General features: G+C 43.9%; 1 protein-coding gene across 1 annotated transcript; it reads right to left on the reverse strand.

Annotated features, from left to right (window-relative positions):
• Positions 1-817: 817 nt before the first annotated feature.
• On the reverse strand, positions 818-57,708 carry efnb1 (ephrin-B1). The gene is made up of 5 exons (XM_044363470.1): positions 56,675-57,708; positions 32,820-33,097; positions 10,935-11,027; positions 4,565-4,672; positions 818-2,829 (listed from the first exon to the last, which is right to left on the reverse strand). The coding sequence occupies exons 1-5, from the start codon at positions 56,788-56,790 to the stop codon at positions 2,435-2,437; spliced, it is 990 nt and encodes a 329-aa protein (XP_044219405.1). The 5' UTR covers positions 56,791-57,708; the 3' UTR covers positions 818-2,434.
• Between the last annotated feature and the right edge of the window lie 10,221 nt (positions 57,709-67,929).

Genomic DNA, 67,929 nt, shown 5'->3' on the forward strand with positions numbered 1-67,929 from the left:
TGAGGTTAACGACACGCAAAAGCCACTGGAGTCTTCCCCAAGTCTTCAAGCAGGGCTGCCTTTTAACTCAGCAGTGTATGTCCGTGGATGGCAATAGTATGTGGCTGCGGATGATAGGTGCCTCTGTCGGTGAATGTTTATTCACCGGCAAGTCTGACCGTTTGACTGGAGATAAACCTGGACCCGTCAGTCTCGGTGTGTCTGTGCGTGTGTGTGTGTGTGTGTGTGTGTGTGTGTGTGTGTGTGTGCACATGTGCGTCAAACATCAGCTCGTGTCTGCATGCTGAGGAATAGCTGTCCTTATCTGCTCCCCTCTCCTCTCACACATCATTAACTGGGACTGCGGCGCTCCGTACTTTGGCAGCCACACTCTTTGGAGCACCTAGTTCCACTCCCAAAACAAGTCTGCTCAGCTGCTAGACCACAGAACCATTCACACACACACACATACACACACAGAGAAAAACTGTAAATATAATCACACATAAGCACTCAGACATAGAAGCACCTACATGTGCACACAGACAGATTGGAACAACCCTCCAGCCCCCCCTCCCCACCCACACACACACCTAAAAGTGAGCTTCGGTGTGCACACACCCAGCTGCAGTAAATCCTGTCTCGGTGCTGCTGCCCTGGGCTGTGTGATAGCTGAGCTGCAGTGTCCTCGCTGGCTGAACACCTTGACTGTGGAATATTCTGCACAGCATTTTTATTCACAGCACAACTGGCGAGGGGATGGAAAAATGAATGCTAAACTACCTCCGCCCCCCCCACCTCACCCCTTATCACCCCCCCCCACCCCCCACCCCCCCCCTCTGCCGCCATCTTCCTCTCAGGTTAAAGCCAAGTCACAGGAACATTTTCTCCTTTATCCGCCACTCTCGCTCTCTCTCCTCCCCGGCTGGTGAGTGTGGGCATGGAGATGGCACATAGATTAGTCACACGCTGGCGACACCACTGACTGAGCACTCCACTGACTCATCTACAGATGGCAGCCAATTGGCATGTGACAATACTGTATCCCAATGTTCAGCCGTGGTTCGCCATCCAACTTATATATAGGGCATCCTACCTATGTAGGCCAGCCAATAAATGCTGCCAATCCAACCTACACCCACCTAGCCCAGACAGCGGGAACCAAACTAACTGTTTGATGCTTACACTGTAGCAGCAGAAGCTAGAACAAACAGATTTTAATGTGCCTGCTGTCTTAAAAACCATCTCTCCGTAAGCTCATCAGCACTGGAAGAGTTTTCGTTAAGATCTTGGGCATGTCTGTCTGTCGGCGCCTCAGTCTGTCTTGTTTTTGAAGCTTGTGATACAGTAACTCAATGTTCTGCCCCTAAGCCAAGAAGTCTGCCCAGATACAAGACTGGTCTGGACATGCCCACACACGCATACACACACATACACACACACATACGCACACACACAAGTAGGTCATAAATACCAGAGTAATGGTAAAGCTCCTATCAGACCAGTGGAGAAGGGAGTAATCCCGGAAACAGACATACACATACACACCTTGACATCCAAAGTCCAGGGCAAGGTACTTTCTCGGGAAAGGGGAGAGGGGGGGATGAACGCAATGGATGACGTGGGTGGTGAGATAATGGAGTGATAATGATGATCTATTCAACTCTATACATTGTGCACTTGTAGGAAAAGTCTAACAAAATACAACTGCTTTGTGAACTGAATCAGGGTCGAGAAAATCCTCCATCAAAAATAGTAAGTAAGGCAAACATCAGAGGTGCGAAGGGAGAGGAACACATTATTTCACACACTGTGTCTGAAACCTGAGCTATCTGGAGAGTTTCCTGGCCCAGCACGGAGCCCTGACTAACACACACACACACACATGCACACAGAGATACACACATACACACACACACACACACACACATTTTATGCTTGCACACAAACTGCAGGCTGAGTGGCGTTCGGAGGCCTGTGTCTGCCTGTTCCTGGCTAGTGTGCTAGGATGGTGTGTTTAATTGGGTGTAGCACAGACTGTACTTCAGGGATCTGAGATAAGTTATATCCTGCCCGTTAAAGGGGACAGCCAACAAGGAAGCTAGAGTTCCATCTGTTGGTTCGCTCCAGCCACGCCCCCATGGCGGAGCACAGCAGGGAGACGTAAAAAGGTTGGAGGTGAAGAGGTGAGGGGAGGAGGGGTGGGGGGTGGGGGGGATTGTCAGACAACCCAAACAAACAGAATAAACTTTTCTCGTCAGTCAGCTCACAAGCCCGCTGGTTACTGGTCAGTGCGTGTCTCTCCAGATTTGTGCAGCAGGTGGTAGAAATAACAGGGCTTGAAGAAACCATCAAGTCCCCAAAACGCAAAGGAAAGTGTTCTTCCCAAGAACATAAATCAAGCGCTCCTCTCTCTTTCTCTCTCCTGGCTCTATCGCTGGCTGTGCGGAGCGTGTCAGACTTTGTAGTAGATGTTGGCAGGGCTCTGCGGGGGCATCTCCTGGACAATGTAGACGGGGTGGCCATAGTCGCCGCTCACCTTCTCATAGTGAGGGCAGTAGTTGTTCTCTGTCCGCAGCGGAATGATGATGTCACTGGGCTCCGTGCCAGCCGTGCCCGCCGGCAGCTTGGGATTGGACAGCGTGCTGAGAGACAGCGCGGAGGGGCGTGGCTGCGAGTGGGCATTTTTCCTGGCGCGCTTGCGCATCTTGATGAGCAGAATGACAAGGAGGAGGATGAGCAGGAGGAAGATGATGCAGCCGGCCCCGATGGCGGAGAACACGGCCACTTTGGAGCCGAGGATGCCATCCGAGTTTGCAGAGGAACCAGACTGGTCCTGATTTATGTGGTCTAGAGAGAGAAATAAAGGGAGAGAGGGCTTAGACAATCAGAGGAGTAATAACATTTACAGTAAGCCTGTCATGTGGAGATCTTACTGTTCTCTGCCTAAATCAACTGTGATCACATCCCCGTTTGTTGTTTGCTTTACATGACTAACAGCCCCATTGATGTAATGTAATTGAATTAGCTTAGTCAAAATAGCCTCCTAATGAAATCTGTAGTCATCACTCAACACAACCGAGATTCCTGCTCTGATAAGAATGAGCCAGGGCAAGTTGTGTGACATGCTGAGGCCACATTTGTATGGCAAAGGCCAAGTGAGATATGAAAGAAACGAGGAGGGCATATCTGAACATCTGATTTTATTTTATCCTTTTGTCTAAGGGGTTCAGGATGGAGGGGGGGGAAGGGGGAGCTGTTACTGGATGGGAGAGAGAATGACTGGCTCCTCCAGTGACTGAAATCCGAGAAGAACCAAATCTGTTTTCCATGTATGCATGCAGCTGCTGCCAAAGAGCTGCACTCACCCCCACCACCACCTCTTTACTGTCCATGACCCCCTCCCCTCCAACCCCCTACTGACACACACACACACAAAAGCCCCATACCTCCGGAGACTGCCATCCCCACTAATGACTGTGTCTCCGCACTCGGCTGACCACTCTGCACTTAACCATTTATTGAGAAGGGGATAACTACGCCTTACGCCTTATCACAAGTAAATGACATCACTGAAAGCTACTGATTCCAGCCATATCGGTGAAATCAGATGCGCAAGGAATTTCGTACATTCTGGGCGCTGCAGAGCTCGAGAGAGGCTGTCAGAAATTTCATTCCTGAAATATCAGCCCCTCAAACTGCAGTGACATGTCCTTCATTCCACCCTCCACTTTTTCACTTGACATAATCACTGATCTAACAATGGTAGACAGGTAAAAGCCCGGGTCTAGGAAAAAGTGACATTAGGAAATCTTTTTATAGAGCAACTAATGTCAAATAAGCAATTATTAAATGAGGACGGCTTATCACATTGGGACAGGCAGAAAAGTCTGTGCTTGGAATAAGTTTGGTGGCATACAAAGTTGTGGAGTAAGTCAAAAAGTTAGTACAGGGGGTGATCTAAAAGAAAAAAGGGAGAAAAAGAAATGTGCCCTCCTGTGGAAAGCAGCTATGAAAGGTACTGGTAAAAAACAGGAAACAAGGAGGGCCCAGAGCATCCAAAGAGGCTCAAATGACTTCTTCAATTATCTCTGCTTTTAATCTTAATTTATCTGCAATTCTAATGAGGTTTAAGAAAGCTATATAATAAAGGAGTCTCCTTGGGTGCAGCACACCCTTTGTGTACAGTATGATTAAGTGGAGTGACTCGGGGTGAGCTGTGTTTGTTTTGGGTGAGGTTTCTGATTGTTTTATTGCCTCTGCATGTTGATGAGTATTATTTTACAACAGTTGTGTTACACCTATTTTAGCATGTTGACCCCTCCACCCTCCCCCCCAAAAAAAAAGAAATGAAAAGAATGCCTGCAGCATGAAAAGCCATATGAGAGAGAACATACTTTGAAAGACTCAACTATGATTTTTATTTTCTCTTTTCAGGCTAAATGTGATTAATTATTAGAGGAACCCTAGAGGCTGTGAATATTCGTTTTTTATATTTCAAAAACCTTTATTTTACTAAAATATTTGTGCTCTAGAAACCAGAAAGCATTCTGTGAAGCTGCAGTTTGTCTGTCAATCTGCTCACCAGAGTTTCCTGACATCTCGGGTCCGATATGACCCTGGTCAGGCGGACTGGGACTGGACTCCGGTATGGCGTTGTCTTCTGGAGCCTCCGGCACCACGGGGTTCGGGACTGTGGGAAACAAAAACACACAGAAACTCAGCCTTGGCAAGCCGCATGCACTGAATTACAATGACTTGTGTCTCTGTATCGGCAAGGATTATTTTTTATTATCTTTTGATATATCTTTTATACACAGAGAAGGTTATCTTTGCATGTGTTGAAAGCTTCTCAGAAGTGAAGATGAAAGCACAAAAAGAGGAAGGACAAGCTAGCGAACGTCTGTGAAACACGCCAGTATCCCTGTCCTGTCGTAAAAAATGAGCTCACATCTACATCAGCAATTCCTTCAGCAAACACTCAGACAGTCATTTCCAACACTGACACATTCATGAGAGCGCAGGACACACACACATGCATGCAAACACACACAAGCTCACACCTAGAATATACTTACAATACTCTTAGGCATGGCAGAATGAGGGTAAAGTAGTTATATATTAACTTTTTATTGTTTTACATTATTCATCACGTTAAAAGGCCATAATATGCCTTATTTATTGCTCTGGCTTTAACTCTGCCTAAAAGAGGCATACTTCTGAAGAGGAGAGAAGAGGAGGACAGGAAGAAAAGGGGGGAGACAAGGAGAGAGGAGAAGGGGAGAGGAGGGGTTGCATAAGCTCTGAGGGGAATGCAAAGGAAACAGACAGTTTATCTGTCTGCCTGTTGTGATTTCAGCACACGCACTTTGAAGTCTTTGTGCGGTAAACACTGGTGGGTCCACGATGTGGCTTTTACGAGGGCAGGGCCGGCAGACAGAAGATAGTTACAAACTATTACCAAGCCCAGTCAGATGGATTCCACAGAACACTATCAGATGCCTCTCCTCTATCAGGCCTTATCTGCATCTGCCCGAAGGCCTGCTCAAGGGGTGTGTGTGAGAAATAGAGAGGAGGGCGTGTGGTGAGGCAATTTACATTCGAGTCCCTTATGGCAACTTTAATGTGGCATGCGTGTGGCGGCGCATGTGTGTGTGTGTGTGTGTGTGTGTGTGTGAGTGAAAAGAGCTTGACAGTCTAGCAGTCTATTTTCTAATTCCAACACGGTTTGGCCGAGACTCGTAAAGGGAAATGAATCGGGTGTGGGGATGTCTGACAGATATGAACTAGAACAGAGAGAAGAAAAATTGAAAGACCAAGAGCAACTCATGGCAGCGTCCACTCTTCTACTTTTTTGGCATTTGTTAAACACAACTAGACTATTAACTACATTGATCTCCTCTGTTCCTCTGTCTTCTCCATGTCCGCATTGCTCTATACTGATTGCAGCAGTGGTGAACTTAGCCGTGAGCTGTTGTGCACCGTCAATAATTGATGAGAAAAGACAGGAGTGAGAAGTTGGAACATTCACGCATGGCAGAGGATACGAGAGGACACAGTGATCTGATTCACTCCGCGCATATAACCCCAACACTGTGTCTCAACCACTGAGCATGTGCAGGGAGCGTTCTAATGTTCTGACCCATTTTTCTGTGTGTACTGCTGACATTTCCCTTAGCTATGCAGACAGCAACTACCTCAGAACTGCCAACCCGCCAGAAGGAGGGAGAAGGAGGGGGGAAAGAGGAGGACTGTGAGTGAGGGAGACGACGATCGAGCGACAGAAGAGAGAGAGGCAGATATGTTGCGAGAGGAAGGGAGAGAGAAAATGAGGGTGGTGATGGTGATGGTGATGGTGATGGTGGAGGGGGAGTTGGAGGGGAGGATGAGCGCGAGGCAGTGAGTCAACATATTTCTAATGAGCTCGGTGACATGATGTGGTGGAGAGTGCTGAGCAGCGATGGATGTATAAAATATGGGCTCCCAGAATTTCCCCTTCAATCTCTCCCTCTCTTTCCTTTTTACTTCACATTTTATAAAAAGACAAAAGACGGAACATGAGGCATTTAAAGTACAATTAGATAACAATATGTCAGGCTGCATAATTTCCCACAAACAGATGATTCAACGTGATTAGGGTTGGGAGTGCCTCCACAATAACTGGAAATGTAACATGAAAGGAATGAGCACATATTGCTCACTAGGATGAGTCACTGAAATAAAATCTATAGTGCAAAGTGCAAAGGAGTGTGAGTGGACATATGGGGAGATCTTGGGGACTTGGCTACCGGGAGTGTTGGCATTCAGCTGCAGAGACGAGGAAAATGTGGCTTAAAAACAATAGCATCTGGGGTCAGAGCCAAGCAGAGCAGCCCAGGTTTTTTTTTGTGTTTGTTTGTTGAAACAACATCTAGTGTGCCTGCAGAAGGTAGAGTCTGGCTCCGACTTACACTTATTTTATTTCATATTCCAGAGCCAGAGGTGACATCAGGAAATTACATGTTTTGTCTGAGCAACAATTTAAAAGAACAACAATTTACAGTTAACATTTAGATTCAGAGGTGGGTCAAAAATGATCCAGCTAATGTGTTTTTTTTGTCGTATTCTAGGTCGTTTTTTTAATATTATTGTTATTGTTTTATATTTTATGTAATATACAGTTGTTTTTTTTAATTCACCATAAGTGGGTCAAAAAAGACCTGCATTTAATGTATATAAACCTTTAATCCTTACCAGCTATTTCTGTCAGATGTATTAAGTATTTACTGTGAACCACACATCAACTGTCTTTAGCATCACCACTCAGCATTAATATATATATATATATATATATATATATATATATATATATATATATATATATATATATATATATATATACATACACACACACATATATATATATACATAAATTTAATTTATAAAAAATGTTATCATTAAATTGTTTTTTTTTTACACATTGATTACACTTTTGTGAAAATAGCTTAGCTAAGTAGCATATTTTAGAGAGTTATTGGTAGTTTAATAATTTGATAATATACTGTTAATAAATATATTTTCTGGTTGATAGACGGCATACTGTTTACAATTTATACATGTGTATATTGATGTGCCATTTAAAATCTTGATTTTGTATATATTGTCTCTATATGTAGTGTTGATATGCCTGCTAGACATACAGCTGATATGGTCTGAGAGAAACTGAACGAGGAATCAGGATGTGGTTAGATTTAGAGTCTGACATCTCGGATGAAGGCGACCCAGACTATAACTGCATTATCACAGCGTTTATGGAGCATGTCAGACCACACATGAGGAACTGACTGGAAGGCAACTGAGTTCATTGAGGCAATGGGGAGGTTTATGGTGTCGAAAATGCAAATGTTTGATGTTATTTTCTTTTAAAATATGTAAAAATTACAATAAAACACAACAGTAACCGTAGAATTTAAATAATTATTGTGTGCAAAATGAGGATGATAGTATACTATATTTATTATTAACAAAAATCTACTGATTCTAATAAGGATAATTTTGACCCACTTATGGAAGAGTGTAGTGTCCAATGACCAAAGCATCTCAGGGTTAAAGAAATAAAGAAAAGCAGCAAATCATCACATCTGAGGAGTTGGAGTCAGCAAATGTTTTGCACAATAAATGACTCATTTTCAATTTATTGGATAATCACCACATTCTTTCAGCTCTAGAAGAGTCAGTAAAATAACACAATTCTTAAAAGAGAGACAATTAAATTGCTAGTATGGTAACAGCTTCCTATCTAAGGGAAAACTATCAATAGATAGTGTACAGCAGCCAAATCAAAGTTTCTGTCAAAGCTGTAATTTCTCACGGCCCTTCTTCAAATAGATACTGGGTTGGATGGGCAGATTATGCATCAAAAATTCCACCCACAGAAATAGATTTAAAAGCAGTAGCGGCTGGGCCAACAGCATCTTTTCTAACAAGGTTTTTAGGGCACATTGATTGTGAGTGACAGCTCGCTTCGGACCGTTTTGGGAAATGAGTGCAGGCTCTGGCGAAGTTGAGGAACAGCCGGCAGCCACAGAAACAAACTCAAGCTGAGAAGAACTTTCCTAGAACTTTCCTCAAATAAGACATTTGCTTTCAACTTTTATTAACGTGAGTTCAGGGATTTGTTTCCCCCACCCCACCCCAAACTTAATAGTTCAGTGTAAAAGCCTGTGTTGCCTGCACTCATGCAGCAGTGTTGTCATTATTTGGCGATGGTGTTGCAATCCCGGGCTGTCAGATGCTCAGATTGACCTACATGGAAAGATAATGCAATGCCTGTCTGTTTCTGAGTTGGTGCTGTGGGTATTTTTCACTCTATCTGCTGAATTTGTTCTGACTCAGACCTTGCTAGCATCAGCAGCTTGTTAGCTTCTATTCTTCCACCGGCTGCCAGGATACACTGCTGTCATCCCAGCAGCCAACATTCAAATATCTGCACACAAATGTGCAGACATACACACTCACACTCTGCAGATTTCTCAGCAAGTCTCAGTTTATTTTTGACATGTGAGATCCAGGTTTTAAGCTCAGAATCAGATCATCGTGGCGGGCAGATGTTCCTCTCAGATGGTGGTTAGTGTCTGTTTCGGTCAAAACAACCACACTGAGGATGGGGGGAATATTTACAGAGTAACACATCTGTGTACTGTATCCTGTCAAATTCAGGATATGGATGTCCGCATGTCAAGTAAAACTGCATCTACAAGTTAAAAGTATGATGCAAACCAAATGCTGTGTCCAAGGATATCTAAACAAAGCTGGCTTGTTTACTTCCAGCATTTTTAGATGACTTACCCTGACCGTGCACTTACATACCGATTTCAAACACATTTTCATTCTGTGATTACTGGATAAAAATCAGAAACATCGGAGGCCTTTTTCAAACTTTGCATGTGGAGAAATTCTTCTGAGTCATTTATAATTTGGTAGTTATTTCATAACGATCTCTTTTTCCACATTATTTGCACAAACTGTGTATGAAAAGAGATTTCCAAACTACTGGACATGATTGAGTGAATGAATGAATTTTGTATTACATTATGAATATACATACAGTATATTATGATACAGTAGTACATTTTCAATTGACAAAGAAACAGACAAAATAAGCAAATGGGACTTAAATGCCTGACAAATTGAGGTTCTTCATCATATTGATGCACAAGTCCTGTAACTCCATTATCACAGTGCATTTCCTGTCTCACAGCATCCATCATTCCAACCCAACTCAACTAAATTAGTGCCGATTTAAAAAAAATTCAAAACTGAATATTATTTTTATTAGTAGCCATCTTATGTTTTTGTTTGAGAGTTTGAGAAAATGTTTTATGAGATACAATTTTGAAAGTGTTTTACACTAGGTTTATTTTACTTCTACTCACATTTATACACAGCTTTCAAACCAACTTTGAATGATATGTTAATAAATGTTTTATTACACACAGTCAGGATTTGTTCATTTGTGTTATCATATACTGTATCATTAAATATGATTACTGCATTATCAATCATTCATTAACTGTTTATAAGCTGTTTTTAATGCTTCATAGGAGAAGTCCTTGTTGCATTAATGCATTAATAAACACTTAAAAGTGTCCTTACATGTGCTTATAACTACATTATTACAATTCACTAAGTGTGTATATACTGCTTGTAAATGCTACATAGAGATATTTACAGTGAATTGTTCATTCTTTTTAAATAAAGGAAGAGGCAATATGTGACTATTTTTTTTCATTTTGTGTATCTATCAATTTAATAAATTGTAAAATCTAACAAAGTGCATTTAGTGTGTATTCTTATTAAACTAAATCTATCAAATACATTTTAAATGGCTGTTAATGATAAATCTGGGCAATATGGACAGAATATTTATCACAATATTAATATAAAAAAATTTCAATATCAAGGTATATCACCATTGGCCAAATGTATGCAATTATGAATTTATTTTTGGAAAATTGATGTTAAATGCAATTACTAGTCATCCATTAGATCTGACAAAACTCTGTTGACATAAATAATTTTTTGTTTGCTTGTTTTTAAATTACATTTTGCTCATAATCATTAATTTGGAAAACAGGATTGTGTAAAATACTAACTCAATGCGATCATGTCACCATGATGTGAAACCACTGAAAGTTGATAAACAATTATATTGAATTATCACCCAGCCTGAGTTGTAATGACCATAAGCAATACATATAAAAATAATTTAAAAAAAACACACAAACACTGTTGGCCAATTCATTTCAAAACACAACTTTACAGTTGTAGAGATCAGTTCCTGTTGGAGGCCGGTGGCGGACAAAGTCACGCTAGGCACACATGGCGATAAATGAGAATGTCACACCAAAGTGAAACATGGCTTTAAGGCAACACTGCTGTATTGTGTTCTACATGTGAGGTGAGCGCACATTTACCTTGCCCGACTTTCATGATGACTTTCATGGCTCGGCTCTTGCACACACCTCCCTCCCGGTTCTCCAGGCCCTCCACTGTACCGTTGGAGGTTGCTGGAGGGGAAGAAGGAGACGAAGAGTGGAGAGAGTGGAGATGGTGAAGGACAAAGGGGAGGAGGGGGGGGGGGGGAGGAGGGGTTGAGAAAAGGAAAACAGGAGAGAAGAAGAGAAGATGACACACTGGTTAATGAGCACGTCCATAGCGCACAGAACTAATCAATATTTACGACAAGCACTGATTAGCTGTTCCAGTGATTAGCCGTTCTCACCCTCAATCAACTGCCAGCTCCTCTCAACGGTATCTCTCATTAACACAATAAAGTGAAGTCAAATGAATGGAACAACATTAGAGCCTACTGAGGGAGAGTGGGTGCTGAGGTGGAGAGGAGAGTATGGTCAGACCTGTGTGTGAGCGTATGTGAGTGTGTGTGTGTGTGTGTTTTCTGTCTGTGCATAGTTTAGCAGTGAGACATGCCAGCGAGAGTTCCAGCTGCTTGCCAACTCCTCGAGCAGCTTACTCCCTCTGAGCCACATGTGTCATTACTTGCTGGTAGTGCTGAGAGCTAAATGCCTCCCTTAATGTTTGTAAGTGCATGTGTGTGTCCGTTTCTGTATTAGAGCGTGTGTGTGTCAGCTCCTCTCCATTTGTTTTAAAGTGTGTGTTCTGCTCTGACTTGAGCGAGGAGCTCAGGGTTCGGGGGGGTTGTTTATTCAATGTCACATTCACTTCAGGCGCTGTGACACAATTGGCTGTCTATTTTAGGGCCCATGATAATGACCTAGGGAGACAGAGTGTGACTCTGACCTTAACACTGAGCAGCTAAGCATGAGGCAGTGCGTGCGTGCGTGTGTGTGTGTGTGTGTGTGTGTGCGTGCGTGTGCGTGTGTGTGCGTGCGCCTGTGTGGGCGCATGCAATGGCAGCTCTAATTTTGGAATTCCCCAAATGATCTCCATCTCCGCTTAGTCTGCTGTTTCAACTTACTCCCTTCCCCAGAAATGCTTTTGTTTCTTTTCCTTGCATTATCCGCCTTGGTCTCTCCCTCTCTCTCGCTCTCTCTCTCTGTCTGTTTTCTCGCTCACTTCATTTAGTTTTGTTTTATCTGCGCTATCTGGCTCTACCCCTCCCCTTCCCTCCCTCTTAACTCAATGACCATCTCCCTGGGTGATTGCTTCAGATGGCACCCTCATTATGATGAGATAGTCTTGGAGAGGGTGCTTATCTAATGATGACACAAAGAGAGGCAGACTAAGCTACAGACAGGGTGGGGGGGGGGGATTTGGGTGGGTCCAAATAAACATCAAAATACTTACCCTTGCTGGCATGTATCAGTGTTTCTACATGCATTTTCCTGCTATAAACTGATGCTGTATCAAGCAGTGTTGAAAGCTGCCTCTGCAGCTATGGAAAACCTCATCTAGTTGATTCATGCCTTGTCATTCCTAAGTATTATTAATGTTGATGTTTTGTTGCCCTGTGGGATTTCAGCTTTGTGCTCCGGAGAAATTGGAGAAAACTAAATAATGAATTGCACTAATATTATGTTACATTATCAGATCATACTCAGGCTCTAAATTACAAAGTGAACCACAACATTTTGTTAGTGTGGCTGGTGATAATTTGTGAGACTGATTGTGATAACATTGTGTCAGGAGCTCTCTGGCAAATTCCCCTCTGTAGACTCAACACGACTGAGTGAACCGGACACTGACATATATATGAGGGGGCCAGCGGGGCTGACTGCAACTCAGTAACAAAAAAGATTTAAAATTTACGTGGGACATTAATGTGAATGAACACTCAAGGCTAAGTGAGTCTTATGATTTATGTTAAGTCTATGTAAGGAGCAAGTCTCTTCTAAAGGGAACATTCAAAGACAGGGAGGTGAATGAGCCTGTTCCCAGTCTTAAAGGCACACCGTCTCGCAGCCTGAATGGCCCAGACGTTGCCACGAGTGCTAACCTCAGCCTGCCATTTTCCACCCAATTTCTCCTCTTCTTTCGATTTTTAAATTTCCAGAGCAAGGTTATACAAAAATTAGCTCTTTGAAGATCAAGCTCAAAGGCACTTGAATAATCTGACTAAGAGTGAGTGTCATGCTATGAATTTTATATCCACTCAGGGAGAGCAAATCTTCTCAGTGTTAACTTACTTCTGTCATCTAAATTAACTATTCCTTCAGGCTGGCTGAACAGACTCCTGCATTACTGATGTGGCATGATGATAAGTTGGCCCTCGGAGGCCTCTGTTTAGGCGAACTACTGAAAGAGAGCTGGATTTATAAAGAGATGATCACTTTATATGTTGTTTGTATTCAGGCCATTTAAAACATCAAATAATTCAGGGCCTTAACTGTACTGCTGGAAATTCATAATCCGATTAACTGTGTCCAATTTTAACCACATTTCCTTATGCGTTACTCCATGTGAATCCATCTTCTAAGTACTATTCAAGATGGAAATCGACTACAGAAACAACTGTTGAGTGCATTAAAAAATGCGCGGTGGATCTTGCAGACCGCTAAGCACCGTCATGCACTCCTGTGTTTGTCATTCTAACCCGTATCTGATATCATTGTATTTACATCTATCATGTCAGGGTTCGCTCAAAAAAAAAGATGATTGCCAGCTGCATTTCTCAAACTCCCTAACCCTACTCCACAACAAGGACACACTGCCAGCCTTTCTTCTTTAATCTGAAAGCCTCTCACTCACTCCATCCACTCTGTCTCTCAGTCAGTTTTTCCTCCCTCTCTAACCCTCTCTCTCTCGTTTCATCCCTGCATACTGACGTTAATCCAAATCTGGATTTCCAGATATTAAAAGGCCGACGGTCATGTCATGTTTTGGAAAGAGGAAACTGGGGAATTGGGTCTTCCTGTGAGTCTCAGTGGAGATAAAAACACAAGGGGATAAAGCAACGACAGGATGAAGAACAAAGAAACTCCCCCGTCTGCTGCTAATGATTTAGTGGAACAAACCGGTTCGACGTTAGCGGTCCAGAATGCCGAAAGAACTGGTCATTGCATGAAGGAATGTCGCTTTTTTTTTTTTAATAAAGCGGTCGGCTCCAAAGCTGGTTTTTTTGTATGATTTAAGGCTCTCTTTGTGGGTGTGGATCATTGGCCGCAGAGTGACTAGTGGGAGAACAAAAGATCTACAGCTGTTGAAGTCATAAGAGAAACCAGGTGCCAAATGTTGATGTTGGGAAATATCTACAGTACACATGCATCAGCCAAGAGAAAGCCTTACAGGGGAAAGAACTGGCCTGGAACAAAGGCTCCTGTTCCAATACTACACACACATCGTTATTGCTGGCGTATTAACATGCATATGTACATGCACACACTTACATATACACAAATTCACGCGGATTCCACAAGGACATTCGGGATAGATTGAAGGGACTGCTCCCCGAGGTGGTCAGAGGAGACGAGTGGGAGATGTGTGAGAGATGCAGTGCTGACTGGCCCAGACGACACAAGCTAAGGCTAAAGTGCGATGCGGTGGTCTATATTTATTCTCAGGTCTGCTAAATGAGGTCACTCAGGTGGTCCTGCTGAATACATTCCCCATCTCCATCATGAATCATCTGCTGCTTATTATTCCTGTCCAGCCCAGGGGGCTTGCTTTCATACAGCGCAATGGGCTGTGTGTACGTGTGTGTGTGTGTGTGCTCAAGTGTCTATGCATGAGCGTGCACGCTCGCGTGCTCAACATCTGCCCAAAGCACCGAATGAGGGGATAGATACAGCCCATGTGACAGACAGAGAGCAGGTTGTTTAATGAGAAAGTGGATGAGAGGTGACATTCATTGGCTACCTTTCACACGTCGCCTCACCCCCCCTCCCCCCCCAGCTCCCATTCTCCACAGCATTCAGACTTCCACTTAGACGAGCCGAGCAGGCAGCGGGTAGTCACAGTAACCACCAGTAATAATGTCTACATTTTAAAAAAAAAAAGCTAAATACATAAACAGGCACAACCACAACCTGATCACTCACACTTAGCATCAAGGAAAAACACCAGCACACAGAGCTGTTTCATCCATTGCAGGAAAAGCAGAAGAGAGCTAAACACAACCCTGTCAGGCATGTGTGTCTGTATCAAACAGAGCGTCACAACAGAAATGGCTATTTCTCATACCTGCGATATTCCTATCTCGGTTTTTGTTTACATTAGCGAACCAGAGTAGAAGTGGGGAAAAGGAAAAGAGAGCCTATTTGCACAAAATATTTCACTCCTGAATGAGCACAGAGAGGGTTAGATTAGGTTTATGGGCCTGATTCCAAAGATAACCCTCCCCAGCAGCCTTGGCATGCATGCAAGCACACACGTGCACATACGCACATACACACACACACACACATACACACACACACGCAAACATATACAGAGTAAGGTTGGCAGACTGGAATAATACTAGAGGATCTAGATGTTTGCACTTTGAACCTTTTCAAATCCTGAGTATTAGGGCATGGCTAAAGCCTGATTATGGTAGAATGAAATGGATCTAAATAGATGTCCCAGCCCATCAGCCCTCCATTGCTTTGTCCTAGAAATAGAAATGGAAATCAGTAATCAACCTCCAACCTCTCACTCGCCGTCTCTCCCACATAGCACTCCTCCACAGGTTTGGCATCGGCAAAGAAAATTCATTCAGACTTTTCATATCATCTCAGATGAATTAGGCGTGCTCAGCTCGGCCAGTGTTTTCTTCTCGTGTTTCTTTTCAATAATCAAACCTGGCAGACAATATAAAACAGTCATATCTGTGACGCCGGTGCTGCACATTTTTTCATGCTATTTTCAAAATCCAATATTGAATTTACATTAAAATAAATGTGGTTTTGAGTAATGCGCATGGACACAGATGATTTTCTCATCTTCATGTTCAACAATGGTTACTTTTTTCCATTTTGTTTTTTGCAAAGCATCACCATGTAGCAGCTCTAATATTACTGAATGCTGCCTGTTCCCGGGAGCCACTTTGCTGTGTGTATTGTAAGCAGGTAGCGGCATTAGTGTCAAGGTTTAAGGTGGTTAGCAGCCCAGTGCACACAACTGTTGCTCAGCTCATTGCTTCAGTGTACAGCCAGAGAGGGAGCTCCTCTCCTGCGCTCTGAGTAGACTGCTCTCTCTCTCTCTCTCTCTCACACACACACACACACACACACAAGCAAAAAAGCATGCACTACTGCACACACACAAATACAACGACACTTGAAATGGTTGCAAAAAAAATATACAGACATGTAAGCACTTGGGCCCACAGAAGCGAGCACAGACTGAAACACACACTGGGATGTGCATGCACACACACAAATACATATTCACACACACAGACACACACACACACACACACACACACACACATTGGCTGCCTCTATAGCCAGAAGATCAGGCAGGACTTAAGAGCTCCTCCGGCACCAAAATTACAGGGTACCTCTAAATCCTCCCAGCAGAGAGCACTATGGGATAGTGCCGGGTGGAGGGAGGATGGGGGGGGGGGTGGAAGAGGTAGGGAGGGAGGTGCTGCAGAGGGGTAAGGGAGGAAGGTGAAGTGGAGAGGTGTGTGTGTGGGGGTGAGGTGTTTAGAGAGAGAGGGGATGGAAAGAGGAGTGCGGGGTGAGGAGGGGCAGGAGAGGAAGCGGGAGATTCCTTTTTTTTTTTTTTGAAGACGAGAGAGTGTGCGAGCTGGGGAGGAGTGAGACTTGATCTGTCTGAAGTGTGCTTGCGTGTGAGTGTGTGTGCGTATGTGTATGTATTTAGAGGGTGGCGGAGGGGAGGGGGTGTCTGTGCGTGCATGCATATGCCGGTGAGGGAATATGGAAGGAGGTGATGAAGTGAGGAGTTGAGAGGAGGAGGAGGAGAGCTTAGTTTGGAAAGAAGAAGAAGTGGGAGGTGATCTCTCTCTGTGAAGCAGAGGAAGCATATGTGTGTGCTGAATTGTGTGTGTGTGTGTGTGTGTGTGTGTGTGTCTGCCAGCTTGCTTCTCTCACACTCACCATTTCTCTTACACTCTCCCCTGTGTGTACTTTGGCCTCTGTGCAACTGTATGTGTATTTGTGCATCTCTGTGGCATTTATGTGTACAAATGTTTGAGAAGATGTAAATTTTCCGTGTTGAGTTTCGCGAGCACATCAGTGTGTGTGTCTTTGCGTGTGTGTGGTCTCTGTACATCAGTCAAGACAGTCCCAGATTACTAAGCCAAAGGTTGGGCATTAAGGACTTCCATGGCCAGCACCAGAGGGCTAGTGCTTCAAGACTACTTATGACAGCTTTTAACCTCTGCAGAGGACCTGTCAGCAGCTCCAAAAGTGTCTGTGTGTGTGTGTTTCTGTGAATGCGGTGTGTCTGTACAAGGCTCACAGCCCGCAGACACAGAGAGCTTCTGCATCATTTAGCTGCGGGTGTCTGTGTGTCACCTCTCCGGTGAAATCCAGCGGGGCAGAGCTTTTACACCGCTGCACTTTCCACTCTCCATTTCCCAACTCAGCATGCTGCAAAACCCTGCGCTCCTATACACAGCGCAAAACTTGTGCATCACTGCGTTCCCGCACACACACGGACGGAGACTGACATTGCCCTGTATGCACGAGCACAAGAAAGCACAGACGTGCACGCGGTGAGATTTCACATACACACACACACACACACACACACACACCCCACGACTACACACAAACAAATAAAAAGTATACACACGGTGCAGGCCGTCTGTCGGATCAGTAGGAGATAAGGGATGCAGAATAACAGGAGGACCTTGGGGAGCAGAGCAAGTCATCTGTCTCAAACAGGAACAGACTGAGCGCACTCCAACATGACAGATGTAGACACACTCATCTTAGAGCACATCGCATCCAGAACCTTTCTCCTGCACTCCTTTGCCCCCTCCCTTCCCTTTCACACATACACACAGAAATGAGAGAGACCTGCTAAAAATGTGCACGCACGTCTCTAAGCCGAAGCCCACATAATCTGACAGGTGTGCACTGGGGGAGTGCAGATCGTACAATTCTGAACGCTGTCGATTGGCACAATAAAATAGAGTAACCTTGGGGAGGGGGTCTTACAGCTTATAATGCTATAAGCTGTTGCATATAGTATTAAAGTTATGAAAAGCAACAACTGCAGCCAAAGTATCCAATATTAATTTCATAACCAGACTGACTGTGAAATTCAAGCCTACCTCGACCGCGCCGTTGCCAATATGGAACATTTTTTTAGATATTGGCTATTTCAACTTTACTAGCTCTTTTCTGCTATAATATATTCTGTTGTGTGAAGTTGCCAGTAGCCCATACAACCCTCCCTAATGACAGAGTAGCTAATTGGCTGTAATGGCTCTCTTCACCAATACCATTGAGTTGCAGCCACAGAAAACCTCAGCAGTTTTACACAAATCATGTGCAGGGGGGAAAAAAACAGGAAAATAGAGCCTGAAGAAGTGGCCTCCAGTTGTACACATCTCAATGCAAAGTCTTGAAATGTAGAAGAAAAATAACATTTCAAAAGGTTGTGACTGTTATTTTTCTTTGTTTGCAGTTGAACGTCACTCCCCGTCAATTAGGCGATATTATTTTTCTAAACTAGCACAGCCCCAGTGGGCGCACACACATTAGCAGCGTTGAATACACAAAACTAACAGGTGAACAAACACACCCTGAGAGCTACACACACACGTACAAATCACAAATACAGCTAGAGCGCACACTTGCCTCTGAACTCCCCTCCCAGACAGTGCATCATTTGACTAATAGCAGCTGAAATGTCGCGTGTTCAGAGAAATAAGCAGAGGAGAAACTGGGTCAGAGAGAAAAAACTGGCATTTCACCTTCCGATTGGTCAGAGCTAAAGGTTAGAAGAGATGCAACACATGCTGAGGCACACACACACACACACACACTCTAAAGCTAAAGGTTAATATTGTTCATGTGGGAGTTGTTGAGTTACTGTTTATCTCGCTCTTAACTAGTGTGTGTGCACAGGGCTTGTTTGTGCGCTTGTGTGTGTAGAAAACAATGAGTACACAGAGTTTCATCTTTGCTAAAGACGGAGGGGAGTTCCACATTAATGTTTCATTAATCCCATCATAGGCCCAGTGCTTCCCTTACCACAGAAATTAGTGGGCGAGATGCCCACTAATCCACATCAACAATCCGCCAACATGATTTCTTCTACTCCTATATTCCTGTTATTTCTTTCATTTCACAGACAGCAGCCTCACTGGTTTCTGATCCGCCTTCATTTGCAGCGTTACTGGAGCTTCTGATAAACTACTAATAGAGCAAACTGATCACTTCCTGCTGCTACTTCAAAATGAGAGTATTTTCATTCTCTATTAACCTTCATTTTTACATTGGTGAGAGTTAGGGAACATGCCAAGAGAGAAAGGGTGGACAAAAAGGACAAATATCTTTTGAAGATGTTAAGAGCCTTGAAATTTACTACCTAGAAGTGGCTACAAAAATATGTGCACATATGCTGGTCCATCCTGTACTGTAGCAGGGTGTGTTGGATGTTACCAAATTTTTGGACTGAGACCTGTTCAAGCAAAACTCACAGATTATGAGTTGGAAGTAGTTAAACCGAAGAAAGATTTTTCCGTCTCAAATCAAGATTTAGAGAGGAATAAAAACATTTTCAAAAAAGAATAAAAAATCATAATTTTGCATTACAGAATTTTAAAATTTCTTATCCCTTTACTGATCCACTTGTTGGGTCCTGAATCCAAAGGTGGAATCACTGATCTATGGGTGTTTTTCTGTTTTTTTTTCATTTTTAATGCACAGCAAAATACAATGTTCTGTTATTGCAATAAAACTTGCAAAATTGCTTGCTTTTACTAACCTTAGCCTATTTTAAATGCCAGTAACTGTTTTACCCCAGAACATCCACTAACATCCAGATTAGTGGGTGGTACTGGTATTGTCAGGTTACACATGTGTAATGAGCTGACAGATGCACACAGGTCTCTTAGTGAGCTTGTTCCTCAGCAGGAGGCTCATTGAAGTTTTCGTCTTGCTTCATTTGCACTGATAATCACACGAGGTGAACCGCGGTTCACTCGCTAAATCCCTACAGATGATAAAACTGATCCTCCTCGTCTTTTCTCTTGCCTTTGTGGTCATCTAAAAAGGTGATATGGGACTGTGGACTCTCTGGAGAGGAGTCGCCTTCCTCGATCTAAAGGTCCACGAGCCACAAATCAGTCTGTGCTGCCAGATAAAAGAAGCGCTGGGATGGATCGGAATGTGGTGGGAGATAGTAGTGGCATGTCAAAGGCCATGAGGCTCCAAAAATCTAGACTAACCACAGAGCTAATCTGTGAGCAAACCCCCCCCCCCCCCCCACACGGGAAATAAGAGCTGAAGCCCTGGAACACGTTAACGAACACGAACAGTGGAGGACAAAATATCCTCAGAGAACTCGTCGCTCGTGCTGGTGCATGTAAAAAAATGCTTGTGCGTGCATTTATGCAAATGTGTTTAGATGTGTGTGTATGATGATAATGTGCGTTATGACTGTGTGTGTGTGGCTCACGCGTGTGTGTGTGTGTGTGCGTGTTCAGCTCCAACACTGTGCCCATTCATCCACTGTGGAGAGAGGAGCTTCATTTTCACTGACCTTTTCCATCTGGCCTCCAGAAGAGAGTTATGACAACTGAGCCGGGCCTGTGTTCCTCGGCACAATAACACACATCAAAGATGAGAAACAAATAAACAAACAAACAATAACTCTTACCGCGGGTTCAGCGCTTCCGATTGCAAATAGGCGATGCAAAACAAACTGAGTTATTGTAAGTAAGAGGGAACAGTGATGCAATGTGCGAGAGGAGCCAAAGCAAACGTTATGGCTCAGGTGAGAAAACTGCTTCGAGACTATAAAGAGGCTGTGGGTGTGAAGATTTAGTCACGGAAACACAGAGGGAGAGATTTAGGGCTGCAATTGCCAATATCAATTAATCTTATTTTTTTGATTTCATGTATAAATTGTTTGGTTTTTTAGATGCAACAAATTGCAAATCCCAAAGATATTTGATATATCAAAAAGCAGCAAAATCCTCACATCCTAGAGGCTGAAAGGAGTAAATGTTTGACATGTTTGCTTGACAAAATGCTAGAGAGACTCCAGCGCAGAGAGCCGTTAAAGACAGTGAGATGGACAGGGAGAGAGATGAGACAGAGCAAGAGACAGAGAGTGTACTTGTTATAGCAGAGAGAGTTGATGTCAGCCCATCTGTTGTCCGCAAAAACAAAATCTGCAAGAGGCAGAACAAAGACAGAGATAGATAGGGAGAGAGAGAGATAGAGAGAGAGAGAGAGAGAGAGAGAGAGACTGTGCACAGGTGTGTTAGCGTGCGTGTGTCACTGCGACTGTGTAAGTGTGAATGTGTGCATGTGTGCCTAAACCCTGGGGGAATCTCCTGTACCTGCTAACATGGAGGCGACTGAACGAAGCTGACTGCAGCCGACATGGGACCCAAATCAGAGCAGCTCTAATACACACAGACACGCACGCACGCATGTATATATATATATATATATATGCAGACAGCGAGCGACACACGGTGATACAGAGGCAGGCGGATATATAATAGATAGGAGGTCTGATGTAGCTGATGTATAAAGCCCCAGAGCTGCAAACGTGGCTCCAAACTACAGTGAGGCTTCTCCAGCTCTGAGGCCAGGCTGCAACACAAGAAGCAGGAAAAGAAACACACTTTTCCTCCCTTCCCCTGTTATTCGCCAAAACCCCAATCAGGGAGCCCAGCAGACCACAGAAAAAATGCTGCTGATTACATCCTAATACACACAAAGCCAACAACCGACACACATATACAAACACGCACACACACACACACACACACACGCACACGCACTGATTACATCCTCAATGGTGCTCCTCTCTCCTCATCCCTGGTATCGGTTACACGGTAAAGCCACGCTGATCGAGGATCAGTGTTTTTGGCGCAGGGCGGTGAAAGAGTTTGGGAGCTTAACGTCTAGTCCGAGAGCAGAGAGAGAGAGAGAGAGAGAGAGAGAGAGAGAGACTGAGGCTCCGGACCCCTGTGCCCCCAGCACAAATAAACAGCTACAACACAAAAATGTCTGGCAGACCTGAAACAATTTCCTGAAGGATCTGTCACTGTGCAGGAGAGATGGGGAGCGGAGAGGGTGGAGGCAAGGAGGGTAAGATCTAAGGAGAGGAGAAAATAGGTGGAATGGCAAGGCGGAGGGAGAGAAAGATTAAGTTGCAGGAGAAAAAAAAAAGGCAGAGAGGAACAGAAAGAGAGAAAGAAATTGGACCTGTGGGTTTGGAACGGGAGGTAGGATTGTTCGTTCGCCATCTACTAAATCATCAAGACGCTGCGAGAGGCAGCACAGCCTGAACTCAAACACAACACGTATTTATTTGAAGACACGACACTTTCTTTTCAGCATCCAACCATCGAGGTATACATGCAGAAACTCTGACAGCACACACGTTCGCACCCATGGGACTGATGCCTGAAAATATCTTGTGCTGGGCTACAGGCTACAGTTCTCTTGAATGTGCATTAACGAATGCACAATGCATACAGCAGCTTCTATTACACAAGCAAATCTGTGCAGAGTGAAAGAGGATGGACGGGTGTGTGAGGATTTTGTGATTTTTTGTGTGTGTGTGTGTGCATCTATTTGCATGCTAGTGTGAGCTTATGAGTATATATATATATTTGAATTTGCTTATGTGGCTTTGTGCTTATTTATGCCTGTGTGTTTGTGCGCACACACGCCTCTTGTGTGTTTGTCTGCTCCCGTTACTGTGTTTGTGTGCCTGTGGTCATGCTGGAATGGAACATGGACATTTTGCCACTGAGCTGAATTCACAGAAACGGGCTTGGTCCTGGCCTGCAGAGCAGTATTTAGACTCTGTATTTATGCGTTGGACAACCACAGCAATCTCTATCACCGCCTTGTGATTCATGTTTGTTTGCTTTGCTCGGCGCTGATTCGATTCCATCAAGAAGCTCCATTTTCCTTTCTCGCTCCCCTAAAACGCTTTCCACAGAAATGTTCACGCCATCCCCGGTCAGAATTTCATCAGCCGCCCCTCATCGTAGCTGACCAAGCATGCAGTGGTTTCCATAGCAAAGATGCGACATTAAAACCAACAACCTCTATAATTATACATCCATATTTCTCCGATGAGTTTGTGTAAACAAGCCTGGGCTCCAGCTTGGGGAGGCGGACTTCTTGGCAGGACCCAGCTAACGGTGCCACTGAATGGCTGTTGGAAAACAAAGCCATTTCAGAGTGTGCCTTGGAAAAGAGAAACCACTGTTCTAGGGATGGTGGAGAGGGAGAGCAAGCTCCATTTGACAGACAGAGAGCTGTGATTTGAGCTTAGCTATTGGCCAGAGAAGAAAGACACTGAGAATATGTGTTGTTGGCAAAGCAGAGGGCAAACAACCTCAGACATCTCAGATGGAAAGGGAAATATGCATTTCCAGAGTGTTATAGATTATGGGCTGTCCTGCGCTTATGTTTTTTATTACAGCGATGCACCATTGTCCGTTACAATTTGCCTTACGGACAATGATGCTCATCTCGTGTCCTACATTTACTTTTCCTAATCACTATGGACTCTGCTCCAAACGTGAATCTTTCCAGCAGTCTCGAGTTGTCTCCTCTCCTTTTGCCTGAAGCTATTTTAGGTTTGCAAAACCACAGAGATGGTTTCTGCATAGCGGATGGAATTAAAGAAAAACCAGGAAGCTACTTTCAACAATTGAGAATCGCTCATAGAGAAAAGATTGATTGGGTGAGAGGCTGGCAAATGAGTTTGTGTTAGTTGAGAGGAGAAAAACAAAAAAATCAACAGTGTTGTTGTTTCGCAGATTTAACTCTGTGGTCTCTTGTGGTCTGTTTGTTGAGAGGAGATCTGAGCTATCACTTAACGAAAATGACTTAAACACAGACTTCCCACAGCACCTACATACTGTCCACACACACACACACACACACACACACACACTTACACAGGAAGAGGAGTGAGTGCAAGGGATGACATAGCGGCAGAGAGAGAGGCCTTGCATGCAGGATAAAATATTCTAATAAGATAAGCATGGAGCACAGCCGAGAAGGGATGAGTGTCTGTGTTTGGAAATGCACCGAGCGGACTAATTGAGATGAATACATGAATATCATCTAGGGGAGACGGGTGCAGCCGTAACCAATGGTTACCATTCACTTGTACAGACACGTGAGCAGCCCCTAAAAGAAAAGTCCTCGTGTCCCCCCCACCAACCCACATCCCAACCCGTCCCCCCCCCCCCCCCCCCCCACTTCCCCGCCCCTCTCCTCCACTCTAAACAAACTCCTCTGTAATAAACGAAAGGCAATAACCAGCGACAATAACGCTGTGCCTGCTAACCCTCTCTGAATGAAATATCCAAAGGAGAAGTAGCAGAGGCAGCCTGGATAGATTTGCAAAGCAAGCAGAAAGTCATATATTATACTGGCACTCTAATAAACACTGGGCTATATTCACTCACAGGGGGGGTTAAATCTCCTTATCCCAGGCCATGCTGCTCCACCGGTGATAACCTGACCTGTTGGCAGGGTTTACTTTGAAAATGAAATCCGTTGAGGCTTACTGATTAGCTGCTTAAAACTCTAATCGGTAACATCAATGACAGTTACTCGAACTCAACCCCCCACCTGATTTTCTATGTGAATCCCATTCTTCAAGAACTTAGCAGGATTATTTGGCATTTGAAAAACATGACATACACTGGTTCAAAACGACCGGTAACACAGCAAATCTAAGGCATTTATAAGATTATTTGACACGTTTTTATAATTGTATCCTCTATAATTAAGGGGTATAAAATGATAAGCTGATTCTTTTCTTTCTTTTTGGAGTTTTTGTGGTTCTTAATTTCATGATACGTACAGACTGATAGAAATGTTTGCCAGCAAAACTAGTAATTATTTCACAACCTGTGAGTAATTTTTAATGTCCGCAATCTGATAAATATGCAATAAAACAATGTGTCCTTTGTTCTACGCTGAGAGCAAGCATGTGTGAGACTCTACAATCAAAGCGAAAGGAAAATCCTGAGCAGTGTCTCTTGCTTGTAATTAAAATATTTTTACTGAGGGAGGTTACCAGATGTTAAAAATTCATTTAACTGTGAGCTAGAAACGTGTGAGTTATTTGCATCTCTATAATCTGACAATCAAAATGCCTTTGTCTTTTCAAATGCGCCAGCGACAATTGCGAATGCCTTTTTGTAAGTGGCTGTGATTTCATTATGGTAATTTTATGTTAACTCTAAAAGATGACATTTAACACTTTTTTTATAATCAGATTATTCTTATTGCACTACATCCAATCTTGCTATAAGCTTTCCAGTGTTTTTATTTATATGAGTGTGTATGTGTTTTTCACTTGTGCGTGTTGTGTGTTCCTTTTCCCAAGCTCATATTTGCGTTATTACTGTGAGTGCCTGCGTGGGAGTGCGCGTGTGCACATATGTTGGTGTGTTTACGTCCTCACAAATGTAGGGCAAGGGAGGATCTCGTGATCCGCTGCAACCAGGCCAGGGATTTCAACCTTGACCTTTAACTCTCCCAAGGGCAAATAAGAGGAGAAGAAGCTGCTTTGCAAAGTAAAAAAAAAAAAAAATATATATTGGATACATATTGCCCAGTGGAGAAGGGATTCCATGGGGGATGGTTTGAATGGAGGGGTGTAAAAATGTGTGGGTTGTTGAGCAAAAATAACAGTGATACAGAGGAGAGCCCACGCTAAAGAGTATGAATGTTAGCGATATGCAACATGCCTCCTAACCTTAATCCTGTCAGGTGTGAGCACCGCAGAAAGATCATCCCACAGTGTCAAATGCAGTCTGTCTGATATACTCTTATATTCACAGACTCCATCAGCACCCTGGTGTAGCGTGTGGAAAGATTATAACATGAAATAAATAGACTTTTCCATTACCAATTTATCCTTGGATAATAATAAAATGCTTATCAGCCGCTATGTGTTTCAAGACTAACTGGGTTTACCTACAAAGTCAAAGAAACTGAGCGACAAAAATGAAAACAACTTTGCTTTTTGCTGCGAGCAGGCATTATGTATTTCACTGAGGCAATCTTCTGGAGGTGAGATAGCAGTGCACTGCGGCAGTATTCTGGTGGGGAAGTCGGTGTGTGTCAGAGTCCACGATGGTACACCGAGATGGAGAGTGACAGCTGTCAGGAGGGATCAGGCTTACCCTGCCCGCTACACAGGAAATCAAGGGAGAAGAAGCGCGCATGACGACAGGCTGCCTCTGTTTACTGCCTCGTGGCCTTACCCTTATATAGAACAGAGACTCACCGGCCCGGCTAACCACAGAAATCATATCACCGAGCAGTCATGGTAGATTATTTCAATGAGGATCGAATGGGAGAGAAAATGGAGGGACTTTTTTTGGGCTCCGCTGGGGGCGTATAAAGACTGCATATATATGTGTGCGGCTGCTTATGCCTGTCCCTTCTCTCTCTTTCCCACTCTGTTGCTCATTTTCTCCATTATATTTCCTTTGCTTTAAAAGCCTCCTGTCTAAAATCACTTCTCTCCTGACTCTGAGCCCTAAACACAGCACAGCCATTTTCCTCACAAACAGCTCATTCCATATCCTGTGTTTAGACAACGCTGTGAAATACAACCAGTTTGTTCGCTCATACACCAAGGTAGGGGTGGGAAGGTGGGTGTATGTATATAAATGTGTGTGTTGGGAGGAGGGGGTGCTGATGGACAGGACAAGCTGGTGCTGGTCTGGGGTTTGAATCAGTGCAGGGTTATCATTACTGAACCCCCGCTGTGTTTCCGTGACCCCTCGCCCATGAGTTTTGACCTTTAACCCCCCTCTCGACTCCTGTCAAAGCTAGGCTGGGACGGACGGGACCGTGTGGGCGGGATCCCCTGCAGTGACATGACAGCACAGGAGACCCACACAAACAAATATAAACACACACACACACACACACACACACACCATTTGTTGCTTACTTTACCCCACACCTTTTGTTGCTTGTTCAACCCCATGGAAGGAGCAGGGGCCGGGTGGGGGTTGGGGTTGGAGTGGTGGATGATCAAGGAAAAGACAAACGGAGCCACGAAGTCAGAGTTGAGACCGGAGTTGGACAAGAAAAAGACTGCTGGAAGATTCAGTGGAATGTCCACTCCCCTATGCATTTTCCTCTTGTCTCAAACGTGTCTGCCACGTTTGACCGTTAATCAGGCCAGATAAGCCGGGTCTTTATAGGCCGAGCAGATTTACACCGCTCTGCTGGCCGGCTGGGCCGCATTCCCAGCAGAGACGGTGGGATAACGCACTCACATCTCCTAGGCGGGGATAAGCTGGCCTAAAGGGGCCCCAACACACACACACACAGACACAAACACACACACATACTCTCTTTACTGTACAGGAAAAGCAGGAAAGGTATATTCACTGCAGGTGCTTGCTGTCCCTTATTTGCTGTTTCAAGAAAAAACACTTATATTACACACATGCAGCAAGACCACACTTGGCCATTATCTAAATGATAGATGAATGGTGTCATGGTGTGTGCGCAGGCTACAGTAGAATAAATAAGGCAAGCTCTTCCTGTTGCAAAGGACAACAACATTAACATAATACCAAGACAAATACTACATCCGATTACTGCTGACGCGAGAACGTTACAGTATATGAGCCTAATGATGATCCACCATCAGGCTGGATCCTGCACGTCCAGCCTCCCTCGTGAAGGATTTACAACTGGCTCTGATTATGAGTTCAGTCTGAATCACTGTGGAGTAAGTGCTAAGTATTCTTAATACTTGCGTAATATACACATCAGCGACAAATTGTTATACAGCAGAGAAACAAGAAAGTGTTGTGCAAAAGCAAATTCAACCTAAAGTAAAGTTGATGTGTCGGCTTTGATGTTGGAACGTACCATAGTCTTGATGCATGCCCACACACATGTCACTAATAGAGTTAGTTAAAATATTTATAATATAATCAAGAGACAATATGCAGAGCAGCCCCACTAACAACAGCAAGGGAAACTTAGAGCGGACCCTGAAAGTGCCTGAGGTGTTTTCTAAAGACATGTGGGTGTAATAAAGCTCAAAGAACTATTTTTTTAAAGTCCACATGAAATGTTGCCACAGGAGCGGCTCCCCAAAAAATGTCGCTTGATAACATCACAAGTTTCATGCTTCCCTGTGTTCTGGCTTTGAGGGAGAATTCACAAATATCGATTGAACTGCTGCAGATCAAAAGAAAAACATATGTGGGGTTTAATTGATTGCGGCTTTTTCCTTCAGAGGAGGATGACATAAATAAGCTATTTTTATAGAATAAAACTGACTGTAGCTTGGTTTTATTTTCTTAACATAAAAGAAATTTAACTTAATATATTCTGAAGCATTTTAAAACTTAAAAGACATAAAGTTAAATTGTCTGTATCCCCATTTGGGAGGAAATGTGACGTGGAGAGATGGTTATTAAGAGGCTAATTAAGGCAGAATAGATTTAACAGTATTCTACATTATCCTTACTCTTCCATACCTCCAGTTACATTGTAAAATAAGATTAGTGGTGGTTCAGTGTGTTTCTTATGGCCTGCAGAGCCTCCACTCACTTCTTACTGTGCCAGCAGTTCTTTGGCAAAAGGCGACTTGTTGCATATTAGTGTGTATATGACATTGCTGATGTCACGATCATCTCTGATCATTACATTGATTCGTAGAGGAATCAATTACAGATGTGGCAGAGCCCCCAACAATATCCTCTGACCGGACAAACCACAACACATGTTATGATTTTAGAAAACTGTTCAAGTCATTCCAGGAAATTTAGGAACTGAAGCAGAATTTAGATAAGGCCAAAGCAGCCAAGAATGTTTTTTTTTGCATCATGATCTGAGCTGTAAGAGCTCAGTAAAGCTTCTGCAACTACTGAGCTAACAAGATGGCGAAACAATACAGCTATCTTGGTTTTAGAAATGCCTCACCACTCAAACTGTGGCTTTTGTATCATGGAAATGTACGTGCAGATACAAGTATGACATTGGCAGTGTATGTGTCAACATGTGATAATACTGGTAATATTTTGTATTCTCTTATTGTGACAAAACCCCATTAAAAGAACAAAACAACTATTCATGAGTCAGTCTCTCAATACTTTATGACTTTCTTACCTTGTCTGCTGCACTCATCCCCAAGGCTATTCATCTCTACTACATACATAAATCTTTAAAAATGGGTAACAAATATACATTTTCATTTTTTAAAAAGGCAAGGTAATTTCCCAAAACAGCTGGACACTGTAGTTTTAAGCAATGTTGCCCAAAACATTGTGCGTTTAGAGGGCACTATTTTCAACTATGGATTGATACTCATTTGGTGCTTGTGTTCATCATCATGAAGTATGTTAGTCAGTGTAACAGTGTGGCTCACTGACGTGTTAGAATAGATTTTTGACAATAAAGGAGGTCAATGGCACAGAGGAGTAAGCTGTATAAAGCTTTGACGGTCAATACTTGTTGGTGGGGTCAATTAATCTGTTGATTTTGGTCTTTTCATGGGATTTGTTTACAATATAGAAAATTTACAGCTATATCATTTAAGGCAAAAATATACCAAAAGATTTCCCTGGGTAACAAAATATTAACATTTGATTAATGGCCCCCTCTGTGACCATCTACAGGGTTCATGTTGGCCAGATTATTTAATACATTATGTATGCATCATTTCACAGTAGTTTCCTAAAGGTGGTTAGAGATTTTGCACTTTATTTATTAACAGGATCCTTGAAAAAAAAGAATTCCTTGGTGTTGTATGTGTCATATGAAGTATATTGTATAGTATATTGTGACTCAGTCAGAATAACTCACACAATTTTCACCCTGAAAACACTCTGTTCATTTGTGCTAGAAGCATCAACTGTGTTGGAGTACTCTCAAGTCCATTGTTGAACTTACACTTGTGAAATTTTTGTTGTCACTTTTATAGTTAAGTGTTTTCTGTATTGTAATAAACAGCAACAAAATCTCTCTCTTAAAGTCTCATGAGGAAAGCAGAGAAATCTACAGACCCATCAGAGTGTGTGAGAGGTTTTGTGTTTTCTAGAGTTAGACTTTAAATATTTTCAGCTATACAGTATTTTGGAAAACTGGCTAAAACTGCTGAGAAACATTATCTGATTTACTTCAAAGGTGTTGGTTGATACACCCATATATGAGCTCTGCTAGCATATAAAAAATTACAAGTCTCATGTAAGTCCTACTATCCTTCTAAGCGCACACCAATATAAGATATCAGGTAAATTCTGATAAACTCTTTCATGCTTCAAATTTACTTATTTCCTCTGTTTTTTTTAGATTGCACTGGTGATGAAAGTCTTCAGCAGGAAAAACACATCCCATCCCAGGTGACTGCTGACGATAAGATCAACTTGCTGCTCGAGCAGAGAAAAAAATACGCTGAGAGAATGTTTAGGTTACCGAGACACATACAGACAGTCCATCACTACACCTTTAAGTCTACTCATATTACGCCAATCTGTCTAATAAAGTAGCAAGTAACAGTAAAGATAAAGCTTCTGTTTGAAGCCTTTGGAAGTTTAAACTGGAGGATTTTGATGAAGACTAGAATCCTAGAAAGGAAGGTTCGGAGTTAAGTGTTACATTATGCTGATTTTATCCTCTAAATAGGTCAAACCTACACTTCAAATCTCATTCCTTGTCTCAGGTGTGGGCAGTGAAAATGAGGGACATTGAGTATTAAGCCCAGATGCTCCTCAAATCCGCAGAGGCCTTACCTCCTCATTTTCAGTGAGTCACATTTGACACACAGTGATTTTAATATTTAAGCAGTATTCTGGAAAAGTAATTTCAATGATTGTAACCTACAGATATCCTAAAGTCCTCAGTGTGACTAAGACTATGCCAAGATCCTGAGAGAAAAGCAGCAGGAGGCACTCTGCTCCAAACTGCTCGGGGGACACAAGAGCTGGTTATGGAGGTTTTTCCCAAAGTCCTGCAGGGCTTCTCTCCACGCCCCCTCCTCAATATCCCCAGTAGCTCAGTGAAATGTCTGTTGGGGATACAAAGGCTGTTTTGGACCAGTGCTCTCTCAACTGTGGACTGTCAGGCCACCTTCTCCCACTCCATCAGGGATGACATGGTTCTATTCAGAAAATTATTAGACAGAAGTGCCCACATGATATCCTGGTGAAAGGGATCAAGAGCTTTGCACCAATGCAGGTGAATAAAATTGCTGATTTTGCCACAGGGCAGGTTTGTGGCATGTTTAGGCCCCCCCAAAGTGCCTGAAACAGGGCAAACAACACCCAGTCCAGAGACAAACTCTGTTGCGGTGCGACCTCCACCAGCTCCTACAACACCCTGGAACCTCCTTTAATGACTAATGTGCAGGACAATAAGGGCCTAAATAAGGAGGCCAGCTTGGAGGATGCAGAACCCACCAGAGAACCAGACTCTCAACCTTTCCCATTAAACCTGTAGTCATTATTGCAGTCCAGGAGGATAATGAAGAAAGGCCCAGCCTGGAGGAGGACCCAAAACCCACCAGAGAACCAGACTCTGTTTTGGTTCCAGCTTCTTCAACCCCTCCTGTTGAACCTGTAGTCATAATGCACTCCTTTGCTTTTTCAAGAGTAAAAATGACCCAGCAGAAGAATTTGCTGCCCTTCTGTCTGCTCTGTCAGACAATGTGCTGTTCCTTTGTAGCCAGTGTTACTGACTGACTTTTATGAAAGAACATGTCTTATGACATATAGAACACCAAGGAATTATTCAAGTAGCATGTGTTAAAGAAATCTGAATTTATATGAAATAAATAAAATCATTCTTGTCATATGTCATGTTGTATAAATTTTATACTGTTTACACACACTATTAGAATTAGGGATATGTTTTTCTTTCACAATTGAACTCTCCGGCATAAATGAAACCTTTTGAATTATTGTCCCAATTTCTACTAGTGTAAGTCCACAAATACTCACACAGAATACAATTTTAACTTCAGACTTATTACTTAATAGAGCCCCTAATAAATTACCCATAAACACACTGTGTCTAAAAAGTATGTGTGAAAAATGAAGTGCGCATAATGTCTAAGTGTTTTTTAGGTAATGCTCTATTTTAAGGGTGCATAATTTCCTAATAATTTCCAAAGACATTTCATGGAAAGAACTGTGTTATTTCACCCTAATTAGAGAAAAAAATGGGAATTTCCTTCAAAGAAAAGCTCTAAAGAAAATGTTCTAATCCAAGTAAGCATGTATTCATTATCCATTTATTACTGGAAACTTCATAAACACATATAATGAATAGTATATTTGTAGACATATTTCATATTTTTGCATGCTCAGCTTACCTGATGTGCACGGACTAAATGAGTCTGTAGGTTACACTAGCAATTCATTGGAATTAATTAAATGAAGTACCAATTGAACACTGTCTCTATATTCTCTATAATTAGGGAGGATTAATTATCAGGATTACACAGGTCTTTTCGTAAAACTTCTTGGAAATGATTAGGAAATGATCCTGAAATCACAGACCCATAAATCTTAGTCCTGCTACTGTGCAACAAGCAAAACACTTTTGGTTGTTGCTATGTTGCTGCGGCGGCAGCCATTACGAGTCAGTCTGAACTCCCAGATGTGACTGTGTGTAACTGAGTGTGAAGCAGAGATTATTACTCCGATTGTTCAGTCAAGCTTCTCTGGTTAAATGAAGGTTAAAAAACTAAACGTCAACAATAAATCATCATGAGAAACTCACAGGTGATGTAGTAGTTGACGTTCCTCTTGAACTCCAGGCCCATGTAGTTGGGGCTGAACTCCTGGAATTTGATGGTGAATTTGATGTCCTTCTCCGGCTTGTTACAGTTGACCAAGACATTTGGATCGAGGACTGTACTGCAGCTCTCCGCCTGCTCCCTCTTCACCAGGTACAGCTTGTAGAACTCATACTCTCTGCCTTGGTCCGCTTTGGGACAGATGATGTCCAGTTTGTCCCCAATGTCTGGGTAGATCACCAGGCCCTTTCCAGCCACAAACCTGCCGGAGGAGAAAAAAGCAGACATATTGTAATTCACACAAAATAAAGGAAGTCTGGAAAAAGCAGCCACATAATTCAGACAACAGTTTACACAGTCTTAACACTTTGAGCTATAGGAGTTATGGGTTTACATTTGTCTGGCATGGGCTTTTAGGCTGAGCGTAGTTAATTCGGTCCTACAAAAACACTACATGTTACAGCTTGACAATGTTCAGCATTTGTCGACAGAGCGTTTCACACAAATCCTCAAAAGTTCCTTCTTATAGTTGGATCTGAATCAATGCATACCAAAAGTTTGCAAGGAGGGAAAGAAGATGGCCAAATACAAAATGGCTGCCACAGAAATGGCTACAGATAGGATTACATCAAAAGAATGCCACAGACTCTTTTTCATATTTTTGGAGTTCCATATAAGACCCTTGCTTCAACATCATATCTATGCTGCTTCTACTTCAGAGGTCCGAGTTTCTGGAGGAAAACAGTGTGCGGGGGTCAGCCGGGAGGTTAAGGCTTTCTGGTTCATCTTCAATCTGCCATGATCATCTACTGGAGGATTAAGATAATCCATCTGGCCTTACTGTACCTCTCCACCTCGCTCTCTGCTGCCAACTCAATCAGATCAGCTCTTGTTCTCTTTTATTCACAAAAGGTGGAGAACAGGAGGAGACTCAGTATGTGTGTGTAAGTGTGTGTGAAGAGAGGGGGCGGGGGGTGCACTGAGAACTTGCAGTGTGTTTGGGCAGTGGTGTGTATGTTTATGCAGGTCTGCATGTGTGTGTATGTGTGCTAGACGGTCAGCAAAATGGGCTGAGGTTGCGGTCTGATGGGGGGGCAGATGGGCTGAATCATTGTTCTGGACTTGTTTGAGGCTTAAAATGTCAACATGGTTCAGCTCTGCTGTCCCAGTTAGCCAAGCATTAACCCAGACAGCCGGACTGACCACGGGTGTGTTTATGTATGTGTGTGTATGTGTGTGTGTGTGTGTTGTGGTCGCAGACAGCGAGCACAGCAGCGGGGCTATCTGCTAGATCTGCCCATGCCAGCGGATTTAAGCAGGATTTAGCTGCGCGCAATGCATTTGTTGTTCTTTCTGATCCCTCACGTTTTAACAAGACATCAGGGGCCGGGGCCCTCTCTGTCTCTCCCTTCTTTTTCTCTGAGAGTGCAATCTCACCTTATCTACAGCCCCTCATTTCATCATCACACACATCATTTCACCACTAAATAACTGACTCTTCAGACAGGCCCGGGGAAGGGAGGACTGTGATGCCTCCTGAAAGAGACTGATAGAGGAGTGTGTGAGTGTGAGGGGGTTTTACGATCGCCATCTCTCCTCTTCTGATGTTAAACACTGGCAAAAGGCCAGCCATTGTAAGAAACGATTATTTAAAAAGTCCCATTTTCTAAAGAAATACCCCCCATGAAAATGAACATGATTGGATTAAGGCCTTTTCAACATTCATGGCCATTCTTCTTGGACAGCAGCATTACCAAATAAATGACTTCATTCACAAAAGAGATAAATGCAAAATGAAATTGGCAAAACGTTAAAAATCCTGCCCATCCAACCCCCCATTTTTCACTGAATATGATGTCATGAAAGTGTGTTCAGATAGAAGCCCTCGTACAAGGCTTGGAAGCGGGTGAGACGTTATTTCCACGCTATTGTCTGATGCTCATGGGGGTGAGAAGGGGCTGGTGGTGAGAGGAGGGGTTGTACTAATTCAAGGGCCGATAAGAGAGAGAACGCGGGGTATCCTTTGTCCTACCTCTCCCAACAATTTGCTGGTTTTCAGCAGCAACACTCTGCATGTGCTCATACGTGTGTGTGTGTGTGTGTGTGTGTGTGTGTCTGTGTGTGTGTGTGTGCGTGTGTGTGTGCGCACCATGCCCGGGTACAAGTGCGTGTGTCTATGAAGACACGGACACAATCAGTCTCTAATTGGATCTACAAGATGCATCAGTGAGGCATAAACAAGTTTCCATGGCAACATTAGGCTTTGTTGCTGACCACCCCCTCTCCTCTCTTCCCCACCTTCTCTCTATTCCTCCCTAGCACCCCCCCACCGCCCCCATCTCAGCCCCCTCTATTTCTGCTCCCCAATCTCATTCCCTCTCGCTTTATCCTTCGCTCTCATTCACCTCTTCAACATTTCCATCATTCTGTTTTCTCTCCATGTCCCCCCCTCTACACACACACACACACACACACACACACACACACACAGACAAACACCTACAGAAAAACAAGTATGAAACCAGAGGAAAAAAATAAAGAGCAGGCAAACATGTTAAAAATGCTTGAAAGCCTGGCTCTGAAATAAAACAATGAGTCTCACACCCCACTTCTCAGTTTTACAACCCATTTATTCCATTATCAAAGCTAGCCGCTACAATTTAGATGAATAATTAAGATTTCCAAAATCTTAATATCTTAATATCCCTGAAGGATTTAATCACAAGCCGACCCCTGTCATTGATTCAATTTTCCGAGCAGGCCTCCTAGTTGGCGGTTAGATAGCTATCCTAAGTGAATTCTCCGCTTCTGTTTCCCAGCCTTTGTTAACTGTCTGCTATAATGAGGCTCTGGCTGCTGTGGAGGTCTGGAAGCGCCATCGCAGATGGGAAAGAAGCAACATAAAAGAAATAGGGCAGCAATTAGTGTTTAGCCCAGTTTAAAAGCCCTCCACTTGGCAGGCTGCGGCCCAGCTCCAGTCCAGGATGTGAAACTAAACTGGTGGGCTGGGACTTTGTCTCCCGTTTGTCTCTCTGTTGGCTTAATCAGCCCCACTCCGGTGCTACACACAGCCGTGCAATGGAGAGGAGGAGACGAGCGACTGAAGATTATTGTACTTTTGAGGAGGTCGAAAGGGAAAAAGGGGGAAAAAGGGAGGTTGAATTGCATCTTTCATTCATGTTGTCTAGAGACTTTATAAGACCTGTTGATAAAAGAGGTTTCAGTGCACAGAGGAAGAGCCGTGCAGATACAAACGATGTTTCTGGGAAATGACCCTGGACGTGAGAGAGGCTTTATTCCCCTCATGTCAAACGAGGTGGATCTGCCTGAACCAAACAAAATAAAGAGAATCATTTTCAAAACAGCCAAATGAGGTTGGTTTTGTTTCATCTGGATGGCTCTGGAGCTTGGTCAATCCTGTAAAGAGCTTATACAAACAGACCTACACTACAGCACAGCAGAGAGAGAACAGAAAACAACGAAGCAGGGGGAAAGAGAGGCGAGTAGAACCCCCCCCCCATACCCCCCCCACACCCCACCTCCTCTCTTTTTACATTCCACTGGTGAATATGAGCACATGATCTCACATATGCTTCAGGCCCCCCTCTACCTCCTCATACACACACACACACACAGGGATGTGAGAGCACACAAAAGCACTGTGGGGTGCATCCTGGACCTTCCCAGCCCAACTTCCCAGCCACCCCTATTCATGCGCCCTGCCCTCACCGACTTTCATATAAAACGCCGCCTACACTAAGGCCCACTCAAAGCCCCTTACAGAGCCTCAAACCAGCCCTTCCCCCATGTTCTCCACCCCCGTCCAGTCAACTCAGGCCTCTGCCCCGAGCATAGCACTGGCAGACAGCCTCGGCCGCTGAATGAATGGACCTGAAACACAGGAACTGAGAGAGAAAGAGGCAGAGACGGCTCATATCAACAGAATGGTGTCAAATTGATTTGTTCCTCCTGAGCAGTGGCATGAACATACCATACATATCAATTAAAATCAATTTTCCTCTATTACATATACAGAGCAATCCATCTCTACCAGGGGAACATGCCAACGGCTCGGATGCAGGTAGAAACCTCTTCTCTCTGTCTCGTTTGTGCAGCCTAACATTCAATATTTCTCTCTTTCTCTCTGGCCTTTAAAACGAACACAAGCACATGAGTGCGGCATGTAGAAAACAAACACACATACACACTCTCCACATGCAATCACCACCACAACAGGTACTCTATTCCCCTCACTATCAGCATGATAATTATCACGCCAGGAAAAGTGTCACCTCACCAATTATCCTTTCTCTTTTACATTATCCACAAAATCAGTGTGGCTGCTTCTCCCCTATTATTACAGATGACACTTTCCATCCGGAAGCCATATTTACTGCCGTTTTAATCAATATTCCATAGGCTTACAGTTCAGATAGATTTTATGGTAGCTCATGAAACATTACAGTAATTCATCCACATGACAGGGTTACACTTAAGTCCATAAAGAGCACAAAGCCGTGTTATGCAAAGAGTATTGTAGTTGAGATCTTGTGTGTTGTGCAATATAACGGCGGGGATTTAAGGCTGATTCACTTGCCTTAGGCACTCTACATTTTGTGTAATCATAGAGTACAGACGCATCCTGTTCTCATTCAAGTCAATCGATATTAAATAATTGTGTGCTAGCAGGGACTGTTTCAGCCTTAAACCATTTTCAGATCCATCAAGATAGAGCCACATGCCTGCTCGCCCTCACAATGGAAACATTCAAACAGCAGCTTCTCAAACGGCTCCGTTCTTGATGTGTGGTTAAGATCCACTGAGCGCTGTTGACACAGTGTGATCATTTCATACTTTGTAGAAAGGCACGTATCATCAAACTGTCAGTGTGTTTGTACGGCTCCAGAGAAATTCGCCACATCTACAATGCTGCCGAGTCATGGGAACTGTTTGGCCATATGATTTACAGATCTTCAACCAATCTGAACCGTCTCCCTCTAGTGTATGAAGCGACGTCGTGGGAAGGTAAGTTGGTCATAGGTCTGCGCTCGATCGTAGCCGGCGGCTCAACCCGAGAGCTTGTATACATAGCTGGCTTCTGTCAGGCTGTCGTAGGGGCAGATGTTCTTAGGGAGGCCTGACTATAAACACACACACATAAACACACGCCCTGGAGTGTACACACACCGATTTCCTCACATGTCAAACATGGTAAACAAGTCGCCTCAATGCTAGTGCACGAGCAGGCCACACACACATAGAGAGACACACGAACAAACACAAGGATCCTGAAATTAAGGAAAACAAGACCCATCTGGCTCCAGAATTGTTTAGCAAAGCAGGAAGGATTTGACCCTTATTATAGAAAAGCAGGAGAAACCCGCCAACGGGTAGTGGGATTGGATAAACTATAAACTCAATCCAAGCTGCATTTAAACTCCAGTAGGCCAGACTTGGCAATAGCGAGATGCTGAAAAGCAGAAAGCTCGGTATTTTCCCTCCAGGCTGTCCCCATTAGAGGGACATAAATGAAGATGTCAGAAGCAAAAAAAGACAGACAGAATATCCTGAATTCCACCCCGCAGAGAACTGCTTTTGTACGTGTGAACACAGACACCCTCTCTCTCTCACAGACAAACACACACTAGCTTCAGTTAGCTCAGTCAACAGGCTGGCATGCAGAGCAAATCAGATTCAGCGTGACTCATAACAGTTGCACACAGGCGAGCTATGACACACAAACACACACGAGCCCGGCAGACACACACCTCTCATGTTCACCAAACAAGCTCTGTATGCTTGCCCTCGATCACTGTCACATGAGGGGCTAGCATCACACTATCAGCGGCTGTAATGAGCTAACAAGATGACGCCCAGATGGCCTTGCCACAAGGAGGACAGAAGTGGACGTTGTTGTGGACGAACAGGCTGAAGAGGACTGTTGAGCGAAAGGAGTGTCAGAAGTCATTAGGGAGGAGAAAGAGCATAATCTGTTTCTTCTTATGGCCTCTGTGGTTTCCGTCAATGCCGAGCCCATCCCTCTCTAAGAGCAGGGGAGTTAAGCGAGCATGGGTGTATGCGGTTGTGATTGAACGTCATCCACGGTATCACTGACAGCGAGAGAAGGCCCAGACTGTTGCTCTCTGTTTCTCCACTTATTCATCCCGGAGCCCAGGGATTGAGCTCTTCCAGCTGGAGGGATGGGGGGGTGTGAGAGGAGAGGAGACGAGAGAGGAAGAGAGAAGAGAAGAGCAGAGAAGGGAAGAGCAGAGCAGAGCAGAGCAGAGAAGAGAAGAGAAGAGAAGAGAAGAGAAGAGAAGAGAAGAGAAGAGAAGAGAAGAGAAGAGAAGAGAAGAGAAGAGAAGAGAAGAGAGACTAGTGAAGACGAGTGAGAGAAGAAGATTGGACTCAGATAAGCAAGAGAGCCTGGGTCAGTTTAGCCCTCATTCCGGGGTTGCTCTGTGACCCGAACACACACAAGCCTCTTTCTTCCTCCCCTAGTTCCTTCCCTGGCCACAACACAACTCATACACATTCACAAACACATACACAAACACACACACACACAGCCAGCTGCCTCCCATCACTGAGGAGCAGCCACAGATGGGCTCTGCATGCTCCGTAAAGATCTCTCCACAGGCCCAGTCTACAGTCGCTGCCAAACCCGCCTGGCCAGAACCCACTGTATGTGTGAGCGTGTTTGCATGACTGTGTGTGCAGATATACGTGTGTCCATACATGCCTGAGTGGTTGAGGGTGTGTGTTAGTGTGCCAGACACCCCAAACCTGCCAGAGCTTGTGTGTGTGTGTATGTGTGTGTGTGTGTGTGTGTGTGTGTGTGTGGTCAGGGGTGTGGGTGGGGGGGCCGGACAGTCTTAGAGAGAGGAATCCCCCCAGACTAAGAGCTGCAGAGCCGGGAGTCAAGAGCTGGACCAGGATGCAAGGTTATAATCATTGCCGAGCAGAGCAGGAGGGGAGAAAGCGGGAGAACCTCCCAGACGAACAATAGCATCCCTCACACTCAACCGATTGTATTTCACTCCCACTTAGGGGAGCGGAGAAGAAACTAGAGAGAAAAAGAATCATAACCATTATCAAACCCACGCAGCTTGCCTGAGTTGTTAACCAGCGGCCATTTTCTGCTCTGTATCTCCAACCCCATCGATAAGACCCGAGAAAGCATTTCTCAGAAACCAGCCCTTTAATGTTGCCACTCAATCAGCACATCACATGTACTAATAAACACACACACACACACAAAGCTCACACACATACACACACACCACACACACACAGCTCCATATTATACACTAGTTATTTAAATTCTGTTTGGCTTAGATAGAGCCAGTCATGGTTAAATTCAATTTTTAACAATTGCCCTCCTATCTCAGCATGGTTAAAAATTACTCAAGGGATCACAGTTTTAGACTAAATAACGAAGCAAAGTGAAAAGCTCATTGAGGATGAGAGTCAGGCTACGGTTTGCAGTTACAGTTCGCTAATTTTTCAAACTCGTGCTTGGAATGCGTCGGCTCTCACACACTGGGGAGGGGGGGGGGGGGGGGGGGGGGGTTTGGTTGCCCTGCTCACCAGCATTTTGGCACAGACACATCTGGGAATCAAATCAGCCAGTGATCAACCACAAGACAATCTCTAAAACAAACCTGACACCCACTACTGTTGAGGTTTTTCTTAAAGGAATAGTTCATCATTTTTGGGAAATATGCTTCTTTGCTTTCTTCCCAAGAGCTAGATGAGAAGATTGATACCACACATGTACCTTATGTACGGTAAATATGAAGCTGGAGGGAGCAGCCAGTTAGCTCAGCTTAGCATAAAGACAGGAAACAGGTGGCAACTGCTAGCCTGGCTCTGCAATGTGTCATTTTTACAGTTTGGTTTTTGTATAGATTAAACAAACAAGATGTAGAGTGTAGATTTGGGAGGTTTCAAGTTGCTGGTAGGCTGAATTTATTACCTTTACAGACCCAGGCAAGCTGTCTGTAAGCTAAACTAATTGGCTGCTGGCTGTAGTTTCATATTTAGCTAAGAGACATGAGAGCAGTATTCGTCATGAAACGAATAAGCATATTTCCCAAATGTCGAACCATGCCTTTAATAATGAAGTGATATGATATTTATCCTTCAAGGTATATTATACATTATATTATTATAAATCATTTAAACACATGGTTCTGCTACAGAAAGAGTTGAGCTCGTCTCTTTCAGAATCTAGAATGAGCTGCTTTCAGTTTGAGATTTATAGCAATACTTTACAATCAAAGGGGAGCTGAATCGATATTTTATGAGTCTGTATGTTGTTCACAGGTGTTAATATGACACAGCTACAGAAAGTCTGGAACACTGGAGAGAAGCCAAAGCCTTCCTAGAAGAACAAAGGGAAGACATGGCACACAGAAAGCAAATCAATCAATCTCTGCCAGAACACGTCTGGCTTTGACAGCACGGTTCTGAACCCAGAAGTAAAAGATAGCACGCAGCAAAGTTCAAAATACTTTCATTGTTCATCTGTCAGTGTGAGAGACAATTGCAAGGGAGAGGGAGGGAAAATACTAACACAATATTTATCTTGCGTCCCCTTCCCTCCTGACTCACTCTTTTTTAATGTATTCCTGCTATTGTGAAGAGCGCTGGGAGATGGATGGGTAGAGGAGTCCGGTAGGTGATATGTGTCTGCTACAAGCACAGTGCAGTCACTCACACATTTCCCCTGTCTCCAATCTCAAGCAATGGCAATAATTCAGTCACCAACAAACAGCGCTGGGTTTTTTTTTTGGATTTTTTTTTTTTTTTTTGTGGCATTTCAATTGTTGGTGGTTGGTGGTTTTTCTTCTGCATTGTTCTTGAAACTGCTTCCCTGGGAAACTGGGAAAGTCAAACAGCTGATGAGATGTCACCTCATGAACTCTCTCCTTGGTTTCACACACTCACAAACAGCCACGTCGGCGATCTGACACACACTCTCCCTCTCAACCATTCTCTTTTTTCTCCTTGGGCGCGCACACACACACACGCACGCACACAAAATTCTAAGGATCCCTCATCCACTGCTTGTCAAGCTCAATGGCACGCAGCGCTGCCTAAACAGGCCATGAGCAGCAGCTTCTCACATGCGCTGAATGTTGCTTTTCAAGGCTGGTGACTCTTGATCATATCATGTCAGACATGTGAGTCTTATGATGGCTGCTGCTGGCCTTCCCATCGCTCGCAAGTCACGGTAAAAGCTCGGAGAAAATCTGAGGGATTTCCATAGAGTGTGAACACATTCCTCTTAGTTTTTCATTTAGCCTAAAGCAGCCAGAGCTGGAAAGAACGTGTGTGGTGCAATAAAACTTAGCTTTAACAGTCATTTCCCTGTAGCAATACCTGTTCGCTGTGCATGCCCATACCTGGGCCTCACACATGCCTGTGAATGGTCATGCGGTGCTATATGGGGAGCATGTATGACCTGAGGAATTATCCTGTGTTCAAACAGGACATATGCATGCATGAGCACACACACACACACACACACACACACACACATTCTTGCATGTGCATGCACGTTACATGCACACACACGCATTCTTTAAAAGCCAACAGTAGCGAAACAAGAGAAGATGGGCCTCTCTGTGTGCAACTGACAGAGTGAATTACACAGAGTGAGCTAAAACACTAGCTTCCTGTCTCACACAACAGCACTGGATGGCTTTCAGATGGATCTCGCCGAATCTTTTACAAACAGTGAGTCAATAACGGGGTAATAGCCAATCATTGAGGAAGAACAATTCACAACTGATTTGCGGGAAAAATGTGTGTTTAGGGCACTTTGCACCACAGTCTGTCACCCAGCCATAACAAGGGCGAGCTGCCAATAGGTTCCACTCGCAGGGCTTGACAACAGAGCTGCATGCAGATATGTGAATATTCCTGAGCCCTTAATATGTGCAGTGACTCGATATTCTTCATCACAGACGAGCCGAGGAAGGAAAAAAAAAGAAAGAAATTCCACTGATGAAAAGCTGATAATTCTGTCTCTAACGATTCAGGAAGCCATGAAATCAATGACAAATTTGTGTTATGAGCAAACGTACAAGACATTTTAATCCTTCAGCACTTTGCCTCTGATATTTATGTCTGTCGCCAGCGCTTTCATTATCATAAAGCGTGTTTAATATTTCTCAGCTGTGTGAGAGGACCGCCACACTACAGATGATTGAGTACGCTAGATTTAGTGGCTCTCTCTGTCTCTCCTTGTCTTTCTCCAGCTGTGTCCACGTACTTCAGGACCTATACACACGACAGAGCCGACGGAGAGAGAGGGCAACAGAGAGAAGATGGGGGGGAGAGAGAGAGAGGGAGGGAGGGAGGAAAGGGGGGGGAGGCACTGTGCAAGCACTGAGGACATGGTGCCAACCAGAGAGGCCCACCGTGCCTCAGTCCCATCTCTCCAGCTGAGGGCTTTGATTCGCCTGATTGTCTCCAATATTGAGACACACAATAAACACAACACTTGGCGGCCATTTGCAATTCTAATCAGTCCCTCTCAACTGGCCTGGACAACCCAGCTACAGCCCTCTGGGATATCACTCATCTGACTGCAAAATAATGACACAATCATTGCCATGGCTACGCTCCTTCTGCATCCCATGAGCGGCAGCACGGAAAGTATATTAATACACAGGAGCGCTCTGAGGACTAAATGAATTAGCCAGCAGATTAGCTGAATACCAGGTTAATGAATGTGCCACGCAGGCAACTTCTCCTGTCTAGCTTTTGGGGAGTGTTCACACCCCCCCTCCCCCAAAATCACTAGCGGCAAGTAAGTGAGCTAGCAGGTCCACACCTGCTTCTGCAGGGCATGCTGCAACAGGATTTCAATAAACCATGTCCTTCCAACATGAAATTCTCACTATGTAAACTCAGATTTATTGTTTCTTGATAAGGAAGCAAGTTGCAAACCTATCTGATTTTACACGCTGCAAAGTGACGATAAACCAGCATGCAGGCTGGAGATATGATCGGTATCCACCATGAGTGTCTGTTTTTACCTTGAACTATGTGAAACAGTTTGTTTGGATGTTAAGAATTGTAAATCAATGCAATTTGAGGAGTTGAGGATAAGCTAAAAGATAAAAGTGGATTTATCTTTAACAAACTGTCCCAAAATCATACATCTGTGAATTCTAAAAGCCCATCTGTTGGCTTTTCCAGTGCCGTTTTCATTGACTTGACAAGATGATGTTAATAGATGCTTGCAGATAAATGAGAGCAAAGTGACATGCAATCATCCACGTTTTAGTAGCCTTGATGTATTTGCTTTAACAGTCACCCAGAAGATGAGAAACTCAAATTTATTTCAGAAAATAACAGGCACATCTTATGAAACTGGATATTTGACTTGCAAATCATTCAGATGATTCATAACGGCAACCGTGCGAGTCTGCCCTCGTTTTCAAGCAGGCACGAGTACATGACTGCATGCGTACAAGCCCGTGTGTGTGTGCGCGCGCACGTGTGTGTGTGTGCGTATCAACGCTTGCACAGGCATGTGAATGACAGCCTGTCAGTGAAAGAGATGTCATTATCTAGCTGATGTCTGTGAGAGTTGTGACCGAGGGCAGGGTCACATCACTAGTGGGGAGCTGACACTCTGCGGACAGGAAACATTACTTTCTGATTTCCCTCAACAGGGGAAACACTCTTGTCACAATCTGCGATGCCACTGTTCGACCTCATTTAGAGGTTATTCCAATATGCGCTACAGCCAAAGTGTGTGTGCATGTGTGTGCGTGCTGTACACTCATGACAATAGCATGAGAGATCCTTATCTCGGAAGCTCTTTTTAGAGGCACTATTCCTTTAAAAAAAAACAGTGGGGATTTTTTTTTAGCTTTGTTCTCAAGCCTTGAAGAGAAGAGTTCTGGTAAACCTCGCCCTCCCTGTCCTTAGCCTTTGACTTTTTCTTTGTAACAACAATACAAGGGTTTTAGTTCAGTGTCCTGCAGTCGATCTGTTAGGGCGCTGATAAGAGAAGCTGATGGATAGGTTTAATCAGCCAAGCCCAGGGATCAAGACTACGGGACAGATCAATCAAATGCTGTGTGGTTTATAAAAGAAACAGCTTTTATCAGTGTCACAGGGGTCTCTGCCTGTTCTTTTTTCACTGTGGGAAGAGACCAACATTAGTATAGTAAATTATATATAAAAAATGGAAGTTAACTTATATGACTGTTCATAATAAATCATAGTTTTCTATTCAAAGTACAAAAAGCACATGAGAAATGCAAAGTTCACATCTGTAATCACTACACAGACTGTATGAAGCTCCCACGGCAACTCTCCAACAAGGCATTAAACTAAACGTCCCTGCTCTCTAACACACTAAACACCTCCTGACATAAACTGAAATAAAATCTCCAACAAAACCCCTTCTGAAAAATAAAAACTTAGCTGAAACTAAACCCGCACTCAAATCAAAAAGGAACCCAACAGGAAAGACAAGAAAAAGAAAAAAAACAAGACTGAAAACTATCTGAACCAAACAAACAATAGATCTCCATATAAGAAAGCGCCAGGCGCTGTTCTAACTAGGACACGATGTTTTTAATACACAGCTGCCTTCTGTTTCTTAAAAGAAGCTTCTTATCAGAGCATTTGAGTGACAAGTCTATTCTCTGCTTACAATCTCAGCTCATGATTGTAAAAGACAGCTACACATGTCCCATCCAATCCAAGACAAATGAGTTGCTCTTTCATTCCTCCCTTAGATGGGAGATCTTATCCAGGCGGACATGCTTAAGTTGTCAGTGGGTTTCTAAAACCCATATTGAACAGGATATTGACTGATGCAATCGCGGAGACACACATCATTAGGCTCATTAACAGTGAATGTAAAAGGGGAGGACGGCCTAACTGGTGTAGTGGGAGTCTGTGTCTCCTCTGATAACACTTGCCTTTAACAAGCACAGCGCGGGCAAGATGCAAGCTGTCGGTATTAAAATGAAATGTGTGTGTGTGTGTGTGTGTTTGTGACGTGCGTGCTAATAAATAGCTTGTTTGACATGACGCTATTCTTATTCACACAGTTTGCTCTGTGATAACCGGGCGGATTGTGGCCTCGTAAAGACACTCCATGTGTTGTTTTAGGAAGCCATTACAAACTGGGCCGTCTCCATTACAAGGGCTATCTGATCATTATTACCGCCATCTGTAATGCACACTCAAACCTTAATCTGCACAAGACAACCACAGCTGACTCCTGAGCTGTTGCGCACACACACACTCACACACACTCACACACGCAAACACACATCCAAACGCTACCTTCCTCTATGATATATGTGTGTGTGTACATCCTAACGTGACACAACAGCTGTTCCCTCGTCACATTGCGGCTTTCGGGTCAACACGTTTTAGTCCAACCTACTTAGGCAACGCTGAGTAGAGCGCCACAATCCTGCTGAAGCCGCCGACTTGCAAGTCTCAGTGCGAGGCCGAACCCCAACACCCGTGCAATGCAATCGCAATCTCCCAGCCAGAACTGCTCGCTCCCTTCAAAGGCTCATCACAGGACGCACATCTAATGCAGAGAGAAGGCCGGTTAAAGCCTCAGCCAGGCATACTGCTTTGAAGCGACTGCTCCAGCCCCTCCAAAATGAGGCAAATCATTTCCCTTCCCTCTACCATTCCATTGTGTAAGAGGTGCACCAGGCGGCTCTATTTGGTGGCCGCATGTGGGGCGCCTTCAAGGATCACGCCACTCCATTCCAGAGCAGGGCCACTACAGGAAATGAGACTTTTCCCGGATGCACCAGGGCTCCTCAACAATAAATATATTCATGCATTCATGTATATTTCAAATAGGAATTTGACTCAGTGCGCATAATGCACATGCAAGGTTCTGACTTTGAGATTTTTGACATGCATGAGGTGCTACAATCAGAAGTGTATAAATAAATCAGAAAATGCAGCAAACAGAGCTACTAAAAGCAGCAACAGAGGCCTGGGCCTGACGCGCAGAAAAGGACTCACAGAGGTTTGTCTGCAAAGAAAAAGCTTTCATCTCTGAGACAGGAGAGCAGAAGAGAGGAGTGATGTGGTGAAGGTTCAGGCTGTCATGTTTCACAGTGGGGGGACTTGGGAGACAGATGAGGAGAATAGTTAAAAGTAGTCGCGGTGGTAGTTTTCAGTGCATGGGGGAAAACGGAAGATGAGACAGCAGAATACGGGAAGAGCGCCGCGTATTAAGATTAGCGAGTTATAATCGCAGTGTGAAATATCATATTACAGAGACTTAAGAGGCGAAACTACCACGGTTACTCATTAAATCGAGTCAACGCAACAGCTTCGGTCTTATTCTCCACATAGTTCATAAAGCGAGCTAGCAGAGAGGTTTAGGATATTGTGTTTGCTTTAGCAGACCTTCACTCCTATTTCCAATATTGGAGAGATGAGAGGCTTCCATGGCCAAAGCACATCATGGGGGAGAATAAACACACATCTAATGGGAAACATGTGTGTGGGAGATGAAACGGTCTCCCTCATATGAATAGGATGAAATATAGACCTGTGTCCTGCTGAGCTCCAATCACGGCCGTAAGAACTCGGCATGGAGGGGAAACGGCAGACCCCCGACAGGCTCTCTCACTCAACACACATACACAAGCTGCCAATATGGCCATTCTGGTACGGATTCATGTGGAGGCCAGAGTCTGACAGTGACATCTCCATTCACTCTTGAATTCTTTTTCTCCTCCCAACATGCATGAACACACACACACACACACACACACACACACACACACACACACATACGTACAGAGCCAGAGGCCATGGGAGGAGGAGCAGCGGCGGGGCATAAAAAAGCCTTTCTCCCTGCCGTGGGTCTCTGTGGGGTTTAGCATGGCATTATGGGAAGATTAGACTTTAGAGTGCTCTACTATCTGATGTCATTGTTGGTTTTACGTTGTCTGGATGGCTTGTGGAACTCGGACCTGATGGCAGGCACATTTCTCTCCAAACAAAATGCTCGGGGTTGCAGTTGTGATTGATTGCAGGTTCCTATTGTATCTGTCTGGTATGGCTCCATTGGAAGAAGAATTAGTCAGACAAAAACTCATGGAAAACGCTCCACATCTGACTCCATCAATCAAGTCAGCAATCAAAATAATTCAATTAAGAGACTTAAATCCCGCTGGCTTACGAGTCCCTGCTCCAATAGCCCAGAGACAAACTCAATTTACTGACAATCCATACATGATAGCATTAACTCCACTTTAAGGCTCAAATCTTTTTCCATTACTTACATTTTCTAAATATCAAGGGAAATACTAAGGAAATAGCTGAGTTAGACTGTTTACTTAGGAGAGGACAACTCAGAAAAAAATAAAATAAACAAAAGCAACTTCAAATACATAATAAAATTGCAGACAGGCATTCCAGACAACTAAACTAATTTGCAAGTTGTTTAGAAGGAGATTTATTTGCAAAACACAAGAAACTTTAGAAATGTTTTTTTATAGATCTGGTAAATGGCCGTACATTAGAGACGTGGGATTGTGGAGAGAACTTAGAGGAGGAGGTTGCTGAATATGTGTGTAATTGTCTTTTTCCCCCCCGTTTCCGAGGTGTGAAAGGGAATGCAGGGTTGCGCTGGGGTGTCCCAGGGAGAGGTGATTGAAGCGTCAGTCACAGCTGCCACACAGAGCCCCGGCGCGCAGCAAATCCCAGGACCGGCCCTCGTGGGCGGAGGGGCCGGGGCCGAGCCTGGGAGCAGCGGGAGTCCCACAGGCCTTTTCTTCCAACTCCTCTCACCAGCACAAGGGGGACCGGGATCACGCTGGGAGTTTGCTTAGAAAAGGCTGAGCCAAGACTTGGCAGAAAGGGTTAAATGGAGGCATGCACAGACACACACACACACACACACACACACACACACACATACACACACACAAATTCAAATGCTTTTTGGGGCTGTCTGTCTTGCCTGTGGGCATGGTGGGGAAAAAGTAGGAGAAAAATCAAAGAAAAAAATCAAACTTCCAGTTAACGTCTAAAAATTTGGGACATACATTTACACACACACACAAACACACACACACACACACAGAGAACAAGAGAGGGACTGCTCAAACTAGATTACTGGAGAAATGAGTGTTTTTTGCTCAATGCCTGGGGAGCCTAATAGTGGTAAAGTCCTGAGGATTATACACTGTGCCATTTCCATGCTCCCCCTAATAGTCTCCATGTCCTGCCTCTGTATGCCATAGATGGATTATGATGCTTTATAATTAACATGGGGGAGGGGGGCTTGTTACAGACCGCCCATCTGCCACGCTGACACACTTACGGGGGGTATCCCTTGGGAAAAGGGGGCTGATACCACACTATTCCATTACTTTATCATTCTATCATTCTATTATCCTACCACTCCATTCAATTACACTGTCACTCCATTAGTGTACTCATAACAGTGAACAAAGAGCTCCATGATGATCATTAATGATAAGTTCAGAGCTGGTCGGGTATGGTCATACTTCATGTGGTCACTCCTATGACCTGTTACAAAAATAAACGTTACTTTGGTTCTGTTTAAGGGGGTGCAGGTAAGTGGAAAAGTTCAATAGTAGCCATAAAGATTTAAATTACATTATATTATAGTATATTTTATTGTTTTTATATTATATTATATTATATTATATTATATTATATTATATTATATTATATTATATTATATTATATTATATTATATTATATTATATTATATTATATTATATTATATTATATTATATTATAGTTTTATGATTATTAGAAAAAAGTATATTTTTGTAGAAGGTTAAAGTTAATTCCTGACATTGGAAATGGAAATAGTTCAACCAAAGGAAAAAATAATAATAATTCAAGGTCCACTTACTAGATTTCTGGTCTTCAACTGCATCTACAGAAAAAAAAACTAAGTGGACCTTGAGTTAAAATGTTATTTTTTTTTAACTTTAAACTACTGTTTAAAAGATTAATAATAAAGTTTCACCTTCTACAAAAATATACTTTCTGTTCCAGGGATAATTTTCTTACACTCAGGTTGCTGAGGAAGACCATGAAATGCAATTGAAAGCCTTGGAACAAGCTAGTAAAATTACTAGTAAAGCTAGAAATTAGAGTTTGAGTTGAGATTGTTTTTTTTATTTCAAATATATTTTGTAGTTTTGTTTTTCAGCACTGAAAAAAAGGAAAGAGTTATTTTCACCTCGTTTACATTGTAAACTCAAATTCTCAGCAAAACCATGACATTTTTATTTGTTAATAAACATCCTCTCCTAGTCCTATCCCAATCTATATTTTTTTCCATTGTTGGAATTTGTCATCCCCTTCCCCAAAATCCTGGCACACTAAATTCAAACCTCCCCACAAAAGTCTTTGGAGTGCCACAAACTGGGTGAAAACAGATCCCTCGCTGCCTGTATGCCGGTGACAACTCATGACGTCTTTAAAGAACTTCTAGTGCAGCTGGCTGTTAAGGTTACTTGCCCGCTGCTTGGGACTGGCGTCTGATGAGGTCTGCCTCCACAGCACAGAGGGGTTCTCTGAGAAAGAGTTAAGTCTATGAGGTCAGTCCGGAGGAGGAGGTTACGAGTTCCCGAGTCGGAGCCGCAGGGGTAATGGTTTTAGAGATGGCTGTCACACAGATCCGTTCCACTGTCCAACACCGCCGCTGATCTCCACCAATCCAAGTCCGCTTGCTTTTCAATTGCTCAACTCCTCTCTCCCTGTCCCCCTTTCTTCTTTTTCTCCCTCTCTTTCCCCCTCGCACTGACACATGGAAGTAATCTGGGAGCTCTACACTGGACTGAAAGGATGTGCGGTTGAGCCCAGGGCTGCGTTTCAACGCTCTACATTAGCTTCCTTTCCTCTCCTGTTTAATCCCCTTATTTTCAACTGCTCTTATGTAAAAGAGCTAAGATGGCAAACAAAAGGCAGACTTTGCCCATTCAACTTTTTTTCCTACTTCCTGTAACTCTGCATCGCTACATTTTCACTTGATTCAGCTAAAGCGGCGGTGAGGAGATGAGTAGAAATCTTAAGGGAAGCTTTCCAGCACCGCGCCTGTGCCTCTGCTTGGCAGAGCTGGAGCTGATGGGAACTTCCTGGTTGCTGCCAGCCAGGCCTCCGACTAATGAAGCCGGGTCGCTAACTGCCTGTAAGGCTGCCACTGTTCAGCCACTCCACACTCTTCCACCACTCGGCCCTCAACACTTTCACAGGGGCACACTGGCACGCTCCTAACACTTCCTTAATGCTCCACTGTGGCTGGACAAAGAACAATGGCACACTAACTTGCACTCTCAAGCACTCATTCACTTCCATAAGCTTATACTTGTCCCTTTCATAGGAGCCTTAGTGTTTTTTAATTATAGTATGAACACATAAATTAACAGAATGCTCATTTCATTTTAGAAAACAAGTGGATTTGCAAAAACTGGACAAAATTAAGATCAAATAACCAGTTTACTTTGTTTATTTTGGCCCAATTATCTCTATTGAAGTAGTTTTCTAAATTAAACAATATGTTGAGTTGCAAAAAGTTGTAACACTTTGGGCGTAGTTTTCTGTGCCTAACAACAGACAACTTACAACTATCTGAATTGTCCTGAAAACTTCTGTGTGAAAGTTCAATGGTTCCAAACTCTGGTTCTCAGGATCAATATTTATATCAATTATTTGTTCTAGGGCTGCAAATAATGATTATTTTTATTTTTGATCACGCTGTCTGCTATTATTTGGGTAATGAATAAGAATCTTGTCTATCAAATGTCATAAAAACGTCATGAAATACTTTTTTATTTTCAGAGAAGTTGGCATCTTCATAAAATTATATGAATCAGAGAAAAGCAGCAAATACTTACATTTAGAAAAAAAAAAATTAAAAAACACTTTTAAAAAATAAATTACAAGTGATTATTTAATTGTAGGTGTTGGCAATATGACAATATATAATATATAACAATGTTAACATGGTATCTGATCTTTTAATATCTCTGGTTGTTTTAGGTTGTCTTAACACAATTGTTGCATGTGATGCAGTATCTTGATCTGTCAGGTACTGGTTATTCATTGGATAAGACAACCCCCTCCCACACACACACACACACACACACACACAAAACAAGATATTCCTGCCTCTATTCCTGTTGATCACCCAATTGATTATCAACTGATCATTCTGGCACTAGCTTGTACTTCATTGCATTCAGCTGTTGTCCCAGTTGTGAATAAGTCCTTCTAATACCTCTTAAAAGAAAACCAAATGTAACTCTGGGTCATGGCGGCCAGTTGGGAACGCATGAAGTACTCTATGCACATGAAAAAAAAAAAAAAAAAAAAGCTACAAAATTGGTTGCAAATGCGACTTATAATTCGGCGGACAAAGCTGGGTTTCGTGTGCACCACTGCTTGAATATGAAGAAATGAACGCATCAATAACACACAAAAACAGTATGATCAGCTTTCAGTGATGTGGCAGCCAAACCACCAGCGGATAAAGTGAGTCCATCTGGAGTGAAACCATGATGGAAAAAAACAGCATTTTCCATGAAATATCCTCAAGAGCTGCAAGCCCCTCTCCGAGTCCAGGTGCCTCACATAGATAACCAAATGAAGAATCTGTCGCTACACACACACACCGCTGAAACAACAGACATGTCGACACAGAAGTGCACGCACATACAAGCGAACGCAGCTGTCCTCATAGCGAGACACTGGGTGCCTTTACAGCACCGTTGGCCAGTTGCTTTCCAGAAGTATTTCTTATTGGTTGGCCCTCCCTCTTGCTCTCTGAGTGGGGCTCAGGCTCTAAGTCCTCTCTGTGTGTAATGAGATCTCTATCAGAGAGAAACACGATCAGAGTCTAAAGGGTGTGGGGGGGGCGGGGGGGGGGGAGTGAAGGGGGACTCAGGAAGGCAAGGAGAGAGAAGGTGTATATCGCAGGGGTAAAGGGGGCAAGCAGCAGGGCGTGGGGCAGGGAAGAAACAAAAACAGGCCTCTGACCCTCTCAGCAGTGACCCAGCGCTGCAGCGAGCATTCACTGGACTCCTTTTGCGAGGAAGCAAATCCTGTTTCTGGTCTAGTCCTCAAGTCTCATCCGGCTCTTGTTCAACAGGTTGCGGCAGTTTCACAGTTTTGCAGTTGCTGTTTGTTTTGGGTTTTTTTTTAACCTCCTGCCGAAATCCTCCTTATATTTAAATGTCAGCGTGGAGGAGCTTTTCAGAACATCACTTTGCAGGAGTCAAAAGGTTTCTAAGTGTTTGAGTGAAAAACTTTCAAACATTTGTTTTGATAAGACCGGTTTCTAAAAACAAAGATGTGGAAGAGGTTTGTTTTTTTCCTAATTACCTCAAAAGGGGAAGAAAAAAAAAGTTTCCCTCAATTACATTAGCGGAAAAAGCTAATTATAAAAACAAAACTTGAACTTTAATTATGCCTTCTGTGCACATATTTTACTAATAGCAGCCAAATAAAAAGTAACCTCATCACCATCATTTTGTTTTCTCTGAAAAGATTATGATACTAATTGTTTTTCCTGTTGTTGTTGTTTTGGAAAAAATAAAGATGTTTGCTAAATATCACAATTAAATCCAGCTTAATCATCAAACTCGCTGAACCTTTAAACCGTGCAAGCATGTTATAAACCAAACCAGTCAACTGTTAAACTGTGAGCCTGGCAGCTAAAGTCAATGGCGAAGACCCACAGCAACACAGTCTTTAGCTGACTTTTATCAACACATACGCCTCTGTTATACTATTTTCTGTTCTTTTAGTGGGCTTCAAAACCTAGACAGGGGCCAAAAAATGTCTACAAACTGTTTCCAAGCTTTGTTGAAAATGTGAGGAGTTCAAAATCAGTGCAGCAGACTCTTAGCCAGCCCGTGGCTGTTCTCCCACTGTATGTTTTCAGAGGTGTGCAAAAGTGTTTTCAGTCTCCCATCATCTTGTTTGTCTCCTGAGCTGCTGCAAACAGGCTGTGGTTGCTACAGGTCATGAGGTAAATATTAGCTAAGGAGGGTTAGAGGACGTGCAGGAACCACTCATGGCAACCTTGTCAGATTATCATTAAATTGGCATCACTGCAGCATTCCTGAGCACACAGCGAGTATGTGTGTGTGTGTGTGTGTGTGTGTGTATGTACGTATGTAGTATGCCTGTACATTGCTTTGCTGGCTGCAGCCAAACCGATGGGACGTGATCAGTCATAACAAAGTGACATTTTCTGGCGTAATCCCACTCAGCTAAATGAGAACTAATCCGATTTGCTCTGATCAAATGTTAAGACGCTTTTTTTACCGGCCGAGGACGTTGACACATCCAGTCTTCTTCTGCACGGCTGCGCCTCCACCAAAAACCCACCCTCCTACCTCCCTCTTACCCCCCCTCTCGCCATTTCACTCATCCAACCTCACATTAAATATCAAAAAGGTCTGATACATCCTCCAGGAAAACTAATACTCAAGGATGTTTCTTCTTCTTCTTCTTCTTTCTTCTTTCCAGACGGCACTACAGTGATGATGTATGTTGCCTGTTCAAGCACGCTGAGAGGAAATCAATTAAGCAAACCCCAGTTATTGATAACGCCAGGCGCTGGAGTGATAGCATCCTCACATAGAAATCCATAACTGCAGGAACACTCGCAGGAACCCGCATATAAACACGGACACACAAGTCTGCACACACGCATAAAGAAGAAAAAACAACACACACACACACACACCATAGTGGCCCAAACCTGCTGGTTTCCTATACTTTGTCTCATAACTCATGGCCTGTGGGGAGGTGCTGGTATTGTTATATTTTGTGTGTATGTGGTGGAGTGTGCAAGCAGAGGGCCAGATTAATTTATTAGCTGAGGCAGCAGTGCTCCCCAAAGTGGGAACAGGAAGTAAGACATCGTAAATCTAGATAAGTCACCAGATAGCGTACTGTACATTTCTATAGGCCTCTCGCTTTCTGTGTTATCACTGTGGAGCAATACAGGCCAAGACAGAGAGATGGATTTTTAAAAAAACAAAACAATGATGACTGATGCGTGTTGCTGTACAAGTATTCTCTCTTTTTTTATTGCCTATCAGACAGCGCTGCTGACTGATACATTTCAGAAGAAAAACAGGTTTGTCTTCTGTTATTGCAAAGCCTGCACACAGCAAGATAATTGTCTATTGTTTTCTAAGCGCTGAGCAGCAGGATAATTAGGTTGAGAGAACACTTTGTAGAGTGCATTATTGTTCCACTGTGAACTTTATGAAATATTCGGTCGGCATGGGGGTTTTACAAGGAGGAAAGTGGAGAAACAGATGGAGGAATGATCTTCCAATCCCTCTAAACCACCGTGGTAACCTTCTAAGACATTCCCTCCAGGTGACATCATCAATCAATAAATGTCTCCCTCTTTTTTTTTTTTTTCCCAACCATTTGTCTGGCCATGACTGACACAAGGTGTGAGTTTTTTTGTGCATGTGTGATATCTCTGTCTGATGAAGCTCATTGTTCCACCACCTCTGCAGCCATAGTCAAATAAAAGCTGATGGGCCGTAGTCTTACCATTAGGACAGGGCCACACACACACACACACACACACACACACACACACACATACACACATATATATAGACACACACTCCAATGAACATGGCAGCAATATTCATAGTCACTGACTGCACAACGAGCTCCTATGACATCTGACATTTGGGGGATATTATGGATTCACTTGAATGAATAAGTTCTAGTTATAAGCTGGTAGAGCTACTCTCCATTTCCCCTCGGTGCTGTGAGCTCAAATGAAGGTCAGCTCCTCAGCTCCAACCTTACAGAAATACAGGAGGGCTTTTTTTTTGTTTTTTTTTCTCCTTTTAGTTTATTTTCCCCTTTTGTATGCTTTCCAACATCATGCAAATGTGGGAGTCAAGTCTAAGTGGGCGATAATTGTTACCAGAGCGTATTTTATTATCAGCAGTCTGGGCTCACTCTGCTTGTTTTGATGGGAATAATATGATTTTTTTTTTTAAGAAAAAAAATGCCTGGCTTCAGCTGCTTGTTTTTGAGAAACTTGCCCTTGATTTGATGTTGAGAAATTAGACTGGATCCAAGCCAGGACAATTAAGAAAATTTTTATTCTTTTCAAATGTTTGTTACTCTGATATCTGAAACCATCTCTTCACACATTTTTGTGGGTAAACTGAATTCAAACTTGGAAAGTTGGGACGCAGCACTGGCCCTCCCAGGAGCCAGGTAGCCCGTGTCCAGGGGCTCCTGAGACTGGACCGAGCAGAGAAATATCCTCGATCCAATTAACTGGGCCACACCTTGACACGCTTGACATGCTTCACTTGTTTTTCTCTTTCAATCTCTACTCAGGTGATTACAACAATTACAATAAATTATGGAGGAGAAGTGGACAAACTCTCAAAACTCTGATATAGAAGTGACCAAGTGGAGTTTGCCCTCTGTGTGGTAATAAAATGGTGCGTGTAATGTCATAAATTGCTATAATTAAACATCTATTATTGAGATTTAAGTGAGGCCTACTGTACATTGTATAAGCCTGTATCTGCTGTGTTCCTTTGGTGTTGGGAAATTCCCCACTGAGAAATAAATCAACACAAAAACGCTGCGGCGCAGGAATGACAATTAAAACTAAACACATTATTTTCTTTTGCACATAATTGGCACATTTAACAGAACATTTAACCCAGCTTGCACACAATGGCAACTTTTCCTCTAATGTTAGTCCTCCATTACGCACACACCCAACGACTTTGGCATGCTTGTACAAATGAAATACGAGACTTACTTGGAATTCTGCGAGCTCCAAATTATAGTCTCCAACGATTTTGCTGAGGGTAAAGCCGACCTACACATTAAAATAAAGATCCAGAGGTAATACTTCCAACAACCGAGTCCCGCCATTCTGATAAATGTACAGACAGTGAGCCGATAACTCAGAGCGTCGGACAGTGCGCCTGGCAGCCTTTATCTGTGGTTCGCCCGTTGGGAAGGTGAGCGTCGATCAGTCGGGAGCATGTGAGGTCGATATCAGATACATGTCCTTCTGTCCTACTTCTTAAAATCTGCTCCAGACCCCCGTGTCCTTGACTGAACTGTCCGCAGGACGTGCGAAGAAGAAGCCCTCGGTTCTTGATGGGATCTGGAGGAAAAAAGCAGCCCCCGAGTGTCCTGGTTGACCTGTGGCTGAGACGAAAACAGCCCTTGACGACCTTTTCAAATCTCTATAGAGACAACTCAGCGATACGATTCGATGTGTGGTGATGAAACAGATCTAACCAATCGCACAGTTATTTTTTTTTTGGGCGATGCGGCTGCCGATCAACCGCTGCGCCGTGTCTTTGTCAAAGCTCCCCTGATGGTGTCTGTACCTGTCGCTGTATATAGCCTACAGATGACCACATTCATCCATCAGTCACAACTCCGCAGCACGCTGGGAATCTCGAGGTCCACTTCATTCCAGTGTTATCTTTCAGTCATCCGCCCTCTGCTATTCTTCTGTGGAAAGGAATTGAGTTTCTGTTGTAAATATCCCTCCCGGCTCTCAGCGCTGTTCCGCGTGCGTGTTGCGCTCCGGCAGGGTCGCCTCTAGTCCAACTCGGGCATGCTGCGTGGCCAGTGCGTAAATAGTGCTCGGACACCACAGGCGCAAAAAGTGGCAAAGAGAAGATTAGACGTGCTCACCAGCCGTGGCTCTAAATCCGCTCGCCAACATTTCCATGCCGGTGTATAAATTTTTCCTTTTTTCCTACCGTGTAGAAAACTCTCTGCGCTCCGCTGTGTGCAGCAGCTCGAGCTCAACTGTAACCCGAGCCGAAGCGAGCGCAGGGGGAACAGCCCACAGTGCGAGCCGCGGCCAATCAGAGCGCTCTGTCCGAACTTGGAAGCAGGAAGCGAAGGCATTTATGGGGACGTGGAGGGGTGGATGGTGGGGAGAGAGAGGGGGTGAAAAAAAAGGGGGGGGGGCGAGGGGTGGGGGTCTGATATTGGGTTGACCCCCGCATCTCCACCCCCCACCACCTCGGTCCCGAGCCATCGACCCAAATTGAAATGGACTTTGGAATTATTCGTCATGCTGAAAGCTTTGGTGAGGATAACGAGCGTGATAGGCTGCTGGACTGTGCGTAAAAGTGCTTACAAGGATCAAAACTTTGGCCCCTTTAAGCCCAGGACCTGCTTCTGTCTGTAACATGTTTGCAATATACTGGCCTATCAAAATCTTTCTCTAGGGAATAATAATGAAGACTGTGGTAGGTAGGATAAGTGAATCAGTGGATTTTTTTCTTATATATATTCATATAACTGCTATAAATTTAATGTAGCACTATACATCTTTCTACATGTATGTTTATTGATTTTTTTTTTACAGTATCAGTTATTTAGGTCCTTTCTTTTCTCTCTTTGAAGGGAATGATGATTAATGGTCTCTTTGGATCTCTTTCTAGTTGTCCCCTTCTGGGATAATGAACTGCATGAGAACTTAGTCTCCAGTGTCAATAGACAATAGACGGTCGGTAGCCTATAGTCATTGGGCCATTCATTCATTGAGGAAGAAATGCTTGACACATAATTGATCATGTCCATGTCTGTGCCCCCTTTGTGTGTGTGTGTGTGTGTGTGTGAGTGTGTGAGTGTGTGTGTGTGTGTGAGTGTGTGTGTGTGTGTGTGTGTGTGTGTGTGTGTGTGTGTGTGTGTGAGAGAGAGAGAGAGAGAGAGAGAGAGAGAGAGAATATGTGTGTTTGAGAGAGAGAGGGAGAGAGACCTACTCTTAATTTTGTTTCATTTATTCAATCAATGCCGCCCCCTAATGGTTGTGATGAAATCGATTCACAGAGTACAGAAGGGGGAATTCAGTGTAATTGGAAAGGAAAGATAACAGACATGTAAAGTCACACGCTTCCAGAAATAATTCTGATTACATCCTGTGGTGCCTTGACAGCCCATAAATCTTTGTGAAACAATAAGCCGACAGCTCAACATCGGGTTTACACCCAAATGATTATGCACTCTAATTATCTGAGTGTATTTATACTTGTGTATTTGCATCTGTTTGTGTGCGTGTGTGCATGTGTGTGTGTGTGAGAGAGAGATAACAGGGGGCACAGAAGTTGGAGTGCTACGGCTGTATCCTCAGGATCCTGGCTACAGAGGATCACAGTGTGGTCATAGTAACCGCAAACACTGGCCAGTTGCCACAGAGCTGGCATGTCCCGTCTGAAGGCTTGGACGTCTGGGATACCTGATACTTCAGCGGCCAATCACACGGACACAGATAGATACCTGATCAGCTGCGAGCCAATGAGATGCCGCTTGTGTCCAGCTTTGACGGCTGTCACAGCTGTGGCCAAAGATGATTGACCAATAGAAATATGGCTCCAGGACAATAATAGTGGACATGCCATGCTGTTGTCGTAGGAGTGTGATCAAAACCGCAGCCTTGGATCAGCAGAATCAAAAACACTTTATTAGCCAAGTGCAATATCATACAGAGATTTGCCTTGGGAAGCAATAAAAACAAATCTTTTACAACAGTATATAACTGTACACGTGGCAGAGGAACAACACATCATCACATTCAGTATAAGAGGATTATGGAGGGTATGTAGCTGATAATGGACTGTCCACATTACTCTACATAAACACAAAAAAGCTTTATGTAACCTGACATGCAGCGCAGTACATGTAAGGACAAAGGAGTACAGTGAATGTTCAGTCCACACCATGGAAGGCAGTTAGATTTTTCTTCCCCCCACCCGTCAGACAGCCACCTATGAAATAGTGGCGTTTTCAAGGAATGAGGTCATTGTGTTAATGTGTATAGGTGGCTGTGATTAGTGCTTCTATAAATAGCCTGAATGTACTTTGATACCACAGAAGCTACAGACGCTCTCCAGACACTGCAATATGGAGTATGGGCTTCGACTGCAGATTATTTTCATTATCTTTTAACTTACTGAGTGTTTGTTTTGTTCATTCATTCATTGTTTAGTCTAGAAAATGTCAGAAAACGGTGAAAAATGCCAAGCAGAGCCCGAGGAGACATCCTCAAGTTGCATGTTTTTTGCCAGCCAAAACCTAAAAACTCAAAGATATTCAGCTCAAATGTTCACATCTTGGCATTTTTGCTTGATACATGACTGAAATGATGAGTCGATTGTCAAAATTGTTGCAGATTTGGTGGTTTCAGCTCTAAAATGGAAAATAAGTGAAGCATTCACCCTTGCTTATGTTTTCTTCTCTCTGAAACTCTAAGATGAACCCTGCTGCCGAGGACATAGTTCCTTCCCAATCTGATATTTACACTTAGCAAACACTGAAACCATGACATCACCGTTCTGGGATGAAGGCGCTGCGGGCCTGTAGTCAGTCCAGCAACCTCACAGTGAAAATAAATCACAGTTTAAGTGGCCGCCTCTTGCTTTTAATCTGCCCTTAATGAAGTCTGGCACATTTCCCTCTGGTGTGGCTCCATGACACAGTCATGATCTACGGGCCAGCCTGGAGACCAGAGGGCTGCGGCCTCAACGGGGCTGTGGGAGATGTGGCTTTAGCTGGGGCCGCGGATCCAGGTATGAGCGGAGCCCCTTGGCATGCACGGGGTCAAGTGGTTAACCCTCGTTATCTGGAGAGGACGAGGAACATGTGACTCGGACGTTGCAGCTGTAATCAATATCGAGCAGCCATTAACCGCTGGGACAACACATCCTCACAGAGAGACAAGCACTTAACAGAGACACACATGTTTCCCGTCCGTCTCACGCACAGTAAAGCGTTCACTGCCATTACACTGAAGAAAACACACGGGCGTAAGAGCAAACAACATGAAATTACTTCAAACACTGGGTCATTGAAACAGTGGGGAAATGCTATTAATGTAAACAGACTATTTTCAGAGGCTGACACTTGAAAGTAGTTGTATGAGCTATTCATGCTGCTTTGATTTGACTGTAGCAGCAGCAGCAGCAGCAGCGAGGCCAAGCTACACAACAGCTGGGGCATCCGCAGACTTACATTTCCTGTTGTGGTAGCCTATGCTTGATTGCTGTCCAGACGTCTTCCTCTTCTTTCCTCGTTCTGTTGCTTCACTCTACCTCCTCTCCTCTGCTCGGCTCAGTCATCATGACTGACAGGAAAGCACTGATTACAGACAAATAACAATCTGCGCTAAACATGTCCTCCTCAATTTAACATCCCAGCAGGAGATGTGAGCAAAAACCTCTTCTCTTCTCCTCTCTCCTCTCCTCTCCTCTTCTGTCATATCAGTAATTAGGTCTGATAACAAGACAATAGATGTTTCGTGTAGACATCTTTGTCTACATATAAACATTTTGGGATCTTGATAACAATCCTGATTAGTAGCTGGTTGTGATCCTCCTATCTTAACTCTCCACAGTTCCCTGCATTGTACCTTTTTCAGCTTCTCAGATGAGATTAGAATTTAAAAAGAGAAATTGTTCTTTGAAGCTTAATATCAAAGAAGTCGACACTCAACGATTCCAGATGAAAAAATCGGTTAGAAAGTTAGGACATGCACAGACACACACACATGTTATTAACTCGCTGTGATTATTTGTTAGCGTAAACTGCATTTTGTAGGCCTGTGGCCCAGAGGGTTTAGAGAAGAGCTAAATTGATGGAGAGAATATGCCAAACGCTGGCCTGGGGGGCTGTTCTGTCCATTCTAATAGAATTACAAGCCTCTGATAGATGAGTCCTTTCTCCAAGGCTACTTGTCTGTCAAACATTAGGTCACACTCAGCTCCCAGATGGGTGGGAGAGCACCGAGGGAAGAGGGGGATAGTGGGGGCTCAAGGAACAGAGAAGAAAACGTCTGGAGAGGTGCCTCACTCCCTGCCAAGAAAAGGAGGGCAACAAAAGTGAAAGAGGGTTAGAAGAGAGAGGGAGGGATGAGAGAAAAAGACAGGGTGGGGAGCTGGTGAAAGAGAGTGAAATGAGTGGAGAGAAAGAGAGAGAGAGGGTGGGGGTTAAAGAAAGAGGAGAGAGTGAGAAGGATACAAAAGGGTGCATTCGAATCCACTCTAATTAAGGCCTGTGTGATGGACAGGACCTGCGGACGTGCCTTCTTTTCTTCTGGAGTGTGTGTGTGTGTGTGTGTGTGTGTGTGTGTGTGTATGTGTGTGTGTGTGTGAGAAGACGGTGTGACGATGGGAGGGGCCAGGCTCTAGTAGAGATGTCTGCTGCCAGCAGCCTGAATGGGACAAAGACCTGAATAGAAACTTCAAAGCGACCTCTGTGAGCTCACCACCCCTCCCACCCCCCCTCTTCACAGTCCCTTGGCTGTGTGATGGTCAACAAGCTCCTGTTCAAGTGGTGTGAGTGTGTGTGTGTGTGTGTGTGTGTGTGTGCGCGTGCATGGCATGTGTGATTCTGTTTTCCAGTCTGTTATTTTCTGACTGCTACATGCATTTCTTGGCAGCTATGCCTGCAGTGTGGATTTCAAAGTGGGTCTTTCTGCCTGTGCCGTGTTTTTTTGTCTTATGTGAGGATGTGTGTGTTTGCTTTAAAGAGCAGACTGCAGAATGCAGATATAATTGGAGCACAGGATCTGACTCATTGCTCTCCCCCTCTGAACCGAGCACTGGCTCACTTTGGTGGGATTGGAATTGAAACAAGTAGCCCACAGAGCTGACGTGTTGAAGAAATTATTGTGGCTAAATGATACAGAGGGATTTAGCGTCTCATTTAATCCCTGTGTCCTTACTGATTTTGGCCGGTGTTATGATCTCGTGGCATGTGTCATCTAATTCTATTTGGCTCGGGCTTAGGGCTTCTAATGATCTTCCACTTATCACCCCTCTCTCTACAGTAGACACTCCTCAAAGTGTCTCTCCCAGCAACACTATGGCCCTCACACGACTCTTCTGGCGGCTGCATGGAGTGGGAATCTTTCAAGGCCCCTGAGAAAAACAGGAAGACTTGGGGTGATGGCCAGGGCAGGCAGAAAGATAAGATTTGTGTGCGTATTGTGCTCTTCAGCACGAGTACGATTGTGTGTATGTGTGTGTGTGTGTGTGTGTGCTTGTGTGTGTGATTGCACGCCTCACAAAGGTATCTGTCCTGTCTGAGCCCACTTGCACCAGTCAAGAGTCAGGTCAGGCTCTAAAGCCCCTGGGATCAACATGTCATTGTTGCAGCTCAGTGTCACTGACATGTCCTCAGTGACATCATCACCCAGGGACACTGCACAGATAATTCATCTCACTTCAATGCTCAGCTGAAGAACCATTAGAGTCCACCTCTAATCAGAGTACAGAATAAAGTTGCCCCAACAACCTCATCAATGTTGCCTTTTTTCCCTCTGGGAGGTTCAGTGTGTTGGCGTAGGCCACTGCAGCTTTGATCATATATTTATGTTTTAAGATATAGTACAGTAGCCCTGCATGTATGCAGGTCTAGCCTTCATAATGCCAGTGCTGGTGGAGAAACCTTCTCTCAAAGTGCCTTTATTTCAAATCTAGCAGTAGTCGTCATCGGTTTCTGGGAAAATATGCTTATATTTGAACCATAGAAAATCACATTGAGATAACCTTATCTGGAGATAGAATGTTATCTGTCATCTTGATTATGTCATATGTTTTCAGCTGAGCGCAATTCTGTGCAGCTATGAATAGAGGCCATAAAAATCCTGAAGGAGGCCTGTAGTGTGCAATGCCCACACACACACACACACATACACATACATGCGCAGTAATTGTGACACGCCTTTAAAACAAAGACACAAGAATAATCACAGCTAATGCACATGCCTGTGCACATGTCCGCATACACGCTGGGAAACAAAAAGGAAGCATTGCACCCTTGCACAAACACACCTTTGGCAACCGAAGATATACACCAAAACAAACACACTTTAAACCCAGGGAGACAAACTCCTAAATCTGAGGATGTCCTTGTTAGTAAGCAGCCGAGGGTACACGAGTGCTCTCAGCCGCATCATCAAAGCCTCAGCAATTACTCCCATGCTCCCTCACTCTAGCATAAATCTGCTCTTATCTCGGCTCGCTGCAGGATCAGGGAATATCAGCTCCAGCATCTGCTCCATCTACAAACCCAGCCACTAAAAGCACAACAAAGTGGCTCTGCAGGCATAAATAAAGGAAGGAGGGGCACCGGAAGAAGCGAGGGGGGCAATAGAGAGAATCAGAGAAAGAAAGATAGGCAGAGGGACGTATAGGGGTGTGTTCCTGCTTGTCTTATTTGCCCAGTGCCTTCGGGCTCATTCACAGTGCAATCTGTCAATCAGCCAGTCAAGAAAACTTCACTCAAACTGATTTCCAAGCAGCCTCTGCTCGGCTCAACCAGCAGGCAGGACAAATTCTTCACGGGAAATGAAGACATATGGAGAGTAAGAAGGCTGGGGTGAAAGGTCAGAGTTTAAGATTTAATGGTCAGATGGCAGATATGAAGTTAAGACAACTGTGTCATATTTATTAGAGGGGTTAAAAAGATCACTGACTCTGTTTGTCAGACTCCAGAGAAGTTACTGTGAGTAGGATCAAGGCCCCCCAGGAAACATTTTTTACAGTATTAACCCAGTTTGCTCAGAGAAGTCAGCAGATTTCAGTTCAGGTGTTATCAAAGTTGCTCACACCTGGCTGAGGCAGCAGATATGACAGATGAACAGGTCTCCAAGCTATTTTTAGGAGGATGTTTATTTTCCTCGCGGCTGGACTAAAGCAACATCTTTCATTCTGACCTCTTTATCGCAGCTGTGACCCTGACCTCCCTCCTCCACCTCCTCCACCCAGTCTCCTGTACCTCCCTGTCCTCTCTGCATTTCCTCCTTTCCTCTCCTTGCCCTCTACTCCCAATCGCCTGCTTTCAACCACTCCCTGCTCTCCAAACACGGCCTGTGTGTGTGTGTGTGTGTGTGAACGGGAGGGTACCTGAAATATTTTTTTGTTTTTACATGATGTATAATGTAGATACTACTCAAATTTACAGCTGTTCAAGGCTACTCATACATGAGCTGTAAGCCGCGGCCCGCCGGTCGTGAATCAGTAATCGAGACAAAATGTTACAAGTAAACGTTATGAGGAAATACCTCAGCTCCAGGTGCTGGCTGGGGGTCACGGGTGAGAGGTGAGGGGTCACACACTGCCCCTCAGGGCTCCCTGAACCTTGACCTCGCAAGACTGATGAATTGTGTGCTAACGAGGACCAGCTCTCTCTTACTGTGCCTGCACTCTCTCTTCTTGTCTAATCCCCCCCCCTCTTCTTTCCATTCTCCTGGGGTCTGATCCGGCAGCAGAATAGTTCTACTTATACCTGCTGAACCTTTAAAGTACCTCTCCATCTGTCGTCTCCCTTGGATTTATAATTGCCATCATATCACATTCAAACTAGGCACTGTCGCACTCTTACATAACTTAACCCCTATCTACCAGCGCATGCAATACTTAAGAATAGATTGAATAAATTATTATTGGGTGAGGTGTTAAATCTTGGCCAGCAATAGAAGTGCTCTCTTTCTAATGAGGCTCCCCTACCTCATCCTCTGGCTCATATCCTCGCAGAAGGGAAGTGAAAAAGCTAATCACGGGCACATGCATCAACCGTCTGCCCACACATGCGCAATGTGCATGCAGAAAAAACTCAGTGCAACCCCACCCTGCGTGCATGCACGAACGGACACGGCACAAAGATGGACACTGCACACACATTTAACACACATCTGCACGCTGGGCCATTTGCACAGTCACATCATAGAGCCAATTAAAGAGATGAGTCTTATTAGCAGAGGTGTCCTGGCCCTCGTTAATCACTGGGGTTTCCTGGCAGGGGCTGGTGACATGCAGAGCTCTCCGTCATCTTTATGAGACCTGTCTCATCACGCCCTTATAAGACACTCATCCAAACTTTACTGAGACTCATGATTTAGCAGAGTGCCTTGGCCCAGAAATGCGTTCAGTCAACTGTGGGTCACCTTTGAATGAGCTTCAAGGGATTCGAAAAATGGAAGCGTGGAAATGTAGGCCTTGTGTGGCGCATTTGCTACCTCACAGGCTTGCATGTTTTGCAGAGTTTCCTCTAATTGAAAAACCATAATCTTGTTTCCCCTTCCTGCAGGGAAAACCATTATTATCCTCGCTGCACAGGCACAGGCCCACTGGGACGAGTGAAAGTGGCTCCGCAACAATGATGTGAGGTGAGGAGAGAAGGTGCAGAGAATCAGATTCCAGGGTAAATATCATTCTGTTCCCAGCTGAAAACTCATCTTGTTTTCTCACTTCGCGGGGTCGAATGCCCTGCCTGGACCTCTGGACCACCTGCAGCTCTGCTGATGACAGATTCCCTCCACACACTGGACCATCTCAGCCCTCAGTGCCAAAGAGAGACTAATCCTCCTGCCTCTGTGCTCTAAGTACAATAGTCCTGTCACTCGTTCACTCATTCAGCACACCTTTAGCTGCTCCGCCTGTGTGTCAATGCAAAGAAAACCGACAGGAGGCAGACAGTGGGTTCCCACGGCGCTCTATTCATAGCTTACCACTGGAATCTGACCTGTTCTGGCCTGTCTCATGAAACCTGCTCCTCATAATTGAAGGGCATTGATCCTTTTTCTCATTTCACATTCACCTTGACATCTCTGTTATGGCCCAGAGACTGTCTCCTGTTAATCCAGGGGAGATTCTTTCCCTTTATTTAGTTACCAGATATTTTATCAGAGAGCACAGTGCATTGTTGAAATGATATGCATCAGAAATGTCAAGGATATAGCGTACAGTAATGCACTCATGGGACACTAGAGGAGTCTGGAGTTGCTAAATGTGGACCTGGAAGTTGGTCTGTTTATGTGTGCGTGTTTGTCCATGTGCCTAATCTGAGGCTGGTCCTGGTAAATGATTTTCCGGGGTCAGCTGCTTTCCTCTGCCCTTACAAGCCGAGGAGATTACAACCAATGCACTCATTAATGATTTATCCACGGAATTAAAATTCTGCAGGTTTATCTTCTCGCAGAATGCTGGAAATAGTCTTGTCCTGCGTGTGCAAAAACTTTTCTCAGGGTTGTAATCAATTATAGGAAAGATCGGCTTCATTTAATGTAGAGCACAAACATGTACTTTTTAAATTGCCTTGAAACGTTGTTCAGATCCATTTTTAGATCAGTTCCCCCAGTGAACTCCACACATGCATGTGTGAATCACAGTTCCCTGTCCTCCTTGACCCTCTCTGAGGTCTTAACAACAGCAAACTGATAGGGCCTGCTGGTTATCAGGAGTAAATAGAAGCTCTGCAGAGGCTCTGATTTTAACTAAACAGCCCTGACCCTCTGAAACACGACTCAACCCGACTTAGCCCAAGCAGATGTACTGCTGTGGGAGCAAATTATGAGAAAAGTAAAGGGGAAAAAATGTTTTGGCACAGAAGCATGAGATGTGGACATGAAACACCTCCTCATCTTTCATAAAACTGGTCTGACGGCATGACAACAGCAATACACTCATCTAAACTTTCTCTTTGGTCCTGTTTCTGTATGAACACTGCTAACAGCTCCTTACAAAAAAGGGCTGACAGCTCAGAAGACAATCAAGCAGGGCTGCCGAGGTGCTTCTCTGTACATTATTCTGACAGGAGATATGTGACACAAGCAGACTTGCGTAGTGATAGATGAGTCTCTTCATGTATCACAGGCTGGACATGAAGGGGGCTCTCTGCCAGGTCCTATTCTAATATGCCTGCATTGATCTAAGCTCCTCTTTATTAATCATGCACTTAACACAGAAGTCTGTGTTGCTTTCATCCTTTCTTCTGTTACCTCATGTCCTCACTTTTATCATTACAGCAACTATGGCGCTCTTTGTCTCTGCAAGAACAAGACATTACTCTTGCTACAACAGGCCCTTTTGATAGTCAACACAAATGTAAAAGGTGTCACATACAGCGAGATACGTGCATTGAAGATGCAGAGTGCATGAGGACGGGCCTACATATTCATGGCCTTTGCAGCAAGGGTAAAGAGATACATATATTACAGTGACACCATGTACAGTGAGAGCACTGCCATTGTGGGGAGAACAG

The sequence above is a fragment of the Thunnus albacares genome, chromosome 10 (genome assembly GCF_914725855.1).
Source record: "Thunnus albacares chromosome 10, fThuAlb1.1, whole genome shotgun sequence".
Classification (NCBI taxonomy): Eukaryota; Metazoa; Chordata; class Actinopteri; order Scombriformes; family Scombridae; genus Thunnus; species Thunnus albacares.

Excerpts from the sequence above, each read along its gene's own strand:
- efnb1 (XM_044363470.1), bottom strand. The coding sequence starts at position 56,790 with ATGGCGGGACTCGGTTGTTGGAAGTATTACCTCTGGATCTTTATTTTA. Across the intron at positions 11,028-32,819 it reads CGTCAACTACTACATCACCT|CAACCTCCAACGGTACAGTG; the intron begins GTGAGTTTCTCA and ends CTTCCCCTCCAG. Across the intron at positions 4,673-10,934 it reads CATCATGAAAGTCGGGCAAG|TCCCGAACCCCGTGGTGCCG; the intron begins GTAAATGTGCGC and ends TGTTTCCCACAG.